At 42.6% G+C, this 72,089-nt stretch overlaps 1 protein-coding gene across 1 annotated transcript; it reads left to right on the forward strand.

Annotated features, from left to right (window-relative positions):
• Positions 1–1,829: 1,829 nt before the first annotated feature.
• Positions 1,830–53,375, forward strand: SORD (sorbitol dehydrogenase). The gene is made up of 10 exons (XM_069765799.1): positions 1,830–1,898; positions 6,597–6,806; positions 22,949–22,982; positions 24,874–25,038; positions 32,867–33,026; positions 38,141–38,259; positions 45,804–45,869; positions 48,770–48,945; positions 52,275–52,396; positions 52,959–53,375. The coding sequence occupies exons 2-10, from the start codon at positions 6,732–6,734 to the stop codon at positions 53,122–53,124; spliced, it is 1,083 nt and encodes a 360-aa protein (XP_069621900.1). The 5' UTR covers positions 1,830–1,898; positions 6,597–6,731; the 3' UTR covers positions 53,125–53,375.
• Positions 53,376–72,089: the final 18,714 nt, after the last annotated feature.

Below are 72,089 nucleotides of genomic sequence, written 5' to 3' on the forward strand. Positions count from 1 at the left end.
CTCCAATCTTGTCATGTGAGAGGATCAGAGCACAGTAGCATGACACTCGGCTGTTGCCCGCATGCTTATTCACTGTGTAACAGACGCCAAACATGCCGGGAGGGAATCTGAGTTTCAAATGTGAGCACCAGCCAATGCTTGTTGGGTGCCAAGCATATCCAAGCACCCAGATACTTGAGTGCTATCCGAGTATCACAGATCACATTCGCTCATCCCTTCTCAATACTCCCCCACTTGTGAATGCAGCATAAAGCCAGCGCCTGTCTAATATGGGGCTGGCTCAGCCACTGATCCCGCTCCATACTCTTAATAAGGTATGCTTAGGTAACCCCTTCAACTTCTTCATGTACATCTTATGCTGTGTCCCTGCCTTTGATGCTGGTTCACACGCCGAACCCACATCTTTAGTCAGGCATCATGTGTTTTTAAGGCTGCCGTCACACTAGCAGTATTTAGTCAGTATTTTTCATCAGTATTTGTAAGCCAAAACCAGGAGTGGAACAATTAGAGGAAAAGTATAACAGAAACATATGCACCACTTCTGTATTTATCACCCACTCCTGGTTTTGGCTTACAAATACTGATGTAAAATACTGACCAAATACTGCTAGTGTGACGGCAGCCTAAGAGCGGAGCTCTGTCCATGGCTGTTGTCCTGTTTAATACTGCTGTTGACTGACATCGGCATTTAATAAGAGTTGGCAGGGGTGGTGTCGTTCCACACGCACGAAGTGTTTGCTGTGCACCGAGGCGTTGCCATGATGTGGGTCTGCTGAAAACCTCCGTGCTTGTATGACGATTCTCCTATGAAAGCCAGGCTGTAGTTACCGTTCATAGGAAATCGTGATTTTAGCTATACAAAGTAGTGTTGATGTACTGTCTTGTAGAACGAATCGATCAGATGATCGCAGCATCGAATCCCCTAAGGTGACGATTAAATACAGTAAAAAGTGTTAAAAAAAAGGTTTTAAAAAATATGAAAAATAAACCAAATCTCAAATCATTCCACTTTTGCCACATTAAAAATATAAAAACCAGAAAAAATTAAAAGAACATAAATTTGGTATCGCTGCGTTCGTAAAAGTCTGCTCTATCAAAACATAAAGTAAATTAATCCGATCAGTAAACAGCGTAATGAGAAAAAAAATCAAAACACCAGAATAAATACGTCATTACAAAGCACGATATCCCAAAAATTGAAAGCGTTGTGGGTTTTGGAATATGCAAATCAAGCAGTTTTTTTTTTTTTTACAAATGTTTGATTTTCTTTTTACCAATCAAATAATAATTAAAAAAACTGTACATGTTTGTGTGATTGTACTGACCTGGAGAATCATATTGCCAGGTGAGTTTTACTGTATATGAACATGATACCTAAAACCCGCTCAAAAAATGATGAAATTTTACGTATTTTTCAATTTCAAGGCACTTGGAATAATTCCCCCACTTTCCAGTACATTACATGATAAAATAAATGATATCATTCAATTCGTCACACAAAAACCAAGCCCTCATACGGTTATGTGGACAGAAACATAAAAAAGTTACGGCTCTTGATATAAGGGAGGAAAAAAACAAACAAACAAAAAATCTCCTGAGTGTAAAGGGTTATTAAAGATACAGAGTATGTGCGAAGCTGTGCAGTAAGTGCAGATTCTCGCTATGTAGTCACAAATGTTGAAAGATATTTACATATCAAATGTGACATCTTCCAGTGTCGGACATTACAGCCTTATTTCCTCATGTCTGATGTCTGACTTGTAGTTATGTGCAGACAATGGTGATGTAACTGCAGTGACAAAGCTGCTGCTGAGTAAAGTTCATTGAAAAAAAAAAGCCTGTGGGAGAAAGCAGAGCATGGTAGAAGGAAGGGAGTGAGCTGCTGGCTGACACATGAGGTGTGTAACGTGGGTGTTTGCTGCGCTGGGACTGCAGCTGCTCTCCGTTATGTGGGCGATAGTAATATGCTTCTATGTATGGGGCGGCTGCACTATAATCCTGAGGGCTCTGCCCAACTTACTCCTACAGATTTCTGCTCCTGAGGTGGTCACCTAAAACAGAGGTGTCAAACTGCATTCCTCGAGGGCCGCAAACAGGTCATGTTTTCAGGATTTCCTTGTATTGCACAAGGTGCTGGAATCATTCTGTGCAGGTGATTAAATTATCACTTGTGCAATACAAGGAAATCCTGAAAACATGACCTGTTTGCGGCCCTAGAGGAATGCAGTTTGACACCTCTGACCTAAAATGTACTCCTAGAATGGCAAACATCTTCTATTAGGCTGATCAGTAAAATGTAGCTATACCATTTAGGGTACGTTCCCAGGGTCAGTAATCGTCAGCGCTTTGGACGTAGCACATGTCCGCTCCGTCCAAAGTGCTGCTGGCTTTTGAACGCAGGTGATTCAGCATGTGTTCATTGAACCGTGCGGAATCGCTGCATCCAGTACATTGTACGGGTGAGATTTATCTTGCGGAGACTCGTGTCTCCGCAAGATAAATAGACATGCTGCAGTCTGGAAAGATATACCACATGTCCGTCTCCGCAGGGAAGCCGCAGGCGTCTGTGCACGCATAGTGAGAATGAGATTTCTTGAAATAACACCCACTATGCTGTAACATCTGGCCGCTGCAGATGTACGCAACGTCCAATCTGCAGCGTTAGCTGACCGTGGGATCATACCCTAAGAATAGGGGGTCTCTAATCTATAAGTTGCCAGTTGTTGCAGAGCTAAAACTTCCAGCATGCCCTGACAGTCACAGACTGCAAGCTGTAGTTATGCAAAGGCAGGAGAGGCACAGAAATATAACCATGGCTTTAGAGCATGTTCACAGGCACCAGAAAATCCACTCTATGCCAGGCACAGGCATTGGTTGGTAACTTCAAGGGAAGAGGATAGTTCTGTAAATTCCTGGCATAACTGATACAGCGTAACAAATTAAGTATGTGGACTCGCCTGTTCTACTAAGCTCGCCTCAGTGTTTCCGAAAAGTGCCGTGAGTGTCATCTAAAGGAAATAAAATGCAAATTGTGGTATAAATATCACGTGCACCAGAATTTGTGTCCGAAAACTGTTGTAGGGACAGTTATAAAGTCCACTGATCGTGTGACTTTCACGTCTCATTATTTTACTTTAGTATTAGGTTAGAGCTTCACTTCAGGTTTTGAGTGTAATACGTGTAGTCACACACTCACCGGTCGGCTTCTACATCCATTTTAAGCTCTGGCCCACATAACGTTTTTTGTAAGGCTACTTTCACACTAGCGTCGTACGACGCACGTCGCAATGCGTTGTTTTGCAGAATAAAACGCATCCTGCAAAGTTGTTTGCAGGATGCGTTTTTTCTCCATAGGCTTGTTTTAGAAACGCATTGCGATGTATTGCCACACGTCACGTCCGTCGTGCGACGGTTGCGTCGTGTTGTGGCGGACCATCGGCACCAAAAAATGTTGCTTGTAACATTTTTTGGTGCGTTGTGTCCGCCATTTCCGACCACGCATGCGCGGCCGGAACTCTGCCCCCTCCTCCTCGCAACTCACAATGGGGCAGCGGATGCGTTGTAATAATGCATCCGCTGCCCCCGTTGGGCTGCGTTGACACAGGATGCGTCGGTACGTTGGCCCGACGCTAGTGTGAAAGTAGCCTAAGCCGACCAAATCACGATGAAAGTCACTTTTTGTAAGCAGGTTCTACCTTATGGCCAAGAGAGCAGGTTTTGCCTGCAGAAAAAAAAAGCACAACTTGTGAGCAAAGTCTCAAGACTGTTTGCCCATGATGAGGTTTTCCATAAAAAATGTATAGGATGCACCTACATTCATAAACAAATCAATATTTACTAACACAATCATGAAGCACCAGTGTGTATTGTAGCCGAGAGCAGATGACACTAGCTCTCCCAAAATACAAAAAGGGCACCAAATAGCCAGGACAACTCCAAACATAGATTAGCACAAAAAAACGGAGCAAAAATGTCCACGATAGCATAGTTAGCCACATATACAGCATATCACAATAATTCAAAGGTTCATGCTTACCCATTACGATCAACAGGGAAAAATACCCCCACCACTCTCGGCACCCCCGGACGCGCGTTTCGCGTTCTCGCTTTTTCAACAGGGTCTAATGTTAGCCTGTCTCATTGTGTTTAAATATTGATAAAACCGGAAGTGGCGCCGGAACAACGGTGCATGTGCGGTGACATCCAAGGCTCGTCATCACCGGGGCCGTCACAACAGGGCATGCCCAGCCGAAACTGATAGCCACAGAGATGAACGAACACAGTGGATGGCAATGGGCATGCGCACTACTGGTAGCCATACACAAGAAGACCATGGCGGTGGCCATATTTGTAGTGATAAAAACGCTAGGTTCCCAAATAAGATCACTACATAGGGGAATTACCGCGTGCAAAACAATAAGTAATGTGAACGTAGAAGGACATAAATAATGCACCCATTAATATAAATATATAAATGTGAAAGACTACAATCACAGTAACCTTCAATGTGTTAAACTACTATATAAGAATTACTCAGTTAAAGTGACATGTGCAACGAATCCTAATGTCATAAGTGCACACTATAGTGAACATAAGGGCGAACAACAATAGCTGAAAACTTCTTATTTCCTTATGGCTTCCACGTGTAGACAAAAAGGAATCCAGCGCAGCTCATATTATATCAAAGGCCATGGTCATGTAGAAATACATACTAAAATTGAAACAAACACATAAGACAGTTAATACAAAAATGTTAAATAGAATGGTGGACAGACTCAAATTAGAGAGAAAAGAGAGACAAATTTGTCAGAGATCTATAAATCATCTATTGACACACAGGCACGATGGAACAGCCAAAGGTGGTACACAGTGTATCGTATGGCATTACAGGGCAGAGTTAGTCACAGGAACGGGGCGAAACTCAACTTTTCATTCAGTCCCTTGGGAGCAAGGGTATCAAGGGTGACAATCCATTTGCACTCACATTGTGCCAATATTTTAACCATTTTGCCACCCCTGATCCCCCCATGTATCCTATCTATACCTCTCACTTTTAGGCCTCGGGGATCTGACCCATGGAACATCCGAAAGTGTCTTGGTAAGGTCTTCAGGCTAGACAGATCAGCCACTTCTTTAGCGGCCACGTACGAGACATCTTGGCTGCTAAAGAAGTGGCAGATCTGTCTAGCCTGAAGACCTTACCAAGACAAAAATATTGCCACAATGTGAGTGCAAATGGATTGTCACCCTTGATACCCTTGCTCCCAAGGGACTGAATGAGAAGTTGAGTTTCACCCCGTTCCTGTGACTAACTCCGCCCTGTAATGTCATATGATACACTGTGTACCACCTTGGCTGTTCCATCGTGCCTGTGTGTCAATAGAAGATTTATAGATCTCTGACAAATTTGTCTCTCTTTTCTCTCTAATTTGAGTCTGTCAACCATTCGTTTTAACATTTTTGTATTAACTGTCTTATGTGTTTGTTTCAATTTTAGTATGTATTTCTACATGACCATGGCCTTTGATATAATATGAGCTGCGCTGGATTCCTTTTTGTCTACATGTGGAAGCCATAAAGAAATAAGAAGTTTTCAGCTATTGTTGTTCGCCCTTATGTTCCCTATAGTGTGCACTTATTACATTGGGATTCGTTGTCACTTTAACAGGAGTTTCCTGTGGGGAATTTTTGCCCTTTTTATGTTTATGATGCGATATCTTTTTTCATATATATGCATACATGTTGATGTCTATATACAGATTAATGTACTGTTCTCTATGGATATGACTATGTCAATGTATATTTGATGGTATTTTCTCTTCTGTTTTATTATACGAATAAGCATCCATTTGAATATTTGTCAACCTTCTTATTATTATGTTTTTGTAGATAATTGCCTTGACAAAGGCCAAATGTGGCCGAAACGTTGGTTCACTGTATGTTTGGTCAAGTAATTTTTTTCCAACAATAAAATTACATTTTTGCAATTGATCTTCTATGTCCTCAAATTGATCTATTTAAGTGTACTACTTTTTTCTGAGGACGATTAATACTTGTGACTGCGATCCCCTTGATTTATTATTGCATGTATTTCTATGCAGCTGAACGCTCCGGTCCAAACCGCCGGTGGCAGTGCCCGGGTATTGATGCAAGAGACTCCACTGAGTTTCTCGCATTGCACTCGCAAGTGTGACCCCAGGCTTAGGCTTCGGGTCACAAAACTGAATAAAAGATGGCATCAGGTTTCCTGCCATATTCCTTACAAGGCTGGCTTTGTTCTACTAAGTCTAAGTAAAATTTATTGCTTCACACTAATAACTGCACTAATAAACTATATTGCTCTAGTTGTTACAGTATCGGACATAAACTGATAGCATCAGAGCAAACCACCTAAAATGTAACAGCTGAATATTGGCGGTTATTGAAAGGAATTTTATCTAATGTGGACTCCTTACAGGGGGTGTTGCAGTCATTTTACTTTTAATGTTCACCAACGTTCTGGCAGAGAGAGCAAATTCTCTATAAATATTAATTCAAAGCTTTTATAGGTGATGATTTTCTCCTACTAAGCAGAAACTTACATTCCTCTCTTTTAGAACCAGGGTCAAAAGCTAAAATCTGACAAACACGAGGCTCAGATCAAACTTTAACCGACTCTTTGATGTGGAGCTAAAACAGACGCTACTGATAACCCGAGGACACATTGTCTGGGAGACCATCAGGAGAGGACTATGGCTGCAGCAAAGCGGGGCCAAGCTGTAGAGAACCTGTCTGTCGTGGTCCATGGAGTTGGAGATCTACGGCTGGTAAGTTGTTAGTTGCCTCCATAACTTGTACAGAAGTCAGTAAGATTTATATATGTACGTATGGATATTTATTTCCATCTTCAGTATTTGCTTGCACTACTACATTGGTATAAGGAATATGCTGTTGTGTTTTTGGCACTTTTCTGTCATAGAAGACTGTGAGCTGCAGGGAGAGACCAAAGCAGATGATGACTCAACTGTGGAGTATCATCTGCAAAAAGATCGGAACCAAGAAATGGCTGGAACGAGACACCCAAGTCTCCCCAAGGAGGATTGTTCACTATTATTTATGACCTATTCTCAAAATAGCTGGGGGTCTGACCCACGGCCCTCCCACTGATCAGCTGTTATCATTTCCATTGGCAACTGAATGTAAACAGTGTATGGAGTGAAGCAGCACAGATCTGCACAATGTGGTAGGCAATGCTTGGAGCTGTGGTTCAGTTTCTATAGATGAGAATATGAGCTGATCTGCAGCACCTGGCAGCAGCCACCACACAGTGTGCAGAGTGCTGCTGTTCTGTTCTATGCACTACTCTCACCTGCCACCACCAGAGCTGGTAACAGATGATTGATGGGGCTGAGATCTGTTAGACCCCCACAATCTTACATTGATCAACATCAGAGGATAGGTTTTCAATAGAAAAGTAGGTGGCAATTTAAATGCGTGTATATGCATCAAATTTTCCCAAATAAAAAAAATCTGTTGTGTATTACAAAAGCAGTATTGTGGCTGTATGTGTGTTACATAGGCCCAATCACTAGCTGCAGAGAAAATATGCAGCATAAAATGTTTGACACCGCTCATTTAAAATGAATGACACCCCAGATGGGGCATCGAGTGTCACCTTTTGTAGTCACACTGTCTGTTATTGCAGCCCAGCTGATTCAAAGGGATTTCCCCTTTTGGAAAACTATAGGCTATAGAAGTGATAACAAAACAAATTTAGTTTTACTGATCCTTGTGGGATCCAGCCCCACCTCTCATCCACTACACTGGTCTTTGTTGTTTGTCTGCCCTGATGTTATCAATAGTGAGCTCAGCAGTTCATGCAATCCATACAGGCAGAGCTGCTGAGCTCCGTAATTGCCTGCATTTAACATGTATGAAGGTATCCAAAAAACAGGGCAAGAATGCATCTATTTCTGGACAATGTATTGGGCCCGAATCATTGTAAGATTTTGCACCTTTTTTTTATTTTCACCTGTCTTTCATTAACACCTAATTCTTCTTTTAAAGCATCACACCAATATTTTTTTATTTTAACACTGGAGTGGAGTCACTAATCTATATTCCCATCCCCTAGTATTGTATTTACCAGCCGCTTCTTTATCTATTCTCACCACTGCTGCAGTCGGTCTTCTGCAGGTTGTGATCTGACGGATCTCTCCCATGTTTGCTGTGGGTCATTGTCTTGTCGGAAGATGAACCTCCATCCTAGTCTCAAAGCACTGATAGATTGAAACAGGTTTTGCTCAAGAATATCCCTGTATTTCGCACCATCCATCTTCCCCTCAAATTGAACCATTCTCCCTGTCCCGGCTACCAAAAAACATCCCAACGGCATGATGCTGGCACCACCGTGTTTCACTGTGGGGACCGTGTTCTTGGGGTGATAAGCTGTGTTGGTTTTGCGCCAGACGTGCGTTTACCTTGGTGGCAGAAAAATTCAATTTTGGTCTCATCTGACCACAGCACCGTTACATTTTTTTTATTCTCCCACATGTCTTTTGGCAAACTCAAAATGAATCTTACAATTTTTGTGTTTACATAAAGTCCTTTTTTCTGTCCACTTTTTTATAAATGCCACCCAGCCAACACTCAATACTCTGCGCGCCGGGCTCCGCCTCCTCTGCCTTTATTAACGTCCCACTGGGACTCCCGGATTTACCGCCTTGTCAGTGACCATTGCGGTGTGTCCCTCGTTTCCCAGACGATCTTCCACGGTCGGAGCAGCAGCCGCAACAGCGACCACCTTGAGGAAGTCAACACGCAGTAGTCGCCCGTGTGTTCTTCTGCAGCCCCAGTGCCTACGCTGTACATTTTTTTTCGGGCATGTGCAGTTTGCGCTGCTCTTCGAACTTAGAGAGCAGGCACTGGGGCTGCAGCAGAACACACGGGCGACTGCTGCGTGTTGACTTCCTCAAGGTGGTCGCTGTTGCAGCTGCTGCTCTGACCGTGGAAGGTCGCCTGGGAAGCGAGGGATGCACCGCGATGGTCACTGACAAGGCAGTAAATCCGGGATCCCCAGTGGGATGTTAATGAAGGCAGAGGAGGCAGAGCCCGGCACGCAGAGTATTGAGTGTTGGCTGGGAGGCGTTTGTGTCCGGGGGAAAAGACGTGCCTCCCAGACATGCCTCCTGGAGGTATTAGGGACAAATTATAAAAACGATTATTTTAGCGTTGAAAGGGACCACAACTAAAAGAGCCACCTTGACAGAATGCAGCATTAGTTCTGCACAAGGTGGCTCTTTTAGTTAAAAACGCCTGGAGGGGGAGGGGGGTGACAGGTTTCTTTAATGCTTCTGCCTTATGGACTTTCCCAATGTAGATCGATGGCAGCAGAAAATAGGGCAGGGAGTGACTGCTAATTTGCTGCTTTAGTGTATTTCTATTACTAATTCATAGGACCCCGAAGTAGAAAAATGTGTTGTATCAGTTTATAGCAGTCATTGGTTTTAGGAAAGGGAATCATTTTTTTTTTTTTATACAGGGAATTATTTTTTAACTTATTTTAATCAAAAAATTATAGCTCCGATGTTGAGATATTGTCTAAAGCATTTACACATGAAAGAGGATATCTGGGACACAGTTTTCATCTTTTCTTAGCCCTCTCTCCCTATAGGTTATATATTAATAGTTAGTCACTTATTATTGACATTTCTCTGTAATAATTGACTTTGGTCAAATGTTGACTACGATAGTAAATGCAAGAGAATTTTAGTAATATTTTGGGTACTTTTATGATTTCTGTAGAATTTCTGGTGTCAGAAATATGTGCATTTGGAGTCAAGTATTTCCTCCTAGGTAACAGAGTTTAAAATTCAGATCTGTTTTCAGCTTATTTTTTGAGTAAAATATGGCAAGAACATATATGGCATATGTATATGTTTGGTTGTCATTTTTAGTTTGTGTTCAGTTTGTGGAAATGCTTTGATTTTTCAAAAACCCCGGTGAAACGTACTGTATATCGAATGAGCCATTGTTTCTCAGATAAAAATCTGTCAGGCAAGTTACACCAGGTGCGATCGTATGGACTTTGTAGTTTCAAGGGAACTTGTCATCTCCAGAATAGAGTTGAGCGACCTTGACCTTTTTAGAGTCGAGCCGGGTTTCGCGAAGCCCGACTATCTCAAAAGTCGGGTCGAGTGATATCGGCCGATTATGACGTAAAGTCGGGATCGACCGAAACACGAAACCCAATGCAAGTCAATGGGGCAGCATAGTCGGCAGTGAGTGGGGGCCAGGAAAACACCTAGAGTGCCCATTTTAATGTCAAAACCATCCATTCTTCTTAATGAAGCTTGTCAAGCATAATTTACCTTATAATAATTGGAAGGCATTTGAAATTGGGGGTCATTTGGCTAAAGTTGTGGTGGGTAGGGCTGGTTCAAGTAATTAGTGGGCCCAGGAAATCTGGACCACGTCATGGCAGTGGAGCAGGGAGAGGTAAGTATTTCAACTTTGCAAGTGCTGTGAACCTGAGAAAGCAGGGGGGGCCCACTCGTTGGCATTGGCACTGGCACAGGGCCCCTCAAAGTACAGCGGTGTGTTTGCACGGCGGGGGCGCCTCCCACCGGCAGCAACACTTTTGCGTACTATGAGAGGCCCTGTGCCAGTGACGTCGCCAACTAGTATTCCTCCCCCCACTTGATGAAGGAACCTGCACTTTCATCTGCACCTTCCTTTTTGTCCCCGTGTAAGGTGGTATGGTATGCGGGAAGAGCAACCTGACTTTCAGCAGGGTCACAATGTTGTTGTGTAGCGTGCACGGGGAATGTTGCGTTATGGGTCAATGTACCAGCAGACTCATCTATCACTGGCTGGGCAATGGGCAGGATGAGGAGGAAACACAGATATAGGCCCAAAGAATAAAGTTGGCTAAATGCAGTTCAAAATTGGTAACACGGGAATAACCAGGGGGCATTGCAGTGGAGGACAACTGGAATGAGAGGCTGACACAGAGAGTAGGCCCAAATCAGTAAGTAGTCGAAATGCAGTTCAAAATTGGCAACCGTAGTAAACAGGCGGCACAGCTTTGTTCAGTGGAGGAGAACAGCAAGGAGTGGCAGACACCGATAGTAGGCCCCAACCCAACTAGTAGGCCAAATGCAGTCTAACATTAACAACTACTTAACGAGCGCCTGAAAACGGAATTTCAGGAAAGGAAACCAGGAGAACAGCAAGGAGCGGCAGACACTGTTAGTAGGCCTCAAACCAACTAGTACGCCAAATGCAGTTGTTCCATTTAACCACAATTTAACGAGAGCCTGAAGATAGAAGCTCAGGAAAGGCAACCTGGAGAACACCTTGGAGTGGAACACACCATCTCTCTCCACCCGATACCCATTTTGTAGGCCTAATGCAGTGTAGTTTTCTACAACTACTGAACGAGAGTCGGAAGACCGAAGCAATGGCAAGGAAACCTGGGGAACACCTTGGAGTGTAACACACCATCTCTCTCCACCCGATACCCATTTTGTAGGCCTAATGCAGTGTAGTTTTCTACAACTACTAAACGAGAGTCGGAAGACCGAAGCAATGGCAAGGAAACCTGGGGAACACCTTGGAGTGTAACACACCATCTCTCTCCACCCGATACCCATTTTGTAGGCCTAATGCAGTGTAGTTTTCTACAACTACTAAACGAGAGTCGGAAGACCGAAGCAATGGCAAGGAAACCTGGGGAACACCTTGGAGTGTAACACACCATCTCTCTCCACCCGATACCCATTTTGTATGCCTAATGCAGTGTAGTTTTCTACAACTACTAAACGAGAGTCGGAAGATCGAAGCAATGGCGAGGAAACCTGGAGAACACCTTGGAGTGTAACACACCATCTCTCTCCACCCCATAGCCAATTTGGAGGCCTAATGCAGTGTAGTTTCCAACAACTACTAAACGAGAGCATTAAGATCGAAGCTCTGGAAAGGCAACCTGGAGAACACCTTGGAGTGTAACACACCATCTCTCTCCACCCGATACCCATTTTGTAGGCCTAATGCAGTGTAGTTTTCTACAACTACTGAACGAGAGTCGGAAGACCGAAGCAATGGCAAGGAAACCTGGGGAACACCTTGGAGTGTAACACACCATCTCTCTCCACCCGATACCCATTTTGTAGGCCTAATGCAGTGTAGTTTTCTACAACTACTAAACGAGAGTCGGAAGACCGAAGCAATGGCTAGGAAACCTGGGGAACACCTTGGAGTGTAACACACCATCTCTCTCCACCCGATACCCATTTTGTAGGCCTAATGCAGTGTAGTTTTCTACAACTACTAAACGAGAGTCGGAAGACCGAAGCAATGGCAAGGAAACCTGGGGAACACCTTGGAGTGTAACACACCATCTCTCTCCACCCGATACCCATTTTGTAGGCCTAATGCAGTGTAGTTTTCTACAACTACTAAACGAGAGTCGGAAGACCGAGGCAATGGCAAGGAAACCTGGGGAACACCTTGGAGTGTAACACACCATCTCTCTCCACCCGATACCCATTTTGTAGGCCTAATGCAGTGTAGTTTTCTACAACTACTAAACGAGAGTCTGAAGACCGAAGCAATGGCAAGGAAACCTGGGGAACACCTTGGAGTGTAACACACCATCTCTCTCCACCCGATACCCATTTTGTAGGCCTAATGCAGTGTAGTTTTCTACAACTACTAAACGAGAGTCGGAAGACCGAAGCAATGGCAAGGAAACCTGGGGAACACCTTGGAGTGTAACACACCATCTCTCTCCACCCGATACCCATTTTGTAGGCCTAATGCAGTGTAGTTTTCTACAACTACTAAACGAGAGTCGGAAGACCGAAGCAATGGCAAGGAAACCTGGGGAACACCTTGGAGTGTAACACACCATCTCTCTCCACCCGATACCCATTTTGTAGGCCTAATGCAGTGTAGTTTTCTACAACTACTAAACGAGAGTCGGAAGACCGAAGCAATGGCAAGGAAACCTGGGGAACACCTTGGAGTGTAACACACCATCTCTCTCCACCCGATACCCATTTTGTAGGCCTAATGCAGTGTAGTTTTCTACAACTACTAAACGAGAGTCGGAAGACCGAAGCAATGGCAAGGAAACCTGGGGAACACCTTGGAGTGTAACACACCATCTCTCTTCACCCGATACCCATTTTGTAGGCCTAATGCAGTGTAGTTTTCTACAACTACTAAACGAGAGTCGGAAGACCAAAGCAATGGCAAGGAAACCTGGGGAACACCTTGGAGTGTAACACACCATCTCTCTCCACCCGATACCCATTTTGTAGGCCTAATGCAGTGTAGTTTTCTACAACTACTAAACGAGAGTCGGAAGACTGAAGCAATGGCAAGGAAACCTGGGGAACACCTTGGAGTGTAACACACCATCTCTCTCCACCCCATACCCAATTTGTAGGCCTAATGCAGCCTACTTTCCGACAACTACTAAACGAGAGCATGAAGATCGAAGCTCAGGAAAGGCAACCTGGGGAACACCTTGGAGTGTAACACACCCTCTCTCTACACCACGGAAGGGCTGATTCTTAGGAAGGAAGGCTGTCGGAAAGAAGCAGGGCGCGTCCGAGGGTGATTATATTCTTATTAGGTATATACTCACCCTCGGACGCGCCCTGCTTCTTTATTTGTAATGAATGTTTATTTGCAATGTGGTTTTGACTTACTCTATTTTTTTGGTAAATAATGATTTTATTATTTTCATTGTTTTGCATCTTCTTGGCAATAATATAAAGAAGACGCGACAGGACAACACTCGGTGGATGCCATATCTGTGTTTTAAATTGAAAAAAACTTTCAGTTAACTACTTGCAGGAGAAAGTTATTGTAGCTGGTGGCCATTTTTAGTACTGTACCAGATTTTTGTTGTATGTGTTTGTTTCTAATGTTAAAATGTCTGCATTTGATATCTCTCCAGTATTTTCTTTTTTATAAGCAAAATACTTATTTTTATATTTTCTGATGTTGGTTCAAGGGGTACACGGGCAGCAGTAGACAGGTCAGTGGAGGCCTAGTGGAAGGAGGGACCGCAGACAGGCTTCGAAGACCTAACATAATAAATTGGGCTGGCTGTAGGCAATTTAAAATTGGTTCCAGGGGAACACGGGCAGCAGTGGCCTGGTCTGTGTAGTAGTAGTGGAAAGAACGGGCCGCAGACAGGCTTCGAAGGCCTAACATAACAAAAATTGGGATGTAGGCAATTTACAATTGGTTCCAGGGGAACACGGGCAGCAGTAGACAGGTCAGTGGAGGCCTAGTGGAAGGAGGGACCGCAGACAGGCTTCGAAGCCCTAACATAATAAATTTGGCTTGCTGTCGGCAATTTTAAATTGGTTCCAGGGGAACACGGGCAGCAGTAGACAGGTCAGTGGAGGCCTAGTGGAAGGACGGACCGCAGACAGGCTTCGAAGGGCTAACATAATAAATTGGGCTGGCTGTAGGCAATTTAAAATTGGTTCCAGGAGAACACGGGCAGCAGTAGCCTGGTCAGTGTAGTAGTAGTGGAAAGAATGGGCCGCAGACAGGCTTCGAAGGCCTAACATAACAAAAATTGGGCTGTAGGCAATTTAAAATTGGTTCCAGGGGAACACGGGCAGCAGTAGACAGGTCAGTGGAGGCCTAGTGGAAGGAGGGACCGCAGACAGGCTTCGAAGCCCTAACATAATAAATTGGGCTGGCTGTAGGCAATTTAAAATTGGTTCCAGGGGAATACGGGCAGCAGGAGACAGGTCAGTGGAGGCCTAGTGGAAGGACGGACCGCAGACAGGCTTCGAAGGGCTAACATAATAAATTGGGCTGGCTGTAGGCAATTTAAAATTGGTTCCAGGAGAACACGGGCAGCAGTAGCCTGGTCAGTGTAGTAGTAGTGGAAAGAATGGGCCGCAGACAGGCTTCGAAGGCCTAACATAACAAAAATTGGGCTGTAGGCAATTTAAAATTGGTTCCAGGGGAACACGGGCAGCAGTAGACAGGTCAGTGGAGGCCTAGTGGAAGGAGTGACCGCAGACAGGCTTCGAAGGCCTAACATAAGAAATATGTCAATACAATGGTATTGACAGTGCCAGGCATTGAAGGATGTCAGCGCATAGACTAAACATTGGTGGAGCTGTGAGAGAAAATTTTGCAAGTGGTAGAGCACTGTTTGAGCTGGGGGGGGGGACTGTCTTGTGGCCGGCGGTACAGGCCCAGGGCCCTTCATATTACAACGGTGTGTCTGACGTTGGGTGCGCACCACCACCGCCAGACACTTTATTGTACTATGAGGGACCTAGTGGCAGTGCCATCGACCAAAAGCGGGCACACCCACCTCCTCAGACAAACAGTACTCTCACGGGTGCTGGCGCCAAGTGGCGATACCACGGCCCCGTGTGGGGACTTTGGCCATTTAGGGAGGTGTTAACATGTCGGATGCTGGACAATCAGGTGCTGCAAATTACGAGATTGGAAAAGTCGTTCAGAATAGTCCACAGGCAAGACCTTTACATAGGAAAGCTAGGTGTCAGCCGGGCAAGGTGGGGCAAAAGATTTCGAAATCCAGTTGTGGTTCATTTTAATGAAGGTTAGATCATCTACATTTTGGGTAGCCAGACGAGTCCTTTTTTCTGTTAGTATTGAACCTGCAGCACTGAATACTCTTTCTGATAGGACACTAGCTGCCGGGCAAGCAAGCTCCTGCAATGCATATTCTGCCAATTCTGGCCAGGTGTCTAATTTTGATGCCCAGTAATCAAATGGGAATGACGGTTGAGGGAGAACGTCGATAAGGGATGAAAAATAGTTAGTAACCATACTGGACAAATGTTGTCTCCTGTCACTTTGAATTGATGCTGCAGTACCTGTCCTGTCTGCGGTCATAGCAAAATCACTCCACAACCTGGTCAGAAAACCCCTCTGGCCAACGCCACTTCTGATTTCTGCCCCTCTAACACTTCTGGTCTGCTGGCCCCTGCAGCTCGTGTTAGAACGATCACGGGCGCTGTGTGCAGGGAATGCCAGAAGCAAACGGTCAACAAGAGTTGATTGTTTGGTTGCTAATATTAGTTCCAAGTTCTCATGTGGCATTATATTTTGCAATTTGCCTTTATAGCGAGGATCAAGGAGGCAGGCCAACCAGTAATCGTCATCGTTCATCATTTTTGTTATGCGTGTGTCCCTTTTGAGGATACGTAAGGCATAATCCGCCATGTGGCCCAAAGTTCCAGTTCTCAAATCTGTGGTTGTGCTTGGTTGAGGGGCAGTTTCAGGCAAATCCACGTCACTTGTGTCCCTCCAAAAACCAGAACCCGGCCTTGCCGCGCCAACAATTTCCACTGGCCCCGGAAAAGCTTCCTCATTAAAAATATAATCATCCCCATCATCCTCCTCGTCCTCCTCCTCCTGTTCGCCCGCTACCTCGTCCTGTACACTGCCCTGGCCAGACAATGGCTGACTGTCATCAAGGCTTTCCTCTTCCTCAGCTGCAGACGCCAGATCCTTTATGTGCGTCAAACTTTGCATCAGCAGACGCATTAGGGGGATGCTCATGCTTATTATGGCGTTGTCTGCACTAACCAGCCGTGTGCATTCCTCAAAACACTGAAGGACTTGACACATGTCTTGAATCTTCGACCACTGCACACCTGACAACTCCATGTCTGCCATCCTACTGCCTGCCCGTGTATGTGTATCCTCCCACAAAAACATAACAGCCCGCCTCTGTTCACACAGTCTCTGAAGCATGTGCAGTGTTGAGTTCCACCTTGTTGCAACGTCTATGATTAGGCGATGCTGGGGAAGGTTCAAAGAACGCTGATAGGTCTGCATACGGCTGGAGTGTACGGGCGAACGGCGGATATGTGAGCAAAGACCACGCACTTTCAGGAGCAGGTCGGATAACCCCGGATAACTTTTCAGGAAGCACTGCATCAACAGGTTTAAGGTGTGAGCCAGGCAAGGAATGTGTTTCAGTTGGGAAAGGGAGATGGCAGCCATGAAATTCCTTCGGTTATCACTCACTACCTTGCCTGCCTCAAGATCTACAGTGCCCAGCCACGACTGCGTTTCTTTCTGCAAGAACTCGGACAGAACTTCAGCGGTGTGTCTGTTGTCGCCCAAACACTTCATAGCCAATACAGCCTGCTGACGTTTGCCAGTAGCTGCCCCATAATGGGAGACCTGGTGTGCAACAGTGGCAGCTGCGGATGGAGTGGTTGTGCGACTGCGGTCTGTGGACGAGGTCTCGCTTCTGCAGGAGGACGAGGAGGAGGAGGAGGGGGTGCGAACGGCTACAGCCAACTGTTTCCTAGACCGTGGGCTAGGCAGAACTGTCCCAAACTTGCTGTCCCCTGTGGACCCTGCATCCACCACATTTACCCAGTGTGCCGTGATGGACACGTAACGTCCCTGGCCATGCCTACTGGTCCATGCATCTGTTGTCAGGTGCACCTTTGTGCTCACAGATTGCCTGAGTGCATGGACGATGCGCTCTTTAACATGCTGGTGGAGGGCTGGGATGGCTTTTCTGGAAAAAAAGTGTCGACTGGGTAGCTCGTAGCGTGGTACAGCGTAGTCCATCAGGGCTTTGAAAGCTTCGCTTTCAACTAACCGGTAGGGCATCATCTCTAACGAGATTAGTCTAGCTATGTGGGCGTTCAAACCCTGTGTACGCGGATGCGAGACTAAGTACTTCCTTTTTCTAACCATAGTCTCATGTAGGGTGAGCTGGACTGGAGAGCTGGAGATCGTGGAACTAGCGGGGGTGCCGGTGGACATGGCAGACTGAGAGACGGTGGGAGATGGTATTGTTGCCGCCGGTGCCCTAGATGCAGTGTTTCCTACTACGAAACTGGTGATTCCCTGACCCTGACTGCTTTGGCCTGGCAAAGAAACCTGCACAGATACTGCAGGTGGTGCAGAAAATGGTGGCCCTACACTGCCGGAAGGGATGTTGCGTTGATGACTAGCTTCATTGGCCGAGGGTGCTACAACCTTAAGGGACGTTTGGTAGTTAGTCCAAGCTTGCAAATGCATGGTGGTTAAATGTCTATGCATGCAACTTGTATTGAGACTTTTCAGATTCTGCCCTCTGCTTAAGGTAGTTGAACATTTTTGACAGATGACTTTGCGCTGATCAATTGGATGTTGTTTAAAAAAATGCCAGACTGCACTCTTTCTAGCATCGAATACCTTTTCAGGCATTGCAGACTGAGCTTTAACCGGATGGCCACGCTGTCCTCCAACAGGTTTTGACTTTGCCACGCGTTTTGGGCAAGATACGGGCCCGGCAGATGGAACCTGTTGCGATGTTGATGCCTGCTGCGGCCCCTCCTCCTCCGCTTCAGAACTGCTGCCGCCTGCACCCTGTTCCCCCAATGGCTGCCAATCGGGGTCAAGAACTGGGTCATCTATTACCTCTTCTTGTAGCTCGTGTGCAACTTCGTCTGTGTCACCGTGTCGGTCAGTGGTATAGCGTTCGTGATGGGGCAACATAGTCTCATCAGGGTCTGATTCTTGATCAGCACCCTGCGAGGGCAATGTTGTGGTCTGAGTCAAAGGACCAGCATAGTAGTCTGGCTGTGGCTGTGCATCAGTGCACTCCATGTCAGATTCAACTTGTAATGGGCATGGACTGTTAACTGCTTCACTTTCTAAGCCAGGGACGGTATGTGTAAAGAGCTCCATGGAGTAACCCGTTGTGTCGCCTGCTGCATTCTTCTCTGTTGTTGTTTTTGCTGAAGAGGACAAGGAAGCGACTTGTCCCTGACCGTGAACATCCACTAACGACGCGCTGCTTTTACTTTTACCAGTTTCACGAGAGGAGGCAAAAGAGCTAGAGGCTGAGTCAGCAAGATAAGCCAAAACTTGCTCTTGCTGCTCCGGCTTTAAAAGCGGTTTTCCTACTCCCAGAAAAGGGAGCGTTCGAGGCCTTGGGTAGCCAGACGACGAACCTGGCTCCACAGCTCCAGACTTAGGTGCAATATTTTTTTTCCCACGACCACCTGATGCTCCACCACTACCACTACCCTCATTACCAGCTGACAATGAACGCCCCCGGCCACGACCTCTTCCACCAGACTTCCTCATTGTTTTAAAAACGTTACCAAACTAACAGTATTTGTTGCTGTCACACAACTTACACGGTGAGCTATAACTTCAGTATGATTTAGCTACCCCTTTACAGGTGGGTGAGACCACAACGAAAATCAGGCACAATGTTACACACTCTGTTGTTGGTGGCAACAAATGAGAGAGATGCCACACACGCAGGACTGTCACTGAAGCGCAAATGTAAATATTAATCTCCCACTGATTTGTTTTTTTTTTTTAAAAGGGAGACTTTAGAAAAAAAAAATAATAAAAAAAAATGATTTTTTAAGTTAGAATTTATAAACCAAATAAAATGAAATGATTGTTTCAGGGAGAATTTAGAAAACAAATTAAAAAAAATAGGCTTTCTATGGCCCACTGAGTGAGAGAGGACGCACACAGGAGTCAGCAGTGGCACACAAGCCCAGAGGCCAATATTTATCTCCCACTGAATGATTTAGTGATTTTTTCAGGTAGATTTTGGAACCCAAATCAAGCAAAAAAATTAATAGGCTTTCTATGGCCCACAATTGGAGAGAGAGAGATGGCACACCCAGGAGTCAAGACTGGCACACAAGCAGAAAGGGCAATATTAATCTCCCACTGATTTGATTTTTTTTTTTTTTTCAGGGAGACTTTAGAAAAAAAAATACAAAAAAAATGATTTTTTTCAGGAATAATTTAGAAACCAAATAAAATGATTTTTTCAGGGAGAATTTAGAAAACAAATAAAACAAAAAATAGGCTTTCTAGGGCCCACTGAGTGAGAGATGACGCACACAGGAGTCAGGAGTGGCACACAAGCCCAGAGGCCAATATTTATCTCCCACTGATTGATTTAGTGATTTTTTTCAGGTAGATTTTGGAACCCAAATCAAGCAAAAAAATAAATAGGCTTTCTATGGCCCACAATTGGAGAGAGAGATGGCACACCCAGGAGTCAAGACTGGCACACAAGCAGAAAGGGCAATATTAATCTCCCACTGATTTGATTTTTTTTTTTTTTCAGGGAGACTTTAGAAAAAAAAATACAAAAAAATGAATTTTTCAGGAAGAATTTAGAAACAAAATAAAATGAAATGATTGTTTCAGGGAGAATTTAGAAAACAAATTAAAAAAAAATAGGCTTTCTATGGCCCACTGAGTGAGAGAGGACGCACACAGGAGTCAGGAGTGGCACACAAGCCCAGAGGCCAATATTTATCTCCCACTGATTGATTTAGTGATTTTTTTCAGGTAGATTTTGGAACCCAAATCAAGCAAAAAAATTAAAAGGCTTTCTATGGCCCACAATTGGAGAGAGAGAGATGGCACACCCAGGAGTCAAGACTGGCACACAAGCAGAAAGGGCAATATTAATCTCCCACTGATTTGATTTTTTTTTTTTTTTCAGGGAGACTTTAGAAAAAAAAAAATACAAAAAAAATGATTTTTTTCAGGAATAATTTAGAAACCAAATAAAATGATTTTTTCAGGGAGAATTTAGAAAACAAATAAAACAAAAAATAGGCTTTCTAGGGCCCACTGAGTGAGAGATGACGCACACAGGAGTCAGGAGTGGCACACAAGCCCAGAGGCCAATATTAATCTCCCACTGATTGATTTATTGATTTTTTCAGGTAGAATTTAGAACCCAAATCAACCCAAAAAATAAATAGGCTTTCTATGGCCCACTATTTGTGAGAGATGGCACGCTCAGGACTGGCACACAAGCCCAGAGGCCAATATTAATCTCCCACTTTTTTTTTTTTTTCCAGGGAAAATTTATAAACCCAATAAAAAAAATAATAAATAGGCTTTCTATGGCCCACTATCTTGAGAGAGAGAGATGGCACGCTTAGGACTGGCACACAAGCCCAAAGGCCAATATTAATCTCCCACTGATTGATTTATTGATTTTTTCAGGTAGAATTTAGAACCCAAATCAAGCAAAAAAATTAATAGGCTTTCTATGGCCCACTGAGTGAGAGATGGCACACACAGGAGTAAGGAGTGGCACACAAGCCCTGAGGCCAATATTTTTCTCCCACTGATTGATGTTGTGATTTTTTCAGGTAGATTTTGGAACCCAAATCAAGCAAAAAAATAAATAGGCTTTCTATGGCCCACTGAGTGAGAGATGGCACACACAGGAGTAAGGAGTGGCACACAAGCCCTGAGGCCAATATTTTTCTCCCACTGATTGATGTAGTGATTTTTTCAGGTAGATTTTAGAACCCAAATCAAGCAAAAAAATAAATAGGCTTTCTATGGCCCACTGAGTGAGAGATGACACAGACAGGGATGGCACTGTAGCAGAAATGCCAATCTTAATCTCCCACAAAAAAAAAAAAAAAAAAGGAACTGTCCTTCAATTACTATCTCCCTGCAGTAATCTCAGCCAGGTATGGCAGGCAGCAATAAGGAGTGGACTGATGCACAAATTAAATAAAAAGTGTGGACAAACAAACAAGATAGCTGTGCAGAAAGGAAGAAACAAGAGGATTTGTGCTTTGAAAAAAGCAGTTGGTTTGCACAGCGGCGTACACACAGCAATGCAGCTATCAGGGAGCCTTCTAGGGCAGCCCAATGAGCTACAGCGCTGAGGAAAAAAAAAATGTAGCTTCCACTGTCCCTGCACACCGAAGGTGGTGTTGGGCTGTGGAAATCGCTACAGCACAAGCGGTTTGGTGGTTAATGGACCCTGCCTAACGCTATCCCTGCTTCTGACGAAGCGGCAGCAACCTCTCCCTAAGCTCAGATCAGCAGCAGTAACATGGCGGTCGGCGGGAACGCCCCTTTATAGCCCCTGTGACGCCGCGGACAGCAAGCCAATCACTGCAATGCCCTTCTCTAAGATGGTGGGGACCAGGACCTATGTCATCACGCTGCCCACACTCTGCGTTTACCTTCATTGGCTGAGAAATGGCGCTTTTCGCGTCATTGAAACGCGACTTTGGCGCAAAAGTCGCGTACCGCATGGCCGACCCCGCACAGGGGTCGGATCGGGTTTCATGAAACCCGACTTTGCCAAAAGTCGGCGACTTTTGAAAATGAACGACCCGTTTCGCTCAACCCTACTCCAGAAGCGCTGATTACGTTCAGACATAGAGGTGATCTGCAGATGAATAGCAATTAAATCCCGTGTAGCTGGCTTACTAGAAGGACGGCTATAGGGAGAAAATGAAGATATGTTCTCCCTGCAGCCGCTGGCTTCCAGCCATCAGGGTGGTTCAGGGTGCTGTTATAGTCACCACTCTTTACACAGTAAGCGCACTGAATCCCTCCTTGGTACATTGATTGATAGCCTGCTTTGCACACACTCTGCACACATGCTGCAGAGCAGGCTGACAATATAAGATGCAGAAGAGTTATTACGGAGCGCTCACAGTATAGTGAAGAGGATACAATAAATTAACAAAATATTTATCCCCGTATCCACCATCGCTCCAGAGCTTCTGGTAGTCTTCCCACTCTTTAGTACCTGTCTTGCAGTGATAACATTCAAAGTCCTATTCCATGATGTATGCTGCAGACAATCACTGTCATTTGCTATGGGAGCACAATCAGCATGTGACTGCTGAGGCCAGTGATCGGCTGTAGTGACCATCTGAGGGTAGTTGGCATATAATCACTGTAGGGCAGCCAACAAAGACTAGCAGGGCCACCAATTCTGGCTCGGGAAGGAGCAGCTGATGATTTAACAGGTGAGTGTAAGTTACTTTGTTACATTCATACGTTTCCAACTTTCTGGTCAATTTTCAAAAATTGCAGATTATCAATTTAAAACTGCCTGTAACAATAAGATTATATAAAGTAACCACTGTAACATCTAAATTTGATTTTCTTTCTTTTAATCACTTTTGGATACTAGGAAAATCGGCCAGTTCCTGAACCAGGCCCAAATGGTGAGTGTCTAATCCTATGAAATGAATAGCATGGTGGTAGATGATTCTTACGATGGCTGTATAATCGATGCTCACACAGCATAATAACAGGGTGACTGGTGTTCCATTAAAGGGGTTGTCCAAGATCAGAAAAACATGGCTGCTTTTTAGAGAAACTTTGTCATGAAAGTTCTCCTTAGCACTGTGTCGAATTTGCCGGAGGTTTAGGAGGAACTTTCAGTAAAGACGTTCCTGATCTTACCATCCATTACTTTTCATATGAGTAAATTGAAAAAAGGTCAAAAATACTTTTTTTTTTCGGAAATAAAAGTAAAAAAAAAAAGAAGGTAGCCAAACCCTGTTAAGATTTGCAATGCATTCATTTGTCAGTGGCCACCCCTCTTTCTCCACTTCCGATAGACATTTCTTTTATCAGCTGAAGTCTTTCCCAAGAGATTTCAATCAGGAATATAGGGGGAATTCGGTTAAATTGCCACGAATAGAAGAACCAGGCATATCAAATTATTATGCCTAATCCTTTTGTCTCCTCAAAAAAATAAGTTGCTGTCAGAGGTTTCTGCCAGCAGCTTAATCTACTGTCCCTACTGAAAAGAAAGTGATATCAGAAAATGATCTATTGTTTAAATCAGTTTTTTGTGTTAAATGTATTTTTCTTAAATATTTGGCAATATTTTTCCCATAACACAATTTGCACATTTACACTATGAGAAGTAGATCCTGTATTTTATGTAGACCCATCTAATGAGTGTGTGCAAAGATTATTGTGATGGAAGAGGAAGCAGGGGAGCTGTGACATTATTTATTGTTATGGGTGGATTCTTTGGTACCGTATCAGCTTTGTATAGAGATTTTACCTGTTATTGTAATCCAGTCTCTGATGATAAGGAAACTGTAGTAGCTTTTTGTGAAAGAATAAGAAGTATGGCCTCAATTCATCATTTGTGGGGGGTTTTAAAGTCACATTCCTTTTAATGTCTTATGGTATTAGTTGCCGATTTTGGTGCCAAATTCATCAAAATGGTGCATGGGATCCATGAATTTGGCATAAAGAAAAAACGAGCTTGCTTCGTCTCTTAAACCATTTTTGTGACTTTTGGTGTCTAAAGATGCACGTTGATGCCTCAAGTCACAAAAACTGAGTCAAAATTTTGGTGTACTCGTAAATGCCTCGGGAGAGGGGGCTAGATTGAAGTTCTGCCAAATTTTGTGACTTTTTAAGAAGTCGCAATTGATAAATCAAGCGAGAACATATGGAATTGCTAGGTTCTACCTACAAAGCAGAAATAAAAATAAAAAAAGATGCAAATAGAATAATGAACTGAGTGGAAACAAAAAAGGGCACAACATTACACAAAAAAACGGGAAAACTGGGGCATTATTTTCATTAAATGTGTGTGTATGTGGTGTTTAGTGTTGATGTATTATACTCGCCTACCACTGCTCTCCGTTGACCACCTCCATTCTGACCCTCTTCTCGGTGACATCACTTCTACGATCTCTCTGAATCGTACTGTGCTCTGTGCAACATGGAAGAATCTTTTATCATGTATGTCTATGGAGCGTCAGAGCGAGACTCTGTAGACTTACACTGTAATAGAGACTTCCGGCTCTCGCATAGAGTTACCCAGATGTTCTGATGAGCCGTGACGTCACTGAGAAGAGGAGCAGAGTGGAGCTGGATACCGGAGAGAGTGACGGTTGGTGACCATATTAATACACTCACTACATTACATGCATATACACACATTTAATGAATGAAAATATTCATGGGAGGGCTTCTCTGTCACACACACCTAATATAAAAATGTCATTTTTTGAGGATATATTCCCTTTGAAAAACAAGACCTTTCCCGATGTAAAATAATTTTTTTTGAATCCCATTTATTTGTAGATGTCTTGCTGCAGATGCATTCAGTTGGAATATGTGGATCAGATGTGCATTACTGGCAACATGGTCGCATTGGTGATTTTATAGTGAAAAAACCTATGGTTCTTGGACACGAAGCCTCTGGGACAGTGGTAAAAGTGGGAGCCTCAGTGACCCAACTAAAACCAGGTACACAACAGTGATGATTACCCACTTAAATGAGTATTATTCATTTTTATATGCATTTTTCAAAACATTTGTAGCATAGATTAGTTACTGGAAGTTTCCTGCATTCCTATACAATGTTGATTTATTATTTGTGACATGTTCCCACAGAATTGGACAGTGCGCACTCCCTAGAAATATGCTAAGTGTACATTCCTCTACTGGTCCAGCATGTACTTCTGGAATACTTCCTGGTGCAGAGATGTGCACGTAGACTTAGTCATTTATAGGGAAATGGCACTGACGGACATATTCCCATCTGTGTTAACAACTGCATTGCTTCACTGCAAAGCTACTATTATGAAAATGATGGAATGCTGCCACGTACAGGATGCTTGTCTAGCTTTTTTTATTACTTTGAGGCAGATGCACAAATGATAGAATGGAAGAAAAACAGCAGCAAAACAGTTTCTTTCTTTCTAAAAACTGACACATAAGGAAACTAGATGGACTTTAGGTCAATTATGTAACAGATTTGTTTTTGGCATTAATTCCAATTGCATGTTCCTATAAACAGAATGGACAAAGTGACAAAATGCAAGTGTGAATTTTGCCTTAGGGCTCTTACAGATATCCAATACAGTGGAGAAAATTAGTATTTGATACACTGCAGATTTTGCAAGTTTTCCCACCTGCAAAGAATGGAGAGGTCTGTAATTTTTATCATAGGTACGCTTCAACCGTGAGACAGAATTTAAAAAAAAATCCAAAAAATCACATTGTACAATTTTCACATAATGAATTAGCATAAAATAAATATTTGATACAATAGAAAAACAGAACTTTAATTATTTGGTACAGAAACCTTTGTTTTTGCAATTACAGAGGTCAGGCGTTTCCTTTAGTTCTTGACTGTTTGCACACACTTCAGCAGGGATTTTGGCCAACTTCTACATACAGATTGTCTCCAGATCTATCAGGTTTGGGGCTGTCACTGGATAACATTGAGTTCCAGGTCCTTCTATTGGGATAATTTTTGGAGACTGGCTAGGCCACTCCAGGACGTTAAAATACTTCTTACAGAGCCACTCCTTAGTTGCCCTGTATGTGTGTTTTGTTTCATTGTCATCCTGGAAGACCCAACCACAACATCTTCAATGCTCTTACTGCAGGAAGGAGGTTACTGGCCAAAATCTTGCTATACATGAACCATCCATGCTCCCTTTAATACAGTGCAGTCCCCCACCATGCTTCACTTTTGGGGCAGTGTTCTTGGGGTTGTACTCATTCTTCTTCCAAACACGGCGAGTGGAGTTGATACCAAAAAGTTCTATTTTGATCTCATCTGACTACGTGACCTTCTCCCATGCTTCCTCTGGATCATCTAGATGGTATTTGGCAAACTTCAAATGGGTTTGGACATGTGCTGGCGTGAGCAGGGGGACCTAGCTTGCCATGCAGGATTTTAATCCATGATGGCGTAGTGTAAACTGTAATGTCTGAGACTCTGGTCCCAGCTCTCTTCAGGTCATTGACCAGGTCCCGCCTTGTAGTTCTGGGCTAATTCCTGACTTTTTCAGAATCATCCATGCCACATGAGGTGAGATCTTGCATGGAACCCCAGACCGACGAAGATTGACAGTCATCTTGTGTTTCTTCCATTTTCTTTTTTTTAATCAAAAATTTTTTTATTGAAAAGCTGCAAATACAAATTTTCCATCTTTCAAATAACACACGTGACATAATATTTCTATAGCATAATACATAAACAAAATAACTCAACTTCAATTCCCTAAACCACCCAAATCCCAACATTCCAGAGAGGACCATTTTCAGAGCAGTGCTAGAATAACAGAGTATAAAAGTCACATATCGGGGGAGAAGAAGGAAAAAACAGGACTAAAAATTAAGTGACAGCATCATAAATATTCTATCTCTAATTAGAGGATTTGTGGGCAGCCCTGGAGTATCCAACCAAGGACTCCATATCTTTTCAAATTTAGGAATAGAGTTATGTTTATGATAGACTCCTCTTTCCAACCAGATTATATTATGTATCCTTCATTGTAGTTCCCCCATAGATGAAGGTTGTGTGTCTACAAGGTGAAATGCAAGAAACCAGAACTAACATCCAGATAGTAAGATCACATGACTAAAACAATCACTCATTTATGACATGGGCTTGTATGTCAAGAAAAGGACCTGGAAATTTGCAATTATTACCTCTACAATTTATTCTCTGGTTTTCACAGGAATCTGAAACACTTTCATTCCATAATAAAAACGTTTGGATGATTAAGGAATTTTTCAAAATAATAATGCATATTTCCACAAAGAAAAAAGTATTAGCACTTTTTCTTCAGGAAAGGCATATCAGCTCAAATATATGACCTGCAAACAGTTTAATGTCAACTTGATTTGACATTTTTTAGTGTAAATACAGTGGGTACAGAAAGTATTCAGACCCCTTTACATTTTTCACTCTTTGTTTCATGGCAGCCATTTGGTAAATTAAAAAAGAGCATTTTTTCTCATTAATGTACACTGCACCGCTTCTTGACTGAAAAAAAAAAGAGAAATGTAGAAATTTTTTGCAAATTTACTAAAAAAGAAAAACTGAAATATCGCATGGTCATAAGTATTCAGACCCTTTGCTCAGTATTGAGTAGAAGCACCTTTAGAGCTAGTACAGCCATAAATCTTCTTGGGGATGATGCAATAACTTTTTCACACCTGGATTTGGGGTTCCTCTACCATTCTTCCTTGCAGATCCTCTCCAGTTCTGTCAGGTTGGATGGTGAATGTTGGTGGACAGCCATTTTCAGGACTCTCCAGAGATGCTCAATTGGGTTTAGGTCAGGGCTCTGGCTGGGCCAGTCAAGAATGGTCACAGAGTTGTTCTGAAGCCACTCCTTTGTTACTTTAGCTGTGTGCTTAGGGTCATTGTCTTGTTGCAGGTTGAACCTTTGGCCAAGTCTGAGGTCCAGAGGACTATGGAAGAGATTTTCATCCATGATATCTCTGTACTTGGCCGCATTCATGTTTCCTTCAATGGCAACCAGTCGTCCTGTCCCTGCAGCTGAAAAACACTATAGCATGATGCTGCCACCACCATGTTTCACTGTTGGGATTGTATTGGGCAGGTGCTGAGCAGTGCCTGGTTTTCTCCACACATACCGCTTAGAATTATCACCAAATAGGTTTATCTTCATCTCATCAGACTAGAGAATCTTATTTCTCATAGTCTGGGAGTCCTTCATTTGTTTTTTAGCAAACTCTATGCAGACTTTCATATGTCTTGCACTGAGGAGAGGTGGAGTGCTGCAGTGATAGTTGACTTTGAGGAACTTTCTCCCATCTCCCTAATGCATCTCTGGAGCTCAGCCAGAGTGATAATTGGGTTTCTTCTTTACCACTCTCACCAAGGCTCTTCTCCCACAATTGCTCAGTTTGGCTGGACGGCCAGGTCTAGGAAGACTTCTGGTGGTCCCAAACTTCTTCCATTTAAGGTTAATGGAGGCCACTGTGCTCTTAGGAACCTTGAGTAAAGAAATTCTGTTGTAACCTTGGCCAGATCTGTGCCTTGCCACAATTCAGTCTCTGAGCTTCTTGGCCTGTTCCTTTGACCTCATGTTTCCCATTTGGTCTGACATGCACTGTGAGATGTGAGGTCTTATATAGACAGGTGTGTGCCTTTCCAAATCAAGTCCTATCAGTTTAATTAAACACAGCTGGACTCCAATGAAGGAGTAGAACCATCTCAAGGAGGATCACAAGGAAATAGACGGAATGTAACTTAAATATTAGGGTCTGAGCAAAGGGTCTGAATACTTATGACCATGTGATATTTCAGTTTTCATTTGTTAATAAATATGCAAAAATTTCTACATTTCTGTTTTTATTTATTTGTCAATCTAAATTTATAAATGACCATTTTTATACACGCGAGTAAAATAATATATATATAAAATATAATGTGCCTGGTCAGGAATGAAAAGGATCAGTCTTGAACTAATTTAAGAAAATAACATTTAGCATACCGGTCCTATAAAATAATGTTAGTCAATCAGAACAATTACTAATTTTAGAGTTTACTTATTACATAACCCTGAAATTGCTACAACTTGAACAATGGTCATACATTTAGAGTAAGAAATATAAGCATCAGTTGCACCTAATTAAGCACTCCCTTAACCTTTTTCTGCCTAAATCAGTTAATGTGTGTATGGTGTATTGTTAGTGTGTTAACATACTCACCTATCACAGTCATCTCTGGGATCCAACACCATTCTCCTGTTCTAAGTGACATCACCGCTCTTCAGAAGCTCCTGGTCACATTTTGCCCTGCGTGACCCACAAGTGACTCGTACAATGTAAGCCTATGGAGTGTCAGAATGAGTCACTATAGACACTGATATTTTTTCTTCACCAATAAAATCATAAAAAATCTTAACAAGTTTGGTATTACTGTAATCATATTGACCTGAATAATCATGATGCCACGTAATTTTAACCACAAAATGTACAGTGGAGAAAATCTGATACACGGACGATTTTGCAAGTTTTCCTATCTACAAAGAATGGAGGGGTCTGTAATTTTTTATTGTAGGTACACTTCAACTGTGAGCAGAATCTAAAAAAATCCAGAAAATTATATTCAAAATTGTTTGAGTTTTAAATAACTAATTTGCATTTTATTGCATGAAATAAGTATTTGAACACCTACCAACATGCAGGAATTATTACTCTCACAGACCTGTTAGGTTTTCTTTAAGAATAAAATTTTTGCTACCCAGCATCTATATGACATGCGTATGCAATGCATATGCAGTGCGTTTTTAACATACTGTATATACACGTGTATAAGCCGAGTTTTAAAGCACATTTTTTTGTGCTGAAAATTCCCCCCTCAGCTTATACACAAGTCATTGTCCCAGTTTATGGCAGAGGAGAGGGAGCGGCGGAGCAGCGGGTCACAGAAGGCAGGAGCCAGCAGCTGTGGTTAAAGCCTGTGCCCGCTGCTAAAGAGAAATAAATATTCACTGCACTGGCATTGAATAGTTATTTCTCTTATAGCATGTGCACAATTGCAGTCGCCAGCTTTCAACAGCTGCTGGGCTCTCACAGGTGCCCGATCATTAAGGTAATAAATATTCACCTCTCTCCACTCCCATAGGCTGGAAACAGGTGAATATTCATTAGCTTAATGAGGGGGACACGTGATCACCCAGCCGCAGGAGCTGCGCGAAGCCAGAACGAGATGCAAGGGCGCACTGGGAAGGTAAGTAGGATTTTTTTTTGTTTTGTTTTTTAATGCTTTTCTCATGGGGGCCATATGTACAAGAATGGGGATGAGGAACCACAGATACAAGGATGAGAATAAGGAGCCACGCATACAAGGATGGGAATAAGGAGCCACGCATACAAGAATGGGAATAAGGAGCCACACATACAAGGATGGGAATATGGAGCCACGCATACAAGGATGGGGACAAGGACAAGGATGGGCTTCTGTGCCCGGTGTCATTCCCCCTTCTCTATTGCTATTTGCCATCTTCACCTTGTTATTATTGCCAGGAATGCTGCCTTGGACACCTGCCCTATTCTATCAGGTTGTATGGGTTACCTCACCTTGTTCAGGTTGTTCTCCATAGGGCTCCATAGGGGTCTTGTTGTATGAGGGATTCACCATATCTTTTTGTGGATCCCTTGTATGCATCGATAGACTAGGCAGCTTCTTGCATATATATATATATATAGGGGGGCACCGTGGTTGACCTTATTTTGGGTCTGGTTTTCATTCATTTTTGTACTTTGTAGTGCAATTTTTAACTGTTTTTATGACTTTTGTAGTGTTTATGTGTGGTGTTATAATAAAATTGTTGTGTTTTGCTATTATTTGCGGTGATCCCTTCTTTCGTGCATGCTATTCTTTTCTTGTTGGTTATGCATACAAGGATGGGGACAAGGAGCCATGCAGACAAGGATGGGGATAAGGAGCCATGCATACAAGGATGGGGATGAGGAGTCATGCATACAAGGATGGGGATGAGGAGTCATGCATACAAGGATGGGGACAAGGAGCCATGCATACAAGGATGGGGATGAGGAGTCATGCATACAAGGATGGGGACAAGGAGCCATGCATATAAGGATGGGGATGAGGAGTCATGCATACCAGAATAAGGATAAGGGGACAATGCATACCCGGCTTATACACAAGTTAATATGTTTTCCCAGTTTTTTGAGGCAAAATTAGGTGCCTCGGCTTATACTCGGGTTGACTTATACACAAGTATATATGGTAATCTTTTACGTACTGTAATCCTCTGTCATTTAAATTTGGTTGTCTCACTAATAAAACAATCTTATATACAGATAGATAGATATCCTGTAAACATTATTTCACAAGCACCCCACATATAATAAACATGCACACTTTAGTGCCTTTCATGTATCACTAAAGGATGTTTATCCTTATTTAACCTATTAAACAAATAATTAAAAAAAATTATGTAGGGTCCCCCCTATTTTTTTATAACTGGCCAAAGTTAAGCAGCCAGCTACGGGCTTATATTATCAGGCTGGGAAGGACCCTGATTATTAAGCCCTTCCCAACCTAAAATGCAAGCACGTAGCCACCCCAGAAACTTTTTTTCTGTGGGTGTGTCTTTTACTTTTTAAATACTGGGTTTGTAATGGGGGTGTCTGATAGATACCTCTCCATTACTAACCCCAGGGGTTATAGCTCTCATCAACCACAAGTACCATTACCCCAATTGCCACCGCACCAGGGCAATTATGCTTAATTAGAGATGTTTACCCCTTTCTGAGACCCTCAGGAAAGTTTTAACTACAATAAATATTTTTTTCCTATTTTCTGTTGTGTAAAACTGGGTAAGAAAAATACAGTAATCATGTTAAAGGCAATCAGCCAGCAGATTTTTTCTATGTAATCTGAGGGCAGCATAAGGTAAGGGTTAAAACACAGAATTCAATGATGTGTCACTCTTCAGGCTGTGTGCTGTTGTTTACTTACATTGAAGGTTTTATCACTAGGACATTATCACTGACAGGACTGATGTGCATGTGACTGTTCATCTGACTCCGCCCCTACTGTGATAAGCAGCTTTCTGTCAATAGGCTATGTACATACAGAGCCTGGTGTGGGCGGGTTTAGCTTTTTCAGCTCTGCTGCACTGCTAAATCTAGAATCTCGGATTGTGTCATAACGGCTGCACCCAGGAAACTAAGTGATATATTGTTGGATTCAGCTTCTCTTTGCATACATCATGGTGTTCTTAGAGGAGGTAGCAAAAACTTGCTGACAGATTCCCTTTAAATGGACTTGTCACTTTCTCACTGGGGGTTTAAGTCTGTCAGGTGGTGCCGAACTTGATGAATACTGATGCTTATATGCATTTTTACACTGGGAATGTCTATTATTGAGAAGATGGATTTTTATTATCTACTGAATCTTTTCCCATAAATCTTTTGCTGCTAAATTATATGTTGCTCAAAAGTAGGATAGTGAATACAAAATAACAGGTTTCCTTTCAGTTGCTGAATATACGAAATAGTCATTTCTAAGTTACAATATTAAATTACAACAATTCTGGTTCCAATTATTTCTCCCAATTTGCAAGACTCTCAAATAAAAAAAAATATTCTGCCTAGCCAGGTGATGGCCGAGGGTCAGGAGTTATATTACCTGATTTCTCTCATTCAGAATTCTAGTAAAGTTGGATGACAAACCCTCTAAGAGCTAACTGTTACATTATATGTGATTTTGATTTGATTGGGATTATCTACACAATATATATTGAAGATGTTGCATGTGTGGACATTGCAGGTGATCGAGTGGCTATTGAACCAGGCGTTCCAAGAGAAAATGATGAGTTCTGCAAAAATGGGCGCTATAACCTGTCTCCCACCATCTTTTTCTGTGCAACACCACCCGATGATGGGAACTTATGCAGATACTATACGCACAATGCCAGCTTCTGCTATAAGTAAGGACGCTATCAATTTGGGAAATGTTATAATTTATTTTTCATGTCATTCAACAATTATCTGGCCTTTTCCTGCTTTTCAAAATGATTGTAAAAAATGTGATGTTTTTTTCATGACATGTTTTTACCAATATTTCAAGTGGTTTGATTTTGAAAAAAAAAGAAACTAAGATTCATAGGAAAGGTTATAGTGAAAAATATCATCTAAAATACATTTTCGTAAAAAAAAAACCCACTAATCCCAAAAATTCTACAAACACACCGAAAACTAAAGAGCTGGATAGGTAGACTTTACAATAACTTACTAAAGAATGCGCCAAATAATATTGAGCAATAAAGAAAGGAAAATGTGCAAAGCCAGAGTTTAAATGGTTGTCCACAGTTTCTTCATTTGAACAATGGGCTCAATGTATGCTTTCAAAATGATAAAAATCACATACTCATCAACTGATCTTCCAACACTCCTCTGTGCTATGGCTGAAGTTCCTCACCAGTGCTCAGGGATCATTACTCATATATATTTACTAGCTATTGAACCGGTTCTATGCCTGGGTGGCGAGCATTTATATTGCTATATGGTCTCCATCCTGATATGTGCTGCCCCATCCTGCGTCCCCATCCTGTCATGTGCTGCACGCATCCTGCGTCCCCATCCTGTCATGTGCTGCTCCCATCCTGCGCCCCCATTCTGACATGTGCTGCTCCCATTCTGCACCCCCAGTCTGACATGTGCTGCACCCATCCTGCGCCTCCATTCTGACATGTGCTGCACCCATCCTGTGCCTCCATTCTGACATGTGCTGCACCCATCCTGCGCCTCCATTCTGACATGTGCTGCACCCATCCTGTGCCTCCATTCTGTCATTTGCTGCTCTCATCCTGCGCCCCATCCTGTCATGTGCTGCTCCTATCCTGTGCCCCAGTTCTGTCATGTGCTGCTTCCATCCTGCGCCCCCGTTCTGTCATGTGCTGCTGCCATCCTGCGCCCCCGTTCTGTCATGTGCTGCTGCCATCCTGCGCCCCCGTTCTGTCATGTGCTGCTCCCATCCTGCGCCCCCGTTCTGTCATGTGCTGCTCCCATCCTGCGCCCCCGTTCTGTCATGTGCTGCTCCCATCCTGCGCCCCCTTTCTGTCATGTGCTGCTCCCATCCTGCGCCCCCATCCTGTCATGTGCTGCTCCCATCCTGCGCCCCCATCCTGTCATGTGCTGCTCCCATCCTGCGCCCTCGTTCTGTCATGTGCTGCTCCCATCCTGCGCCACCATTCTTTAATTTGCTGCTCCCATCCATATGCCCCATACGCTGCTCCATAAAGGTTTATGGCCCCCATAAGATGCTCCATGGTATATGCTCCCGTACACTGCTCCATTATGGTTTATAGCCCCATAAGATGCTCCATTGTATATGCCCCGTACACTGCTCCATAAAGGTTTATGGGCCCCATAAGATGCTCCATGGTATATGCCCCCGTACACTGCTCCATTATGGTTTATAGCCCCATAAGATGCTCCATTGTATATGCCCCGTACACTGCTCCATAAAGGTTTATGGGCCCCATAAGATGCTCCATTGTATATGCCCCCGTACACTGCTCCATTATGGTTTATGGCCCCATAAGATGCTCCATTGTATATGCCCCCGTACACTGCTCCATTATGGTTTATGGCCCCATAAGATGCTCTATTGTATATGCCCCCATACACTGCTCCATTAAGGTTTATGGCCCCATAAGATGCTCCATTGTATATGCCCCCGTACTCTGCTCCATTTTGGTTTATGGCCCCATAAGGTGCTCCATTGTATATGCCCCCGTACACTGCTCCATTATGGTTTATGGCCCCATAAGATGCTCCATTGTATATGCCCCCGTACACTGCTCCATTATGGTTGATGGCCCCATAAGATGCTCCATAGTATTATATGCCCCGTATGCTGCTGCAATATAAAAAAAAAGAAAAAAACCTTACTCACCTATCGTCGCTGGGCGCCGAGTGCTGGGGGGCCTGAGCAGGCGGGGACACCGGTGCGCTGTGGGGGTCAGGTGCCGGTATCGCCGCCAGCTCAGGCCCCCCAGCACTTGCTATATTCACCTGGCCCCATTCCACCGCTGCGCGCCGCCATCTTCCGGGTCCTTTGGCTGTGACTGGTCAGTCAGAGGGCGGCGCCGGCGCGCATTAAGCGCATCATCGCGCCCTCTGAACTGAACGTCCGAGGCTGAGGACCGGGACACGGAGACAGAGCTGCACGCAGCGCTGGAATGGGGACAGGTGAATATAGCCGATACTTACCCTCCTGGCGGTCCCTGCTTCTCTGTTGGAGATCGCGGTGTGCGTTCAGTGTTTACGCATACCGCGATCTTCTGGGAGCGTCACTCTGTGGGGGCCAGACAGCGCCGGCGCTTGCACTTGCGCAGTCTATAAAGGCTTCGGACAGAGTGACGCTCCCAGCGTTATATTATAGATATATTTTTAGACCACTGTGGGTTACTTAAGAAGGGATGGACTCCTCCATTTGGGGGATCTTCTGTCATAGAAATTTGACAGAATAAACTGTTTATGCTTGCTTGATCAACTGATACAGCACCTACGTTTTCTGGCCCCTGGATCTCCATGGCACTTATTCTGTTATAACTATATATATTTATTTTGTTTGTTTTATGGTCTGAAGAAACTGCATCTCGTTATCAGAGTAGATTGTTAGGTCACCTCTGGTGGTTGGCTGAACAGGAACTATGATCCATTCCTTGGGAGTGGCCATTCTCCAAGGCAGTGTCCCCCAACTCTGGTCCTCAAGAGCCACCAACAGGTCATTTTTTTAGGATTTCCTTAGTATTGGCCAGATGATAATTCCATCAACTGAACAATAGTAATAAAATACTAAAAATGTGATCTGTTGGTGGCTTTTGAGGACTGGAGTTGGGGAACATTGCTCTGTAAGGCATATAAATCTTAGCTAGGTATAGGAACCAGCTTATTAGTTTGAGTTCTTAAAGGGAACCTGTCACCCCCAAAATAGAAGGTGAGCTAAGTCCCCAATGTATCCTGAAAGTTGAGAAAAAGAGGTTAGATTATACTCACCCAGGGGCGGTCCCGCTGCGGTCCGGTCCAATGGGCGTCGCTGTCCGTCCGGGGCCTCCCATCTCCTTACGATGACGTACTCTTCTTGTCTTCACGGTGCGGCTCCGGCGCAGGCATTCTTTATCTGCCCTGTTGAGGGCGGCACAAAGTACTGTAGTGCGAAGGCGCCGGGAAAGGTCAGAGAGACCCAGTGCCTGCGCACTGCAGTACTTTGCTCTGCTCTCAACAGGGCAGACAAAGTACGCCTGCGCCGGAGCCACAGTGTGAAGACAAGAAGAGGACGTCATCCTATGAAGATGGGAGGCCCCGGATCGGACCGCGATGCCCATCGAATCGGATGGCAGCCCAGGTCAGTATAATCTAACCTCTTTTTCTCATCTTTCGGGATACATCAGGGGCTTATCTACAGCATTACAAAATGCTGTAAATAAGCCCCTGATGCCGGTGGGCTTAGCTCACCTTCGATTTTGGGGGTGACAGGTTCCCTTTAATGTGGTGTTGTTGGGCCTGGTATATAATGCAATCAGGGATATGCAAGCCTAGTTAATTGTAAAGTGCTGCGGAATTTGTTGGCGCTATATAAATAAAAATAATAATAATTATTATTATTATTATTATTATTATTATTATTCATGTCTTTAGATTTTCCCTTCCAGCAGAAAGAATAGAGCTATCTGTGGTAGTTACAACTAGGGTTGAGCGACCTTTACTTTTATAGGATCGGGTCGGGTTTCACGAAACCCGACTTTTGAAAAAGTCGGGTCGAATGAAATCGGCCGAGCCTATAAAAAAGTCGGGGTCGGGGTCAGACGAAACTCGAAACCCAATGCAGTGCATTGGGTTTCCATGGTTCCCAGGGTCTGAAGGAGCGGAAACTCTCCTTCAGGCCCTGCGATCCATATTTTAGTGTAAAATAAAGAATTAAAATAAAAAATATCGCAATACTTACCCTCTGACGCGCCCTGGTACTAACCGGGAACCTTCCTTCCTTAGAATCAGCCTTCCAGGACCTTGCGGTGACGTCGCGGCTTGTGATTGGCCGCGCGGCCGCCCATGTGACCGCTCGCGCGGCCAATCACAAGCCGCGACGTCACCGAAGGTCCTGGAAGGGCTGATTCTTAGGAAGGAAGGCTGCCGGAAAGAAGCAGGGCGCGTCCGAGGGTGAGTATATTCCTATTAGGTATATACTCACCCTCGGACGCACCCTGCTTCTTTCCGGCAGCCTTCCTTCCTAAGAATCAGCCCTTCCAGGACCTTCGGTGACGTCGCGGGTGACGTCGCGGCTTGTGATTGGCCACGCGAGCGGTCACATGGGCGGCCGCGCGGCCAATCACAAGCCGCGACGTCACCGCGACGTCACCGCAGGGTCCTGGAAGGCTGATTCTAAGGAAGGAAGGTTCCCGGTTAGTACCAGGGCGCGTCAGAGGGTAAGTATAGCGATATTTTTTATTTTAATTCTTTATTTTACACTTAAATCTGAATTCCGATACCAATTCCCGATATCTTAAACATATCGGGAATCGGTATTGGAATTCCGATTCCTGATTCAAAAGATCGCCGACTTCATGGCCGACCCCACACTGGGGTCGGGTCGGGTTTCATGAAACCCGACCTTGCCAAAAGTCGGCGACTTTTGAAAAATTTCGACCCGTTTCGCTCAACCCTAGTTACAACATTAGTCGTTCTCGTTTCCAATAGTGCATTTTTTCCTGTCTGTTCCCACCACAGTTACATAAACTATGTACCTTTGTTTCCCTGGTGCAGTCATGTTGTGGTTCTGGTTCACCATCACCACCCAATGGATTTGCACCCTAAAATTTCATCTAATTATCCTCCCCCCACTTTGTTAGTAGACACATAAGCCACTCAATGCCCAAATTTCTCAGTAGCCACATCTGCCGCACATTTCCAACTTATCTGCCATCCTCAAGTCACAGCCACAACCCCAACTCCATTTCAGGTGCCACAGTCATAATCCCCACAGTCTCTCTGTATAGTCACAGTCACATTGTATTTGATTTTTCATTGCTTGTTCCAGGCTCCCAGACAATGTAACATTTGAAGAAGGTGCTCTAATAGAACCTCTTTCTGTTGGGATTCATGCCTGTAGACGAGCTGGAGTTACACTTGGAAGCAAAGTGTTCATCTGTGGTTCAGGTACAGCTAAGATCTTAGTATTTTATTATGTCTAACTTTGCAACCATGTTGTTTGTTCCTGTGTGTCTAAAATGAAAAATACAACTTTGCTACCTACACCTACAGTGGATCATATATCAAAGATGTGCAACTTAAGGCCAATTAACCAAAATTATGGTAAAAAAAATGTATCTTTATTGAGTCATATTAAAAATTGGGACATGCAGTTAGATAAAAAATATAACAGGGCAGCAATTCCAGCATAGGGTGTAGTTAGTATAAAATACATGCAACAGCAATAGTGTGCAAAAGTATAGAGATTGTTGACACACTCACAGCAAAGGAGGGGAAGATATGATGACACTATCTGAGTGGTAATATTACAGTAATCAAAGTAGAAGGCCCTCACAATACAAGTATCAATTCAATTCATATTGCCTATAGTAACATGATTGGATGATAGTAGAAAACATTAAGTGGATATACAGAAAGCTTTTTTACCAGAGCTGGGAGAAGTATACCAGGTCCTCTACGTGTGTTTCGGCGCCTGCCTTCTTTAGGGGGGAGTGTGACTGCATGTTGTTGCATATATTTTATATTAACTGCATGCTGTGGTGGGTTTATTGCCCTGTTATATTTTTGGTCTAACTGTACGTCTCAATTTTTAACATGACTCAATAAAGATATTTTATCAGAATTTTGGTTACTTGGCTTTAAATTGTTCCTCTTTGGTATATGATTAATTGATTATTTTGGTGTAATGCCATAATATTAGTCAATTTTTTAAAGTACAAATACACTTAATATCATTATTTCTTATGTACTTATTCAAATTGTCCTCTTTTGCTCATTACCTACAGCTCCAGTGGAGGCTTTTGTGTGTCCAGTCTCCATGGGTTATCTGATTCTACAGTCGGTCTTTCTTTCATCTATCCCTACTTCTGTGAAGAGAGAATAGACTGTGGTCTTGATTCATTAAGACTGGTGTTTTATACTGCATTCTTAACCCCTTTCTGCCGTATGACGTACTATCCCGTCGAGGTGGGGTGGGCCCGTATGACCACCAATGGGATAGTACATCATACGTGATCGGCCGCGCTCACGGGGGAGCGTGGCCGATCGCGGCCCGGGTGTCAGCTGCCTATCGCAGCTGACATCCGGCACTATGTGCCAGGAGTGGTCATGGACCGCCCCCGGCACATTAACCCCCGGCACACCACGATCAAACATGATCACGGTGTGCCGGTGGTGCAGGGAAGCATCACGCAGGGAGGGGGCTCCCTGCAGGCTTCCCTGAGACCCCCACAGCAACGCGATGTGATCGCGTTGCTGCGAGGGTCTCCTACCTCCCTCCCTGCAGCAGGCCCGGATCCAATATGGCCGCAGCATCCGGGTCCTGCAGGGAGGGAGGTGGCTTACCAAGTGCCTGCTCAGAGCAGGCGCTTGGTAAGGCTCCAGTGCTCTGAGACAGATCGGTGATCTGACAGAGTGCTGTGCAAACTGTCAGATCACCGATCTGTGATGTCCCCCCCTGGGGCAAAGTAAAAAAGTTAAAAAAAATTCCAAATGTGTAAAAAAAAATCCTAAATAATGGAAAAAAATATATATATATTACTCCCATAAATACATTTCTTTATCTAAATTTAAAAAAAAACAATAAAAGTACACATATTTAGTATTGCCGCGTCCGTAACGACCCAACCTATAAAACTGGCCCACTAGTTAACCCCTTCAGTAAACACCGTAAGAAAGAAAAAACCGAGGCAAAAAACAATGCTTTATTATCATACCGCCAAACAAAAAGTGGAATAACACGCGATCAAAAACACAGATATAAATAACAATGGTACCGCTGAAAGCGTCATTTTATCCTGCAAAAACGAGCCGCCATACAGCATCATCAGCAAAAAAATAAAAAAGTTATAGTCCTCAGAATAAAGCAATGCAAAAATAATTATTTTTTCTATAAAATAGTTTTTTGTCATGATCCCAATGGCAGGGGATAACAAAAGGACAAGCACACAATAAACAGAACAAGCTCTAGGGTGATGGAAACTGAGCTGACCGCGATCCTGAACCTAATTCACAACACTAGCAGTAGCCGGGGAACGTGCCTACGATGATTCTAGACGTCTCGCGCCAGCCGAAGGACTAGCTTCCCCTATTAGAAGAAACAAAGACCTCTCTTGCCTCCAGAGAAACACCCCACAGAAATAGCAGCCCCCCACATGTAATGACGGTGAAATGAGAGGAAAGCACATACGTAGTAATGAAAACAGATTCAGCAAAATGAGGCCCGCTAAAACTAGATAGCAGAGGATACAAAAGTGAACTGCGCGGTCAGCGAAAAACCCTACAAAAAACCATCCTGAAATTACCTGAACTCATGTGCCAACTCATGGAACATGAGGAGTAATATCAGCCCACTAGAGCAACCAGCAACAAGGAATCACATCACTGCAAGCTGGACTAAAACAAAAATTAAAGCAAAACGTGGAACAGGAAAATCAAAAACTTAGCTTGTCCTGAAGATTACTGAAGCGGAAAGCAGAGGTAACAAGACACAATGATTACATTGCTCGCCGGCGAGGAAATGACAAGAAAGCCAGGTTAAATAGGAAACTCCCATATCCTGATAGAACAGGTGGACACCAGAGACCGCAGAGAACACAAGTCACCCAGTACCATCTGTAACCACCAGAGGGAGCCCAAAAACAGAATCCACAACAGTTTTTATCGTATAAAGCGCCAAAACATAAAAAAATGATATAAATGAGGTATCGCTGTAATCGTACTGACCCAAAGAATAAAACTGCTTCATCTGTTTTACCAAACGCAGAACGGTATAAACGCCTCACCCAAAAGAAATTCATGAATAGCTGGTTTTTGGTCATTCTGCCTCACAAAAAGGGGAATAAAAAGCGATCAAAAAATGTCACGTTGCCAATAAAAACGTAAGCTCGTCCCGCAAAAAACAAGACCTCACATGACTCTGTGGACCAAAATATGGAAAAATTTTAGCTCTCAAAATGTGGTAACCCAAAAAATATTTTTTGCAATAAAAAACGTCTTTTAGTGTGTGACGGCTGCCAATCATAAAAATCCACTAAAAAATCAAACCCCCCTTCATCACCCCCTTAGTTAGGGAAAAAAAAAAAAATGTATTTATTTCCATTTTCCCGTTAGGGTTAGGGTTTGGGCTAGGGTTAGGGCTAGGGCTAGGGTTAGGGCTAGGGATAGGGATAGGGTTGGGGCTAGGGTTAAGGCTACAGTTAGGGTTGGGGCTAAAGTTAGGGTTAGGGTTGGGGCTAAAGTTACGGTTAGGGTTTAGATTACATTTACGGTTTGGAATAGGGTTGGCATTAGGTTTAGGGGTGTGTCAGGGTTAGAGGTGTGGTTAGTAGGGTTGAGCGACCTTTACTTATATAGGATCGGGTCGGGTTTCACGAAACCCGACTTGGTCGAGTGAAATCGGCCGATCCTATAAAAAAGTCGGGGTCGGGGTCGGCCGAAACTCGAAACCCAATGCAGTGCATTGGGTTTCCAATGGTTCCCAGGGTCTGAAGGAGCGGAAACTCTCCTTCAGGCCCTGGGATCCATATTTAAGTGTAAAATAAAGAATTAAAATAAAAAATATCGCTATACTTACCCTCTGACGCGACCTGGTACTAACCGGAAACCTTCCTTCCTTCGAATCAGCGCTTCCAGGACCTTGCGGTGACGTCGCGGTGACGTCGCGGCTTGTGATTGGTCGCGCGGCCGCCCATGTGACAGCTCGCGCGACCAATGACAAGCCGCGACGTCACCGCGACGTCACGCAAGGTCCTGCAAGCGCTGATTCTTAGGAAGGAAGGCTGCCGGAAAGAAGCAGGACGCGTCCGAGGGTGAGTATATTCCTATTAGGTATATACTCACCCTCGGACACGCCCTGCTTCTTTCCGGCAGCCTTCCTTTCTAAGAATCAGCGCTTGCAGGACCTTGCGTGACATCGCGGCTTGTGATTGGTCGCACGAGCGGTCACATGGGCAGCCGCGTGACCAATCACAAGCCGCGACGTCACCGCAAGGTCCTGGAAGCGCTGATTCGAAGGAAGGAAGGTTCCCGGTTAGTACCAGGGCGCGTCAGAGGGTAAGTATAGCGATATTTTTTATTTTAATTCTTTATTTTACATTAAATATGGATTCCGATACCGATTTCCGATATTGCAAACATATCGTAAATCGGGATCGGAATTCCGATACCACATTCAGAAGATCGCCGACTTCATGGCCGACCCCACACAGTGGTCGGGTCGGGTTTCATGAAACCCGACTTTGCCAAAAGTCGGCGACTTCTGAAAGTGGCCGACCCGTTTCGCTCAACCCTAGTGGTTAGGGTTACTGTTATGGAACTGGTGGTTAGGAGCACCCGGAACGACCTGATGGTTAAACTCACACAGGACAAGCTCTGGGAAGTGGGAGCTCTGCTGACCGCAACCCCTAATCCTATCACACAACTAGAAATAGCCGTGGAGCGTACCTAACACGACCTAGACGCCTCTTCACAGCCTAAGAGCTAACTAGCCCTAAAGATAGAAAATAAAGCCTACCTTGCCTCAGAGAAATTCCCCAAAGGAAAAGGCAGCCCCCCACATATATTGACTGTGAGTTAAGATGAAAGTCACAAACACAGAAATGAAACAGGTTTCAGCAAAGGGAGGCCAGACTTACTAAACAGACTGAGGATAGGAAAGGTATCTTTGCGGTCAGCACAAAAAACTACAAAAGACCACGCAGAGTGTGCAAAAAGACCTCCGCACCGACTCACGGTGCGGAGGTGCCACTCTGCATCCCAGAGCTTCCAGCTAGCAAGGCAAAATCATGATAGCCAACTGGACAAGGAAACAATGCACAAATAATAACTAGCAGGGACTTAGCTTCTGCTGGAGTAGACAGATCCCCAGAAAGATCCAAGAGCGAACTGAACCAGTACAAGAACATTGACAGCTGGCATGGAGTAACTATCTGAGTGGAGTTAAATAGAACAGCCAGCCAAAGAATAAACTACGTCACCTGTGGAAGGAACCTCAGAAGCAGCAGCTCCACTCACAGCCACCAGAGGGAGTCCATGAACAGAACTCGCTGAAGTACCATTCATGACCACAGGAGGGAGTTCAAAAACAGAATTCACAACAGGTTACTGTTGGGATTAGGGTTAGGGGTGTGTTTGGATTAGGGTTTCAGTTATAATTGGGGGGTTTCCACTGTTTAGGCACATCAGGGTCTCTCCAAACGCGACATGGCGTCCGATCTCAATTCCAGCCAATTCTGCATTGAAAAACTAAAAGTGTCCCTTCCCTTCCGAACTCTCCCATATGCCCAAACAGGGGTTTACCCCAACATATGGTGTATCACTGTACTCAGGACAAATAGGACAACAACTTTTGGGGTCCAATTTCTCCTGTTACCCTTGGGAAAATACAAAACTGGGGGCTAAAAAATAATTTTTGTGGGGGAAAAAAAGATTTTTTATTTTCACAGCTCTGCGTTATAAACTGTAGTGAAACACTTGGTACCACGGCTACTTCTAGTTGCGCTGCTAGTTCAGGGTTTGCGGTCAGTACAGGGACCACCTTCTCCAGAGTACGTCTCATGCTGCTCCAAGGCCACCAGATCATAACATGCATTATAAACTTCTGTGAAGCCCTTGGTGGGTCAAAGCGCTCACCACACATCTAGATAAGTTCCTTAGGGGGTCTACTTTCCAAAATAGTGTCAATTGTGGGAGGTTACAATGTTTAGGCATATCAGTGGCTCTCCAAATGCAACTTGGCGTCCCATCTCAATTCCTGTCAATTTTGCATTGAATTGTCAAACGGCGCTCCTTCCCTTCCGAGCTCTCCCATGCTCCCAATAAGTGGTTTACCCCCACATATGGGGTATCAGTGTACTCAGGACAAATAGTACAACAACGTTTGGGGTCCAATTTCTTCTTTTACCCTTGGGAAAATAAAAAATTGGGGACGAAAAGATAATTTTTGTGAAAAAATATTTTTTTATTTTTACGGTTCTGCATTATAAACTTCTGTAAAGCACTTGGTGGGTCAAAGTGCTCACCACACCTCTAGATAAGTTCCTTAGGGGGTCTACTTTCCAAAATGGTGTCACTTGTGGGGGGTTTCAATGTTTAGGCACATCAGGGGCTTTCCAAACGCAACATGGTGTCCCATCTCGATTCCAGTCAATTTTGCATTGAAAAGTCAAATGGCGCTCCTTCGCTTCCGAGCTCTGTCATGCGCCCAAACAGTAGTTTACCCCCACATATGGGGTATCGGTGTACTCAGGACAAATTGTACAACAACTTTTGGGGTTCATTTTCTCCTGTTACCCTTGGTAAAATAAAACAAATTGGAGCTGAAGTAAATATTTTGTGGAAAAAAGTTAAATGTTCATTTTTATTTAAACATTCCAAAAATTCTTGTGAAGCACCAGAAGGGTTAATAAACTTCTTGAATATGGTTTTGAGCACCTTTAGGGGTGCAGTTTTTAGAATGGCATCACACTTGGGTTTTTTCTATCATATAGACCCCTCAAAATGACTTCAAATGAGATGTGGTCCCAAAAAAAAATGGTGTTGTAAAAATGAGAAATTGCTGGTGAAATTTATCCCTTATAACTCCCTAACAAAAAAAAATGTTGGTTCCAAAATTGTGCTGATTTAAAGTAGACATGTGGGAAATGTTACTTATTAAGTATATTGTGTGACATATCTCTGTGATTTAATTGCATAAAAATTCAAAGTTGGAAAATTGCAAAATTTTCAAAATTTTCGCCAAATTTCTGTTTTTTTCACAAATAAACGCAGGTAATATCAAAGAAATTTTACCACTATCATGAATTACAATATGTCATGAGAAAACATTGTCAGAATCACTGGGATCCATTGAAGCGTTCCAGAGTTATAAGCTCATAAATGGACAGTGGTCAGAATTGTAAAAATTGGCCCGGTCATTAACGTGCAAACCACCCTTGGGGGTAAAGGGGTTAATGACAGACGTGCAGGCAGAACACGTGTCTAATTCATTAAGAGGGCCATGACGCTTAATGAATTTGGCACATCTTTCCAGTCGTGTGAACCTCAACTGAAATGTTACTTCAGTCAGGTACTGAAATTCTGGCTTCAGGTTCCCGACCACCGCTAATGAATTTGCCACTCCCTGTCCTGCCCCTGCTCCTTCTTGGCTCTGCTCCTTTAATGTGTTTTACGTCAGGATTCTGATGTAAATACCATGATAAATTTGGACCTAGCACTGCAGAATCAGGCTGCGCAGTACTTTTTTTGTAGTCTGTAACATGGAGACAAATAACTCTGTTGTAGAAAAATATTAATTGAAAATTTTCATGAATGGCAAGTTTGTAATTTTTTTCATTTTAATATACTGTAACTATAAAAAGAAGCATATATAGGCTCTGGTTCATTAAGACTAGCTATTTGTATTTTCTCTAGGTCCATGTTTTGGTTGCTTTTCATTATGATATAATCGATTTAATATGTAATTTTTTTTTAATCTAAAATTCACATTTTAGGACCTATTGGCCTGGTTTCTCTAATTGTTGCAAAGATGATGGGAGCTTCACAAGTAGTTATAAGTGGTAAGGAAAGTAAATTGTCGTTTTTATATTTCTATTTATTTAGCTTTATCTTAAATGAAATTAGTATAACATTGATACAGAATGGTTAATAGGTACAATAAATACGAACATGTGTTATATGTAGCATTTGTATTATTTATTTCTCCAGAAAAAGTAAATATCGCGCAGCGCTGCGCTCCCCCTCCCCGTATACTTGCCTGCTCCAGGCGCGGTGCAGTCCCTGCTTCTCCTGGCGCTGCATATTCTTCCTGTACTGAACGGTCACTGTTACCGCTCATTACAGTAATGAATATGCGGCTCCACCCCTATGGGAGGTGGAGCCGCATATTCATTACTGTAATGAGCGGCACCATGTGACCGCTCAGTGCAGGAAGAATATGCAGCGCTGGAAGAAGCAGGGACTGCACCGCGCCTGGAGCAGGTGAGTATAATTAGACAGCCCCCGCTTCCCCTCCCCTGCCGATCCCGGGTATGACTCAAGTATAAGCCGAGAGGGGGACTTTCAGCCCCTAAAAATGGGCTGAAAATCTCGGCTTATACTCGAGTATATACAGTATCTCCTTTTTATACACTGCTATTACATATATAAGTATGGGTTACCCAAACAAAACAACTTGGAAACTGAACCCTACATGAACAATAAGACCAATTTTCATGCATCATGCGTTTGTCACTGATTTACGGTGCGGATTCCGCAATTACATTTCAATCATTAAGTAAATGGGTTCTTCAAAATTCCAGTCATCTGTAGCGGAAAAAAATAGCACAAAAATGCAAGCATTGTGTGGATGTCAAATCTGCAGCATGCTCATTAGTAAGCAGGTTTTCATTGTGGTTTTCAACCAATTCATTGCTTAATAATTAGAGTAGGGTAAAACCAATACCCAACCTGCAACAAAATGCGCAAGTATCACATACGGATTTGTAACCAAATCTAAACTAAATTTTTTCCTCTATGTGTGAACATAGACTACTTACCCTCCCCCCCCCCCCCTTTCCCACACACACACAGCTTCTCTCTCAGCAACTTGCTTCCTCCCTGCCCAGGAGCTGTGGTATGATCAGACCATGTCCCTGCACGGTCAGACACAGACATTACACAGTACACTGCAGGGACACATTTATAAGATTATCTCGGCACAGGAAAAAAAAAATTAAAACATATCCAATTGTGGAAAGTATTATTATTCAAAGATCTATTGATTAAATTCAAATTTAAAATGAGGTTTGTTCATGGCAAAACCCCTCTAGATAAATTTCAGTAATCATGTTCAATACTATTTCTCTGTGTCATTTCTCATTATTTCACCTAACCTAATTTATGGACATCTGTGGTTTGATTTCTTTGCCTGTGTGGATTGGATGGGTGTTACCTATATCTGGTGAGAATTTCATGTTAATATCACCTTTTAGAAATCTATTTACTTAGAAAATTGGTGACAAGTTCAGTACTTATTTCACTCGCTGTGAATCACTTGTAAGGCCACGTCTTAAATGTGAGATCAAGTTTTGAGCTCTGCATTTAAAATAAGGATATTGGAAAGTTAGTCAGTTAAAGGGGGGCAACTAGATTATTATTAAATTATGTTATCATTAGTGTTGAGCATTCCGATACTGCAAATATCGGGTATTGGCTATATGTTCCCAGTCATCTTCGGCGTGTGCGGTGCGTATGGTTCCCAGGGTCTGGAGGAGAGGAGACTCTCCTTCAGGCCCTGGGATCCATATTCATGTAAAAAATAAAGAATAAAAATAAAAAATATGGATATACTCACCCCTCCGACGAACCCTGGCTGTCACTGCTGCAAGCATCTGCCTCCGTTCCTAAGAATGCAGAGAGTGAAGGACCTTCGATGACGTCGCGGTCAGGTGACCGCTCACGTGACCGCGACGTTATCGAAGGTCCTTCACTCTCTGCATTCTTAGGAACGGAGGCAGACGCTTGCAGCGGTGACAGCCAGGGTTCGTCGGAGGGGTGAGTATATCCATATTTTTTATTTTTATTCTTTATTTTTTACATGAATATGGATCCCAGGGCCTGAAGGAGATTTTCCTCTCCTTCAGACCCTGGGAACCATCCAGGATCACTTCCGATATTTGTGTCCCATTGACTTGCATTGGTATCGGGTATCGGCGATATCCGATATTTTTTGGATATCAGCCGATCCCATCCGATACCGATACTTTCAAATATCGGAAGGTATCGCTCAACACTAGTTATCATTATTACTACTAGATTATAGGTCTCTCCTATAAGTGAAGTTAGAAAAGTTGGGTTTGTTTAGCTTGGAAAAAAAAATGCCTCAGAGGCGTTCTCATTTATTTATGTCAATGCTAGCACATGACTTATTCCACAAACCTTAAAAAAGACTAGGGTACAATCACTATGTCTGGATGATAGGTTATTCCTAAATAGGAAAGGATTCTTTACAGTTAGAGTAGTCTGACTGTGGTGGAATGCCCGACCACAAGAGGAAAGTAATGGCAGTTGCTATAACAGTATTTAAAAAAAGGGTTAGATGCTTTACTCACAATAAATGGCTTTGTGGGTTATAAATAATCTAGCAATAGAAAATGTATAACTGGTGGAGAAAGGTTGAACCTGATGAACCTGTCTTTTTTCCAATCTATGTAATTATGTAATGCGTGTGTTTCTTGGCATAATCACATTGCACAAGGAGGATTATGAAAAAATGTTTAGATCTGCTTTTATGGAAAATCGTGGTCCCCATAGAAATCAGTGGTATTAGACCTGTTAATATGTTCATTGTGTATATCCTGTAATGATCAGATCCTGTCTTTTCTTTCAGTGTGGTTTATGTTCATAGAGCTATAACTTTGCCTCTGACATGGCCATATTGTTACCTTCCAATATATGACTATGGAATCATTTTTTTCAGATTTATCTTGTTCAAGACTAGAAAAAGCCAAAGAAGTCGGAGCAGATTATATTTTGCAAGTTGCCAAAGAAAGCCCTCAGCAAACTGCTCAGAAAGTTGAAGAATTACTAGGATGCATGCCCGAGATCACCATTGAGTGCACTGGAGCTGAAGCTTGTATTCAGACAGGAATCTATGTAAGTAGAGGCAAGCTCATTCATTCACATGAGGCGTATCGCCTCCCTAACTGTGGAATTCGCTTACAGCTTTGAAGGATGTCACTATTTTATGTATTGCAGATATGACCTCATCTTGAATGCAATTCTGTACTAATACTGTAATTGTAATCGAAACATGTTTGTACCTGTGCCCAGGCAACATATTCAAACCAGCAATGCGTCATGTCAGAAGACGTGAGAAGCATTTGCAATTATTACAATTTTAATTTCTTTTTAATTTTGGCTGTAAATCATTTATTTTCAGCTGATACAAAAGTTTGTCATGAAATTAATATGACTTCCAAAGAAATCTTGAGTATCCTGAAGAATGAGTGTGCTGTACCTTTGGAGCGTAACAAATGACTGTTCAACACTTATTACTTGATTGTCCCACAAACAAAGTTCACATTTAACTAAAACTTGAAACAATAGTAAGCACTACAATTGGCTGTGTGACATTTTTTATTACTGTGCTGACATGTGCCCCTATGTATTGTCTTGTTTGCTGTGTCCGACCACGTAGTTCATGGTCAGTACACAGCATACCAAAGCTCCTGGCCACCCGAGTAAGCATAAGAGTATACAGACTACACATCAGAGGCACACAGCTGCTTCTTCCTGTGAGGTAACACATTTTCCTGCCTGTTTTATCACAGGAGCAAGTACTTCTGCTGCAAAACCAGTCCAGTGAGCTCATCATAGGAGACTGCTGAACTCATATGTCATTGAATTGACGGTATATAGCAGGGGTACATTTCTAAGATTATCTCAGGAAGGGAACGTTTGTGTGACAAACTCTTTAATTACCAGATAATTTAACATAAATGCCTGATTTCAAAATAAGGACATTTTTTGCTGACACATTGCTCATCAAAGTACTTCAGACTACTATTTAAATGGGGTTTTTATGTAATATGCATTTTTTAAAAATGTGTTATTGTTTTTTATTTAATTTTTCATGTAGCCATTTATGTTAACCTCTTTAAAACCTTTGACGTACCCAAACGTCATGGTCAGGTAGGGGTTCCCGACCTTAGACGTATGGGTACACCATGGTGATCGTGACAGCGTGATTGCCACTGGGAGCTCGGCTTTTGTGATAGCCGAGACCTGGCGGTCACTGCCAGGAACGGTGCTTGCACTACCCCGGCTATTTACCCCCTAAATATTGCTATCGATATACATTGCAGCATTTTGGAAGAAAATTGCCTAAGAGGCTTCTTTTAGAACAATACTGGCCGGTATAATGCATTGCAATGCATTATATCAGCGATCAGACTAATAAAAGTTAAAGTCCCATAGAGGGACTAAGTAAAAAAAAATATATTTTCATCAAATATCACAAAATAAAAAAAAATGAAAATAATAATATACCAATAAATGAGTATAAAAAGATATATAATATAAATAAATATGATCAATATTACCAATAAATGGGTATGACATCTATAAAACTGTCATACTAGTTAACCCCTTCAGTGAACACTGTAAAAAAAATTAAAAAGTGGCAAAAAACTTATGCTTTTTTCATCATACTGCTGAAGATAAAGTTGAATAAAACGTGATTAATAAGTCGAATGGAAAGAAAAATGGTATAGTTGAAAACTTCATCTTTTCCCACAAAAAATAAGCCACCACACAGTTCCATCAGCAGAAAAGTATAAGTTATAGCTCTCAGAATACAGCTATGCAAAAGCAGTTCTTTTCTCTAAAACTAGTTCTTATTGTGTAAAAGTGGCAAAAAATAAAAAAATGACATAAATGGGGTCTCGTTGTAATCGTATTGTACTGAAGAATAACGCTGCTTTATCACTTTTACCCTACTGTGAATACCATAAAAAAACCACAAAAACCTATTTCCGAATTGCTGTTTTTTGTTCGTTCTGCCTCCCAAAAATTGGAATAGAAAACGATTAAAGACTGTCATGTGTCCCAAAATGGTACCAATAAAAATGTCAGCTCATTGTGCAAAAAACAAGCCCAATATGTATAGATGAGAGTGATGCAGACAATTATTGCTCCTACTTATCTTGGGTGTAAAAAGTGGGATCGGCAAAAATTCAAGTGTAAAAGCCTGATGTATCCTGTAGACACGTGTTGTAGCCCAATCCATCTGTAGACACTAACATCACACTTACAACATAGTAACTAAACAAACCCTGTCATGCAACTAAATATAGAACTGGAACTTAAAAATCTCCTGCGTTACTGGAGATATACTAATTAGCATGATAGTTCACTTATCAACTCAATTTCCCACCCATGTGTTCAATACGTCGGCCCATGTCACGCGGCCAGGAACATTCATATTTATCAGCCCTCAGCTATCTACAAGTACACCGGTCCAACCCTATCTCATCTGTTCCCTGGGCAACATTATACTTACATTATGGGCAGTGGTTAAAGCTAACAGGAATTTGTACTGTCATCAGCCTGCAAACAAATAGAACGTGGGTTCACCTTTGACAGATACAGCTTCACCATTGACTAAGCAAGCGTGAAGTTACGCACAAGAATAAAAGTGCTGGCAGTAGTCTAGATAAATATGTAGAAAATTGCTGTGAGCACATTGACACAAGCTAGGCCTTCTTTGTTAGATGGATTGATAAAGATTATTATTATTATTATTATTATGGATTCCAGATCCTTTGCATGTGATACTGCTCAAATCTTTATCTTTGGTTTGATTATGTTTCTGTTTATGCTTAATAAAGACACAAAAATGACAAGAGTACACCATAAGCTGCAGAATGCTACTGAGATTTCATCAAAATTATGGCAGAAATGTGCATGAATTGATTGACAGGTTCCCTTTAATGTTGCAAAATGTCAGACATTACGGGGGTTGTCTGGTCTTCTGACAAAAGTCTGGAGTCACTCTGTGTGACTTCAAAATTTTGAATCTTGACAGCATGCGGTGCGCTATCAGGATTCACCGGAATTGCTGGTGATAGCAGACGGTCACATGACCGCACGTATTTGACCAGCTTCTCTCAATTCACTTGTATTGAGAAAAGCCAGTTATGTCTATTCAGAAAGTAGCCTGAAGTATGCAAATCAGACATGTGATTGTCCACTCTCACCAGGTGAATCTTGACAGTGTGCAAACCGCACGCTATCTCGATTTAGAAGTCTGCAGTCACATAGAGTGTTAAGACATTTCTCAAAACACTGAAGAACGCCTTTTGGATTGGTGAGAGGTTCTGAATTCTGGAAATGTTGAGTGCCCTCTTAATTTCAGTAGTGATTGCAGTGATTTCTTTACTTTCTGTTTAATTTATTCATTTTTTTTATATACTTGTTCACAGGCAACACGATCTGGCGGTACTTTAATACTTGTTGGTTTGGGTCCAGCGATGGTCAATGTACCTATTGTGAATGCTGCTGTGCGAGAGGTTGATATCAGGGGCATTTTCAGATACTGCAATACGTAAGTTCTAGTACTAATATATAAATATATATATATATATATACACACTAGATGGTGGCCCGATTCTAACGCATCAGGCATTCTAGAATATGTATGTAGTTTATTTATGAAGATTTAAGAATATTGCAATGAATACACAGGATTTTCCGGGTAAAATATGTACATTTTCATTCAATTTTATTGCTTATAGAACTTAATACAACTGAACTTAATACAACTGAACGAAAGCGGTGTTTAAATCCCGCACCAATATCGCTGATTGGTTGCTGCCGGCCACGACCAATCAGCGAAGCGTGGTTCAAATCCCGCTCCAATTCGCAGCCAGACTGCACCTGTCGCTGATTGGTCGCGGCCGGCCGGGCTGCAACCAATCAGTGAAGCAGTGTTTAAATCCCGCGCCAATATCGCTGATTTAAACACTGCTTCGGCCAGGCGCGACCAATCAGCGACGCGAAATTTCCATTACAGACAGACAGAATTAGACGAATATATAGTATATACAGTATATAATACAGATGTGCTTTAGTATCCTGATGAAAATGTACAATCTCTATTCTTGCAGATGGCCAATGGCTATTTCAATGCTGGCATCTAAAAGAGTGAACGTGGCTCCTTTGGTTACGCATCGCTTTCCCTTAGAAAAAGCACTGGAAGCCTTTGAAACCACAATGAGAGGAGAAGGAGTGAAAGTTATGTTGAAATGTGACCAGAATGACCAGAACCCATAAAATAAGTAGCGTCACCTGTAATATTCCTTTGAGATACATTTGAGGGCACGTACTAGTAAGATAAAAAATGAACTGTGCCTTGCATTGTGTTTCAATAAATACTTCAGTCATAAATTTATCCTGAATAAAAATGTAAAGTTCCGAAAATTCTTGTTTCTTTGGTATCCCAAATTATTATAAACTGGTGTTTGACTTTTACATTTCTAACCAAAAATGTAATTCCACAAAATAAATGTAATACATTCTCAAAATGTATTTAGCCATTTATTTAAGACTGGTCCCTTTCTAGACTACACTACAGGATGAGCGTTGGTCTACATTCCCAGAATGAGTTTTTCATGAGTTTTTGCTCTTGCATATTTTTTGCACCTAATAAATATATCAGGTTTCTTGCATTTTTGCATGTGTTTTTATTCCGTTTTTGATACTGCAGCTTGATTTCTCTTTTTATGGTGTGCCATGTTTTAAATAAAGCTGCCTTGCTTTTTATATTTCCTGGAATTTGTCAAAATTGTGTTGATACAATTATGAGCGGATTACATGCATTTCTTCCCTACGGAATTTTCACCTTTTTTGCACTTCCATAGATTAAATCTGCACATAAAACTCCGAGTACCCGCAAGAGAGAAAAATTTACATATTGGGAATTTTAACCCCTTAATGGCTAAAGGTATTTTTGGTGTTGCATTTTCATTGTTTGCTCCCCTTCTTCCCAGAGCCATAACTTTTTTATTTTTTAGCTCAAAATGGCCATGTGAGGGCTTCTTTTTTGCAGGACAAGTTGTAATTTTGAGCAACACCATTGGTTTTGCCATGTTAGGCTAGTTTCACACTAGCGTTTACCTGATCTGCGGTGGGCTGCAGACTTCCTCCGTGAAGCCCCGCCCTCCGCCGCACCTCCACCGCTAGCTCCGCCTACTTCTGCCTGCCTACCTATCTTTAACATTAGGTACGCAGGTCGTGCGACTGTATGCGGATGATGCCGCATGCGTCGTTTTGACGATGCAGAAAAAAAATGCTACAGGCTGCGTCTACGCTGGTCGCCGCATCGTCAAAACGACGCATGCGGCAGCATCCGCATACAGCCGCACGACCTGAGTACCTAATGTTAAAGATAGATACGTAGGACGCATGCAGAAGTAGGCGGAGCTAGCGGCAGAGGTGCGGCCGAGGGAGGGGCTTCACTGAGGAAGTCCGCAGCCCGCCGCACATCAGGAAAACGCTAATGTGAAACCGGCCTTATGTACTGCAAAATGGGGAAAAATTACATGTTTGGTGATATTGCAAAAAAGTGCAATTCCACAATTGATTTTTGTTTTGCTTTTTTACTAGCTTCACTAAATGCTAAAACTGACCTGTCATTATGATTTTCCAGGTCATTACGAGCTCATAGACACCGAACATGTTTACGTTTTTTTTTTATGTAAGTAGTGAAAAAACTTCCAAAGTTTGTTAAAAAAAAAAAAAAATTGCGCCATTTTCCGATACTTGTAGGGTCTCAATTTTTCATGATCTCAGGTTGGGTGAGGGCTTATTTTTTGTGTGTCGAGCTGACATTTTTAAAGTTACCATTTTGGTGCAGATACAATCTTTTGATTGCCTATTATTGCATTTTAAATGCAATGATGTGGCAACCAAAAAAAGTAATTCTGGCATTTTGACATTTTTTCTTGTTACGCTGTTTAGCGATCGGGTTAATTTTTTTTATATTGATAGATCAGACGATTCTGGATGCAGAAATACCAAATATGTGTATGTTGGATTTTTTTTTGTTATTGTTTTATTTTGAATGGGGCAAAAGGGAAGGATGATTTGAACTTATATATATATTTAATATTTTTAAAAACTTTTTTTTTTACTTCTGGCATGCTTCAACAGCTTCCATGGGAAGAAGCTGCTAATAACCTGATCACCTCTGCTACATACAGGCGATGATCAAATCGCCTGAATGTGGCAGAATTGCTGACTTGCTATGAGCGCTGACCACCTGGCGGCGCTCATAGCAATCCTGCAGTGACGGCCATAGAGGTCTGCTGGAGGCCTCTGGTTGTCATGCCAACCCATCGGTGACCCACAGTCATGTGACACGGGTGCCAATGGGTGGGATTTTGATTTTGTCAGAGTTTGATAGCGGCATTTAACGGGTTAAGAGTTGCGGGCACATGTCAGCTGTTCAAAACAGCTGACATGTGCCAGAAAAGATGTGGGCTCACTGCCGGAGCCAACATCAAAGGGAGGGTGTCTGACAAGGGTGTACTGTTACGCCCAATATCAGAAAGGGGTTAAACACACACTTAGGTCAGTTTATGCAGCGGAAAAAAAATCACAGTGGCCATGAGATTTCTATGAATCCTATCTACTTTGCTGGAACTGTAAGATGCTGCAGCTTTTTACACAGTGATATGCATCATCATAAACTTATTGTGTGAACTTGACTATTGTCTTTAGTTTACATCTCGCCATATCTTCATCTGAATGGATTGTTTTCCTCTCTGTTCTTGGTTTCTGCATTGTAAAACCACAATGATATAGGTAATTTAAAAAAGAGAGAAATCTGCAAAGGGAGGTGGTCCCGAATAGGAATGGTCTATGGAGTTATGTATCGATCTGTTGGATCTCTGATTAACTGAACAACAGGGTGCATCTCTTATGTGGTATCTTCATCAACTGGTGAGATTGTTCCATATTACATTATGCACCCTCTACTGTTACTTTTGCAAATACATTATGGGTGATCATCAGTGGTACTGATTTACTTCACACATCTGAGCAAAATTATACTGGTACAGACAGCAGTATCAATATTCGTTTAGAATTGAGCATACAGTTTCCCTGCTGGGTCTGGATAAGACCTTTTGGTTCAATAAGTGTCTTTTGAAACAGGGAGAACCAGTCTGTCTGAAGTACCATCATTTTTTTTAATCTCTTTTAACGATCAGGTTATTGTTTGACCAACTATTGGTAATGCACGTTTGTCTATATAGGTTGTGTCATGTCATTTTAATAGATATATTAAATGTTACATTTTAGGTCCCCTTTTTGTGCTATTAATTTAAAAACGACTCTCAAAACCGAGGGGAGTGTTAAGGAAATTTAGTGATCCTAACTGGGTATAGAGTCTGTTGTTAGGACTGCATACCATAGAGTAGATCATCAGAAGTGTCAGAACTAGTGATGAGCAGACGTGCTTGGATAAGGTGTTATCGGAGCATGTTCCTGTGTTATTTGAGTATCTTGGGTGTGCTCGAATAATATGTTCGAGTCCCTGCGGCTGCACGTGGAGCACCCGCTAGGGCCTAGGGAACACTCAATACCAGGTCTGGTGGTTGTTAAAGGGGTAGTCACAATGGCAGCGACACGGTCTGTGGCCCTGGACATCCAAGTTAAAGGGAAGATCTTTAAAGGGGTTGTTTTGAATAAAGAATATTCGTGATGCCACCTGTGGTATTCGGTCAGGGATGACCCATGCTGCTTAAAGGTGTCCACTGGGGATGATGTTATTGCAGCAATGCTGGAGTGGCTTCCCATAGGAGAAGCTTAGTCCCAAGGGCTCCCGGTGTAGTAGTTGCAGACTCTTTACGTTTTACTGGTAGTATGCAGCCACAGTCCTGGGTACTGGTAACAGATGATGGTGAGGTCCGACCAGCCTGGAAGCGATTTGGAATCCCCTTAGCCAGGTGGATTGGAAGCTTTCCTTACTGCACTGTAGTGTGTGTCCCTTGCTACCTGAGGCTTCACACACGGTCCTCTCTCTCTGTTCTATATGTAGGACAGTACCTGCATGGCAGGCAACTCGAGCCTTTTTACAGGTGTCTCTACTTGTGGGACTCCAGGATCTATATGCTGCTGTGCCTTCCGGTGTGGTTGTGGACAGGCAACTTGAAATCCCCTGTCCTCCGGTTTCTGCTGTGGGGCATACAGTCCCACACAGCCTCGGACTCCCGGTGTCCAGTTCCTGCGCTTCAGCGTGGAGGGAGACCAGTCGCAGTTCCCCTCCAGCTCCTCACTTCTCCTGTGCTTCTTCTCCTCTCACATGTTCCTACAGACTCAACTCTGACTCCTCCACTCCGGTCAGGAGCTGCAGAACCTCGTGTCTGCACGGCTCTAGCTCTCCTCTCACTCTTCCTCCAAATCTGTCTCTCTTCTCTCTAACTCCTCCTCCAGCCAGAATACATATAAGGTAGATTCCATGAAACTGGGTCTAGAGCTCCCCCTTCTGGCCTGGAGTAAGAAGATGTTGGATGTATGTGCTACCTGTTAAAGGGAACTTTGTCGCTTCCAGACATGGCATCACCCTCCGCCAAAGGAACGCAACACCACTGTAACAACCGGCTTCCTGGAGTAACAGCCATGAATCATGCAGCTGTGGGGACATGAACATAATAAATGAGTACTCTCAAGATGCTTGAATAACACCCGCTCACTCATCACTAGTCAGAGCCTAAAGGGAACTTGACAGGTGATTTGTGCTTCCTAAACCATGTAGCAAGTACAGTCTCCATAATTGCAGACACCAGATGATATCAGCAAAGAGTCTTCAGGACAAACACCTATGGCTTTTTCTGTCACGTTTCTGCTTCAATAACGATGTGAGTACGTCAGCATGTATAAATTGCAGCTTTCGATCTTCTCTGTCAAATCACTGCCCTGGTTCCAAGGAACATTGAGTTTTGAGTTCAGTGATTGTTGGAAACTTAAACACTGTAATGATTAAAGGGAACCTGTCACCTGAATTTGGCGGGACTGGTTTTCGGTCATATGGGCGGAGTTTTCAGGTGTTTGATTCACCCTTTCCTTACCCGATGCCTGCATGCGGGCCGAAACACCTGAAAACTCCGCCCATATGACCGACAACCGGTCCCACCAAATTCAGGTGACAGGTTCCCTTTAACAGTTTAAATTTAGATCCTTCTATGTAATAAGTGTGAGTCGTTCTCAAGAATTCAGAAATTATTACTAAGACTTCTCCCTAGCTCATTGATATGTTATCTACTGTATTTTGTGTTATCCAGTCTGTAGATAAGCTATAAACTGCCAACCTGTCTGTCCATAATAATCACTTGGCTGCTTCATGAAAAAACTATTCAAAGTTATTAGACAAAGCACACAACTCTGGGGAAGCCTTTTGGATTTCTAGCATTGCATTTTTTAAGCATATTTTCAGTAGATGTCCACCCAAAATGCACAAAAGCAATCTGGTCTTCTTATTGAGATTTGATGCGCTTTCCTTTTTTTTTTTTTTCAATGAAGTTTGGAGCTGATTTGACACAGCAGTTTGTAATGCTTTTTTTGTAACACAGAAATGCTTTGATGCCGCATTTAACAACACATTTATATTTTTCACATTTGTTTTTTCACTTTCCACTTAGAGTCTGTAGGGGGAAAAGCACTCCCCGAAATGTCTTTAAAAGCACTGGGAATGCTTGTTCATGAAATCACATCCACTTTTCTAGATCTGCTGCATGCAGCAACTTTTCTGCACAAAAATGCGGAATTTAAGTTAAATTGGACCATGGCCTATACTAAACAAGAAAAATGTACAAAAGTTCAACAAATGTATAATATACTTAATAATATGATCCAATTCTATTCAGTTACTAATAGGATTGGGAACTTACAGGCTTGTATATTTTTTGGGTTGGACACATACTTTTGTCACCTTATTATGCAAGTCATATCGGTATAATCTGAGTATGTATATGACAACTCCAGTTCCAGCTGTAACTAAGTTTTAGAATGTCATGTAACTTTTTGTTAGCCTTCCAACATCCGCCATACATGTATGGCAAGAGGTTCCCAACCATTGCTGCACATATACCTCAAGATGACGAAGCAGGTCTCAAACCGAGCAAGTTTCTTCCGTCGTTGGTGTTAGCTGTATATTATAGCTATTACTGTCACGACTCTGTCGGATGTCCCTGTCCCTATCGCTAGAGGCGCCCTATCTCACCCTATTCCTCAGATTACTTCTGATGGTGCAGAAGCCGGGGCCACGTACCTTGTCTTAGCTCCTGAATTTGACCTCTGTCTGTACCCTTGCCCCACCCAGGGAATAGGGGAGTAGTAGTGTACCAAAATACACCAACCAGACTAAGGTAATGTGAACAGGGATAAAGGAAAATACTTATCAATTAAATATACACAAACATAAACACCGTAGACATTGGGGAGTGGAGGATGGGGTTAAACCAAAGTAGGAGAAGCTAAGGAATTATTAGTAGTGATGAGCGAATATACTCGTTACTCGAGATTTCCCGAGCATGCTCGGGTGTCCTCCGGGTATTTTTTTAGTGCTCGGAGATTTAGTTTTTATTGCCGCAGCGGAATGTTTTATCTGTTAGCCAGCATAAGTACATGTGGGGATTCCCTAGCAACCAGGCAACCCCCACATGTCCTTACGAATGGCTTACAGATGTAAAACATTCAGCTGCAGCAATAAAAACTACGTTTTCGAGCACTAAAAAAATACTCGGACACCCGAGCATGCTCGGGAAATCTCAAGCAACGAGTATATTCTCTCATCACTAATTATCACACAAATTAGAATTGCAAATTAAAGATTACCTCCGGATGGAGCAGACGTGCCTATCTGCTCTCTGCAAATCAGAGGACATAACACAGTAGACAGAAATAGAAAAACCAGCTCATCTGTTAGGCATGTGTTGTGGGGAAGCACGGATATCGTGTAGTCATCACGTGGAACAAATGTAGCAAAAAAAAGGAAAATCCAGCTTCCACAAAAATTCTAAATATATTGTGAATAAAAATCTGTTATCTGTTACTCATTATCATGTGAATTCATCCTACTGGACTTCATGTTTTATTGACAATAAATTTGGAATTTTTTTGGAAGCTGGATTTTCCTTTTTTTGCTACATTTGTTCGACATAACACAGTGCCATGCTACTGGCAGCCCATTGCAGCAGCTACTCTTTTGTTTCTTTTGTCCCTGTATATTGTCTGTTCTTTTGGATTTTCTATTGATTGATGGATGATTTATACTCTGTGGATCGCACTGTTCCTGTATGATGGACCATTGTGGGAAGGCGGAAACCATTCACCCATAAAACCCACTGCCTCTGGACACGCAGCGCTGTATTAGCACCTGGATCTGCCACTACTACATACATCCCCCTACAGGTACATGCAACTCCTAAATGGATACCAGTGATGCAATGCACCATGGACATGAATCTAATCCAACCACTACCAGCCACAGTTCCACAATACACACAGCTTAAATCTGTTGGTTACTGATGCAGCCATCCGTGTACACAGGAGAACACTGGAAACAGTCACATACGGTGCGTACTGGAGCAAAGGACAGGGACATTGATCTGCTGGTTGCCCCTAAGTCTGTCACTAAATGTGTTGTGCATTCAAGGGATCGACTTCTGGAGCTGAGCAGGATGAAGGCTACTCCAGCTGTGGCCATACCATTTGTTTCCCATGAAGTATTGAAACTTTTCAGAGGCTGCAGAACAGGAAAAAAGGTGAAGTCCAGGAGAAGAAGGTTTAAACCAGTAGTCCCATCCATTATCATTGGATGAAACAGGGTTTCACATGGTTCGGGCTGATAGAGATAAAGCTAAATGTGGTAAGAAGAAGGGGGTTGGGGTGATATTATCTTTCTTTCAACGTTCTTTTTATTAAGAAAATTGATAACAGAGAAACAGAATAATATAGAATATCCATATCAATATGAATCAGATAGAAGCAATCATATTTGGAGTAGACTAAACATAATTCCTCTGCAGGCAATGCATAACAAAAAAGAAAACACAATGCACTTCTCAGGAGAGATTGATGATTCAAGTACAGTCACTAAATCAAGTTAATCACATTTATAAAAATCAGGAGATAGAGAAAGAGGGAAGGGGGAAAGAAGGGAGAGAACTTGATGGGGACAGAGGAATAGAAAGAGGAGGGAGGGACAATCCGATGGAGAGTAATCTAGAAAAGAATAAGTGTTATATAGAAATTACTATTGATTTATTCCATTATCTGAGACTTCAAGAAAAAAATTGAAACTAGATCTGAATTGAACCCAGGGTTCCCATATATTTCGGAAAGAATTTAGTGACTCCTGCGTATTAGCTACTAATTCTGCAGTGTAATATAGTAAATTGATTTTCTCAAGAACTTGTTTTTTAGTGGGAGTTTGAGTTGTTTTCCACAGGGTGGGAATTAAGAATTTACCAGCAGCTATTATATTGCTAGCCATTTTGGAAGCTAAGACATTCTCTGGCCATAAAGGTAGATTAACTAAAGTGGAGTGGGGCTGCAGCACAGGGACCCGATACAGTACTTCAGAAATGATCTCACCCCCCATTTGCCAAAAGGGAGTAATTACTGGGCAGGACCACCATATGTGAAAATAAGTACCTGGCTCCGCACTGCATCTCCAGCACACCTCCGAAGTAGAGGGATGCCATTGATTCAATTGAGATGGAGTGCGGTACCATCAGGATAACACCTAAAAATTTTCTTGCATTTTTACACATTGGGAGGGGCCATGGGATCTATTATAAATAGAAGCAATTTGATCAGCTGTGAAGTGAATATTGAGATCCCTCTCCCAGAGCCCTATGAATGCCCTTTTAGCATCAGCCTTCTCTAGGACCAGAGAATTATACATTTTTGATAAAACCTTCTTTGGAGGGTTTTGCTGAATACATAATTGTTCGAAGTGTGTGATTGGATTGAGTAAGTAAAGCTGATTCTTATATTTAAAGCAATAATCCTTAAGTCTTTAGAGATGGAGAAAAGAGATGTTGAGTTGTGGTTTAAAAGCCTGGAGCTCTAAAAGAGTCATTAAAGAGCCATCTATAAGCACTTGGTCAATCGGCATTGGCAGATCAGAAAATTCACAAGTAGCACTAGCAGGGTCTTTAGGTAATTTAGAAGGAATAGGACCTGCGACATCTTGTAGTGATAAGATTGGGGATAGAGGGGGAGTTGATTTGAGAAATTCTGTCCTCCATACTTTAAGGGTAGCTGAGGTGATCTCATTTGTAATTAATCTAGGTAGACTAATATGATCATATAGAAGGACCATAGGTCTCAGAGCAGCGGGGGCTAAGTGTTCTTCAATAGAGAGCCATAATTTGCTCGGGGGGTTTCTGATCCAGTCCACTATTCTAGTGAGCATGGCAGCCCTACAATCCTTAAAGATGTCAGGGGCACCCATTCCTCCTTTTGATTTTGGCAAAGTAAGCGTGTTGGAATTAATTCGGGGACGTTTATTATCCCAAATATATCTAATACGAAAGGAGTTAATTTTAGAAAGGTAGTGGTTAGGAATATAAATCGGGAGCATCTGAAATAGATATAAAAATTTAGGTAAGATTATACTTTTCAGCAGGTTTTTTCTCCCCATCCTTGATAAGAAAGGCGCTTTCCAATATTGAACTGTGGAAGTAGCTTTATTCAACATTGGTAAAATGTTGAGCTCAAGAAGCTCTACGGCTGATCTTCCAATCTTAATACCCAAATTTGTTATAAACTTGGATGGCCAGTTGAAAGGATAAAGTTGTTTTAGTTTGTCTACCGAGGATTTAGGGATATTTAAACTAATTACTTATTGATTTAGTAGGGTTCACTTTAAAATTAGATATTCTCCCATATAAGTCTAACAAATGAACAAAGGCAGGAATCCCATTATTGGGTTCAGACAAAAATACTAAAAGGTCATCCGCAAATGCTGCTGATTTGTGGTGGAAACCACCTACTTGGACCCCTTCAATTTCTGCATCTTGTTGAATGCCTTGAATAAGAGGTTCCATGGCAAGCACATATAGAAGCGGAGAGAGGGGGCAACCCTGCCTCGTGCCGTTTTGAATTGGAAAAGGATCTGATAAAAAATTGTTGATTTTTAGTCGGGCTGAAGGGAGGAGTACATTTGGAAAATTGCATCAACTAATTGTGTAGGTATGCGGAACGTGAGGAGAGTTTGACGAAGGTATGTCCAGTCCACCCTGTTGAAGGCTTTTTCAGCATCTGTTCCTATTAGAACAAGAGGGGTTTTATTAAAGGGACACTGTCACCTGAATTTGGAGGGAACAATCTTTAGCCATAGGGGCGGGGTTTTCGGGCGTTTGATTCACCCTTTCCTTACCCGCTGGCTGCATGCTGGCTGCAATATGGGATTGAAGTTCATTCTCTGTCCTCCGTAGTACATGCCTGCACAAGGCAATCTTGCCTTGCGCAGGCATGTACTATGGAGGACAGAGAATGAACTTCAATCCAATATTGCAGCCAGCATGCAGCCAGCGGGTAAGGAAAGGGTGAATCAAACACCCGAAAACCCCGCCTCTATGGCTAAAGATTGTTCCCTTCAAATTCAGGTGACAGTGTCACTTTGATTCTCGCATATTGTATTAAATGCAGGATCCTATTCGTGTTGTCTCTCCCCTCTCTGCCAGGTACGAAACCCGTCTAGTTATAAGAGATGAGTTTTGACAATAGCTCTGCAAGTCGTATGAGACCTGCATAAATTTTTAGTTCCACATTCAGAAGAGAGATAGGCCGATAACTCCCGCAGCATTTAATAACTGAGGGCCTAGTTTTCCAATAAAAATCTTATAATAGGCCTTTGAAAACCCATCAGGGCCCGGTGATTTTCCTTTTGAGCTCCCCATCCGGATGGACTGGAGTTCAAGCAAATCGAAGGGCCTGAGTAAACTTTCTTATTGGGAGTCCGATAATGTGGGGAGATGTAAGGAAGATGAAAAGGATTGAGCGTCAGTTCTCCTTTGATTCCTATAGTCAGCCGATTCATTTTGAGAGAGTTGATATAAGTCTCTATAGAAAGACAGAAATGAGTCAATAATTTGATTATATTGTTGGGTAACAAGGCCAGTTTTAGTTTTAATTTGGTGTATAAATGTACTGGTTCGGCATTTTTAATCAAGGAAATCATGTGTTTAGAAGCTTTGTCTCCATGGGCAAAGATCCTATTCTTCCAAGAGATATATTGTTTGGAAGATCACTTATTTAAAATGTCTTTGAGGGACTGTCGTTTTTCTGTGAGTTGGGTAAGGGTGGTTTGTGTTAGCTCTTTTTTGTGGAGAGCATCCAAGGCGACTATATCCCTGTATAAAGACTGCATTTCCAGCTTCCTCTGTTTATTCAGATTTGAAGCTATTGAAATGAATACACCACATATTGTGGCCTTGTGCACCTCCCACAAAACAGTAGGATTTATGTCTGGATTGGTATTAATATCAAAGAATTCTTGGAGAGATTCATGGATTCGAGCTTTAATATCCTCTCGTTGTAGCAAAGATTCATTAAGCCACCATGTTCTAAAGTGGGAATAGGGCCTATGAAATTCCAGATTAACCAGTACAAAAGAGTGGGCAGAATGAAGGGAGGGGATTATGTCAGCTTTAGAAGTAGAAGGTAGAATGGATCTAGAGGCCAAGATGTAATCTAGATGATGGTAAGAGTTATGCGGATGGGAATAATAAGTGAAGTCGATATCTGGCGGTTGCTGATATCTCCAGATATCTATTAATTCTAAAGAGTGGAGGAGTGTTTTGAGTTGAGCTAAATCTGTAAGAGAAATAGAGCTTTTTTTGTTGACGTGTCCAAGCGGGGATCTAATGCAACATTTAAGTCTCCCCAATGATAACTACTCCTTCCTGGAAAGAGCGTAATTTAGCAAAAGCCTTGCGCAACCAGGTGAGGTGATGTCTGTTGGGAGCGTACAAGCTGCCTAAGGTCACCATGTTGCCAGCAATTAAACCTTTAACAAAGATATAGCGACCCTCGGGATCACTTAACCAGCTCAGAAAAAGGAAAGGAATATCTCTAGAAAAAGCTATTGAAACTCCTTTTGAACCTTTCTGAGGAGTGCTGGCATGGTACCATCTATCAAAAAAACATTTCTCAAACGAGGGGGTTTTATCTGTGGTAAAGTGAGTTTCTTGTAATAGTAAAATATCATACCCCGATTTTTTTAAATAGATTTAAAGTTTGCAACCTGGGGATTGGAGAATTGAGACCATGTGTATTGTGAGGGACAATCTGAAAAGACTTACGGTTTGATGTCTTGACGGTTGTGGAAAAGGATGCTCCAGAGAAAAGAAAAACTCATCCATCGGATCTAGGGAAGAGAGGAAGTAAACAGGAGCAGAAAGGAACAAGAAAGAGAGGCAATTAGAATAAGAGAAAAAAGGGTAGATGGAGTCTACCCGAGTAAATACTAGAAAACTGAGAACTTTTGGATGTAATAACTTCATCCAGGTTACATTACATTGGGACGGGGAAGTGAACCAAAACAGGGAAGCTAATTAATTCAATGAGAAGAAAAAACTGAGACTTTAAACCCCATTTAATAATTACAATAGCGCAACACAACTATATATCACAATATTGTACCAGAAGATCCGAATGAACCTAAAAAAACACAAAAAACATGAGATAGGATAAACACTCAAAAATTATAGCAGGTGTTCAAGTCCTCATCCGCCTGGATCATCATCATCAACTCTCAGTGGCGTGGCTTTGGAGGACCGGCGTCTTGCTCGTGAAGACCTTGAGGAAGGCGAGTCATGCCAAGGAGGTAGGAGAGGAAGAGATTTCAAACGGTGGGCATCACAAGATGTCTCCAAGATTGGAAATTGGTCCAAGTGAATCTCCAGCTCCTTACAGGCATCTTTAATATCAGCAGTAGATCTTATAAGGAATCTTCTATCTTTAGCTGAGATGGAAAGTCCAAAGGGAATTAGCCAATGATAGGGGTAGTGTCTTTGTTGGAGTATAGAGGTGAAAGGTTTTAAGAGACGCCTTTTGCACAATGTAGAAGCTGAGAGGTCTTGAAAGATTTGGACTGGAGATCCATAGTGAGCGATCGAGTCTGCTTCTCTAGCTCATTTTAGTAGGAGGTCTTTGGTTCTCTAATCCAGTAAACGGCAGAGAACATCACGAGGTGGTTCATCGGGTTTTGGTTTGGGCCTTAATGCTCTGTAGAATTTCACCATTTCGATCTCTATTGGATCAGTGGAAATGAGAATGGCTCGAAAGATTTCAATGACTGTTGTAGGCAGAGCTTCGGGTAAAACTGATTCAGGGATACCTTTTAACCTTAAGTTATTTCTCATTTCCCTGTTTTTGTGGTCTTCTAGAATGGTATAAATCCAATTGATATGGTCTTCTTGCTGCTTGTGACGGGTTATGGATGAGTTGGAACATTGTATGATTTCAGATTGGGTAGATTCAACCACTTCAATCCTATGACGGGAAGAAAAACATTAGACTTGAACAAAGAAGACCCAGGAAAACATACTCAGATGGGAGGTAAGAACATTTCTAAAGCAATCCACAGCGAGGAGATTGGAACAAAACAAAATCCTCTAAACTGCATGCTCGCAAACGCCAGAAGCCTGACAAACAAGATGGAAGAACTAGAAGCAGAAATATCTACAGGTAACTTTGACATAGTGGGAATAACCGAGACATGGTTAGATGAAAGCTATGACTGGGCAGTTAACTTACAGGGTTACAGTCTGTTTAGAAAGGATCGTAAAAATCAGAGAGGAGGAGGGGTTTGTCTCTATGTAAAGTCTTGTCTAAAGTCCACTTTAAGGGAGGATATTAGCGAAGGAAATGAGGATGTCGAGTCCATATGGGTCGAAATTCATGGAGGGAAAAATGGTAACACAATTCTCATTGGGGTCTGTTACAAACCCCCAAATATAACAGAAACCATGGAAAGTCTACTTCTAAAGCAGATAGATGAAGCTGCAACCCATAATGAGGTCCTGGTTATGGGGGACTTTAACTACCCGGATATTAACTGGGAAAGTGAAACCTGTGAAACCCATAAAGGCAACAGGTTTCTGCTAATAACCAAGAAAAATTATCTTTCGCAATTGGTGCAGAATCCAACCAGAGGAGCAGCACTTTTAGACCTAATACTATCTAATAGACCTGACAGAATAACAAATCTGCAGGTGGTTGGGCATCTGGGAAATAGCGACCACAATATTGTACAGTTTCACCTGTCTTTCACTAGGGGGACTTGTCAGGGAGTCACAAAAACACTGAACTTTAGGAAGGCAAAGTTTGACCAGCTTAGAGATGCCCTTAATCTGGTAGACTGGGACAATATCCTCAGAAATAAGAATACAGATAATAAATGGGAAATGTTTAAGAACATCCTAAATAGGCAGTGTAAGCGGTTTATACCTTGTGGGAATAAAAGGACTAGAAATAGGAAAAACCCAATGTGGCTAAACAAAGAAGTAAGACAGGCAATTAACAGTAAAAAGAAAGCATTTGCACTACTAAAGCAGGATGGCACCATTGAAGCTCTAAAAAACTATAGGGAGAAAAATACTTTATCTAAAAAACTAATTAAAGCTGCCAAAAAGGAAACAGAGAAGCACATTGCTAAGGAGAGTAAAACTAATCCCAAACTGTTCTTCAACTATATCAATAGTAAAAGAATAAAAACTGAAAATGTAGGCCCCTTAAAAAATAGTGAGGAAAGAATGGTTGTAGATGACGAGGAAAAAGCTAACATATTAAACACCTTCTTCTCCACGGTATTCACGGTGGAAAATGAAATGCTAGGTGAAATCCCAAGAAACAATGAAAACCCTATATTAAGGGTCACCAATCTAACCCAAGAAGAGGTGCGAAATCGGCTAAATAAGATTAAAATAGATAAATCTCCGGGTCCGGATGGCATACACCCACGAGTACTAAGGGAACTAAGTAATGTAATAGATAAACCATTATTTCTTATTTTTAGGGACTCTATAGCGACAGGATCTGTTCCGCAGGACTGGCGCATAGCAAATGTGGTGCCAATATTCAAAAAGGGCTCTAAAAGTGAACCTGGAAATTATAGGCCAGTAAGTCTAACCTCTATTGTTGGTAAAATATTTGAAGGGTTTCTGAGGGATGTTATTCTGGATTATCTCAATGAGAATAACTGTTTAACTCCATATCAGCATGGGTTTATGAGAAATCGCTCCTGTCAAACCAATCTAATCAGTTTTTATGAAGAGGTAAGCTATAGGCTGGACCACGGTGAGTCATTGGACGTGGTATATCTCGATTTTTCCAAAGCGTTTGATACCGTGCCGCACAAGAGGTTGGTACACAAAATGAGAATGCTTGGTCTGGGGGAAAATGTGTGTAAATGGGTTAGTAACTGGCTTAGTGATAGAAAGCAGAGGGTGGTTATAAATGGTATAGTCTCTAACTGGGTCGCTGTGACCAGTGGGGTTCCGCAGGGGTCGGTATTGGGACCTGTTCTCTTCAACATATTCATTAATGATCTGGTAGAGGGTTTACACAGTAAAATATCGATATTTGCAGATGATACAAAACTATGTAAAGCAGTTAATACAAGAGAAGATAGTATTCTGCTACAGATGGATCTGGATAAGTTGGAAACTTGGGCTGAAAGGTGGCAGATGAGGTTTAACAATGATAAATGTAAGGTTATACACATGGGAAGAAGGAATCAATATCACCATTACACACTGAATGGGAAACCACTGGGTAAATCTGACAGGGAGAAGGACTTGGGGATCCTAGTTAATGATAAACTTACCTGGAGCAGCCAGTGCCAGGCAGCAGCTGCCAAGGCAAACAGGATCATGGGGTGCATTAAAAGAGGTCTGGATACACATGATGAGAGCATTATACTGCCTCTGTACAAATCCCTAGTTAGACCGCACATGGAGTACTGTGTCCAGTTTTGGGCACCGGTGCTCATGAAGGATATAATGGAACTAGAGAGAGTACAAAGGAGGGCAACAAAATTAATAAAGGGGATGGGAGAACTACAATACCCAGATAGATTAGCGAAATTAGGATTATTTAGTCTAGAAAAAAGACGACTGAGGGGCGATCTAATAACCATGTATAAGTATATAAGGGGACAATACAAATATCTCGCTGAGGATCTGTTTATACCAAGGAAGGTGACGGGCACAAGGGGGCATTCTTTGCGTCTGGAGGAGAGAAGGTTTTTCCACCAACATAGAAGAGGATTCTTTACTGTTAGGGCAGTGAGAATCTGGAATTGCTTGCCTGAGGAGGTGGTGATGGCGAACTCAGTCGAGGGGTTCAAGAGAAGCCTGGATGTCTTCCTGGAGCAGAACAATATTGTATCATACAATTATTAGGTTCTGTAGAAGGACGTAGATCTGGGGATTTATTATGATGGAATATAGGCTGAACTGGATGGACAAATGTCTTTTTTCGGCCTTACTAACTATGTTACTATGTTACTATGACCCAACTGGTTAAGGTCTTGTTTAATAGCCATAAGATCCTTTCCCAAAGGTTCAAGTGCTTTGCTTAAAATCCTTTTAATAAATTATCTAGTGACATGAGTACCTTTGTCTTGATCGTCAGATTCTCCATCACTTTCTAGATCAGATGGAGGGGATTTAGAAGTGTTAGATGAATCGGGGGGGATTTAGAAGTGTTAGATGAATTTCCTTGTTTCTTTAAAAACTTATCCATGTCAGCTTGAGATCCTTGTCTGATGGACTTGGTGCTCGATCTTGTAGGCTTTTGAGAGGATTTAACCATTGTAAGTTGTGCAGCTAATAAAGAATTCTCCTCAAAGTCCCCTTAGCAAATGATTACGTCTTGTAGGGCATAGTGAGGTAAAGTTAATGTTTCGCTCTGGTTAGGGCAGTACAAAGCGTGTTGCAGCCAAAAAAAGATACTTTCCCTGTAATAAATGTAGGGAGGCAATCAAAGTACCTTAAGTTCTGTGAGGCTCTCCTGTTCAGAGTCTGAGACAATATATCATCTCAAACCCCACAGGGACCTTTTTTTTTATTATGCAGTGGAGGTTCTGGTCAGTGCTTAATAATGTCTCCTCTTTCCACTCTGACTATGGCTGTGCCCCTATGAGAGCAGTTTTATAAGGTTGTTGGAAATCAGGGGGGATGTTGCACTAGGGAATACCAGGAGAGAGCCTGCACACTGGAACCGGCTGGAACTATATACAGTGCCTACAAGTAGTATTCAACCCCCTGCAGATTTAGCATGTTTACACATTTGGAATTAACTTGGCATTGTGACATTTGGACTGTAGATCAGCCTGGAAGTGTGAAATGCACTGCAGCAAAAAAGAATGTTATTTCTTTGTTTATTTTTTTTTTTAAATTGTGAAAAGTCTTTTCAGAGGGTCATTTATTATTCAACCCCTCAACCCACCTGAATTCTGTTTGGTTCCCCGAAAGTATTAAGAAGTAGTTCAGGCACAAAGAACAATGAGCTTCACATGTTTGGATTAATTATCTCTTTTTCCAGCCTTTTCTGACTATTTAAGACCCTCCCCAAACTTGTGAACAGCACTCATACATAGTCAACATGGGAAAGACAAAGGAGCATTCCAAGGCCATCAGAGACAAGATCGTGGAGGGTCACAAGGCTGGCAAGGGGTACAAAACCCTTTCCAAGGAGTTGGGCCTACCTGTCTCCACTGTTGGGAGCATCATCCGGAAGTGGAAGGCTTATGGAACTACTGTTAGCCTTCCACGGCCTGGACAGCCTTTGAATGTTTCCTCCTGTGCCGAGGCCAGGCTTGTCCGAAGAGTCAAGGCTAACCCAAGGACAACAAGGAAGGAGCTCCAGGAAGATCTCATGGCAGTGGGGACATTGGTTTCAGTCAATACCATAAGTAACGTACTCCACCGCAATGGTCTCCGTTCCAGACGAGCCCGTAAGGTACCTTTACTTTCAAAGCGTCATGTCAAGGCTCGTCTACAGTTTGCTCATGATCACTTGGAGGACTCTGAGACTGACTGGTTCAAGGTTCTCTGGTCTGATGAGACCAAGATCAAGATCTTTGGTGCCAACCACACACATGACGTTTGGAGACTGGATGGCACTGCATACGACCCCAAGAATACCATCCCTACAGTCAAGCATGGTGGTGGCAGCATCATGCTGTGGGGCTGTTTCTCAGCCAAGGGGCCTGGACATCTGGTCCGCATCCATGGGAAGATGGATAGCACGGCCTACCTGGAGATTTTGGCCAAGAACCTCCGCTCCTCCATCAAGGATCTTAAGATGGGTCATCATTTCATCTTCCAACAAGACAACGACCCAAAGCACACAGCCAAGAAAACCAAGGCCTGGTTCAAGAGGCAAAAAATCAAGGTGTTGCAGTGGCCTAGTCAGTCTCCTGACCTTAACCCAATTGAAAACTTGTGGAAGGAGCTCAAGATTAAAGTTCACATGAGACACCCAAAGAACCTAGATAACTTGGAGAAGATCTGCATGGAGGAGTGGGCCAAGATAACTCCAGAGACCTGTGCCAGCCTGATCAGGTCTTATAAAAGACGATTATTAGCTGTAATTGCAAACAAAGGTTATTCCACAAAATATTAAACCTAGGGGTTGAATAATAATTGACCCACACTTTTATGTTTAAAATTTATAAAAATTTAACTGAGCAAACAAAACTTTTTGGTTTGTAAGATTTATGCATCTGTTAATAGGCTCTAACTTATTTGCATCTTATTAAACCTGCTAAATCTGCAGGGGGTTGAATACTACTTGTAGGCATTGTATATCCCTCCACCCGATATTTGCGATGCAGTTCACAGAGTTTTGCAGGCAATTTTGTGCAGAGCCGGTTATGAGAGGGTCTCCCGAGGTTGGGGTAAGTGCCCACAGGTACCTTAATATGTTGGTAAAGCGGCACAACTCTTTTTTACCGCGTGAGGTGGGCGCTGACCGGTGGTATCCGTCTGCCTCACTTCTGCTGTTATACACTTCTCTGGGTTGGTGCTACCGATGTTCCTGCCTCTGTGTCTCCCAAGGAGGATGGAAAGGCTCTCCTGGGGCTGTGGGATTAGTTTGGTAGGGTCTCCGCTGAGTTGTTCAGGGTGGATGTTTTCCTGCCTCCTCCGCACTGCTGCTGACAGCTCCGGATCAGTGTAGCAGGGAAAATCACTGTTGTGCTTCCACAAAAAGGG

The sequence above is a fragment of the Ranitomeya imitator genome, chromosome 4 (genome assembly GCF_032444005.1).
Source record: "Ranitomeya imitator isolate aRanImi1 chromosome 4, aRanImi1.pri, whole genome shotgun sequence".
NCBI lineage: Eukaryota > Metazoa > Chordata > Amphibia > Anura > Dendrobatidae > Ranitomeya > Ranitomeya imitator.

Bases quoted from the DNA above. Each gene is read 5' to 3' on its own strand.
- SORD (XM_069765799.1), top strand. From the start codon at position 6,732: ATGGCTGCAGCAAAGCGGGGCCAAGCTGTAGAGAACCTGTCTGTCGTG. The intron at 45,870-48,769 runs GTAAGGAAAGTA...CATTTTTTTCAG, and splicing joins TTCACAAGTAGTTATAAGTG to ATTTATCTTGTTCAAGACTA. The intron at 48,946-52,274 runs GTAAGTAGAGGC...ACTTGTTCACAG, and splicing joins GTATTCAGACAGGAATCTAT to GCAACACGATCTGGCGGTAC.